The sequence below is a fragment of the Gastrolobium bilobum genome, unplaced genomic scaffold (genome assembly GCF_033153095.1).
Source record: "Gastrolobium bilobum isolate Gb01-03AN ecotype WA unplaced genomic scaffold, APGP_CSIRO_Gbil_v1 utg38905, whole genome shotgun sequence".
Taxonomy (NCBI): domain Eukaryota; kingdom Viridiplantae; phylum Streptophyta; class Magnoliopsida; order Fabales; family Fabaceae; genus Gastrolobium; species Gastrolobium bilobum.
This window is the reverse complement of record NW_026895384.1, coordinates 13,147-84,318: the sequence shown is the minus strand read 5'-3', so window position 1 is coordinate 84,318 and position 71,172 is coordinate 13,147. Positions and strand designations below refer to the sequence as shown.

The 71,172-nt window shown below is 31.5% G+C and overlaps 7 protein-coding genes across 20 annotated transcripts; 4 read left to right on the top strand and 3 right to left on the bottom strand.

Moving 5' to 3' along the window:
* Window positions 1–5,708: 5,708 nt before the first annotated feature.
* Window positions 5,709–6,794, bottom strand: LOC133308628 (putative F-box/kelch-repeat protein At3g17570). The gene has a single exon (XM_061509273.1). It carries the CDS (start codon window positions 6,792–6,794, stop codon window positions 5,709–5,711), a length of 1,086 nt encoding a protein of 361 aa, XP_061365257.1.
* A 14,878-nt stretch (window positions 6,795–21,672) lies between these two features.
* LOC133308723 (probable galacturonosyltransferase 14) lies at window positions 21,673–27,475 on the top strand. Of its 2 annotated transcripts, XM_061509412.1 has the most exons (7): window positions 21,673–22,156; window positions 22,833–22,888; window positions 23,007–23,162; window positions 24,635–24,956; window positions 25,056–25,225; window positions 26,074–26,376; window positions 26,671–27,475. In XM_061509412.1, the coding sequence occupies exons 1-7, from the start codon at window positions 21,946–21,948 to the stop codon at window positions 26,953–26,955; spliced, it is 1,503 nt and encodes a 500-aa protein (XP_061365396.1). In that variant the 5' UTR covers window positions 21,673–21,945; the 3' UTR covers window positions 26,956–27,475. The 2 variants fall into 2 exon arrangements, with proteins under 2 accessions (XP_061365396.1, XP_061365390.1); XM_061509406.1 differs by having other exon boundaries at window positions 24,635–25,225.
* A 5,700-nt stretch (window positions 27,476–33,175) lies between these two features.
* On the top strand, window positions 33,176–36,838 carry LOC133308703 (membrane-anchored ubiquitin-fold protein 2-like). 3 transcript variants are annotated; one of them, XM_061509400.1, is made up of 4 exons: window positions 33,176–33,485; window positions 33,917–34,109; window positions 35,320–35,484; window positions 36,400–36,838. In XM_061509400.1, the coding sequence occupies exons 2-4, from the start codon at window positions 33,977–33,979 to the stop codon at window positions 36,453–36,455; spliced, it is 354 nt and encodes a 117-aa protein (XP_061365384.1). In that variant the 5' UTR covers window positions 33,176–33,485; window positions 33,917–33,976; the 3' UTR covers window positions 36,456–36,838. The 3 variants fall into 3 exon arrangements, with proteins under 3 accessions (XP_061365384.1, XP_061365368.1, XP_061365376.1); XM_061509384.1 differs by having other exon boundaries at window positions 33,176–33,535; XM_061509392.1 differs by having other exon boundaries at window positions 33,176–34,109.
* Window positions 36,839–39,719: 2,881 nt separating this feature from the next.
* Window positions 39,720–47,711, top strand: LOC133308583 (chaperone protein ClpB3, chloroplastic). Of its 4 annotated transcripts, none has more exons than XM_061509221.1 (10): window positions 39,720–40,050; window positions 40,540–40,758; window positions 41,709–41,946; window positions 42,219–42,414; window positions 43,216–43,270; window positions 43,527–43,677; window positions 43,963–44,271; window positions 44,905–45,170; window positions 45,601–46,527; window positions 47,086–47,711. In XM_061509221.1, the coding sequence occupies exons 1-10, from the start codon at window positions 39,802–39,804 to the stop codon at window positions 47,413–47,415; spliced, it is 2,940 nt and encodes a 979-aa protein (XP_061365205.1). In that variant the 5' UTR covers window positions 39,720–39,801; the 3' UTR covers window positions 47,416–47,711. The 4 variants fall into 4 exon arrangements, with proteins under 4 accessions (XP_061365205.1, XP_061365220.1, XP_061365212.1 ...); XM_061509236.1 differs by lacking the exon at window positions 39,720–40,050 and adding an exon at window positions 41,509–41,580 and having other exon boundaries at window positions 40,622–40,758; XM_061509228.1 differs by lacking the exon at window positions 39,720–40,050 and adding an exon at window positions 41,509–41,589 and having other exon boundaries at window positions 40,622–40,758.
* A 1,881-nt stretch (window positions 47,712–49,592) lies between these two features.
* LOC133308750 (uncharacterized) lies at window positions 49,593–54,226 on the top strand. The gene is made up of 6 exons (XM_061509439.1): window positions 49,593–49,736; window positions 49,881–50,018; window positions 50,923–50,996; window positions 51,076–51,155; window positions 52,879–53,030; window positions 54,002–54,226. Exons 1-6 carry the CDS (start codon window positions 49,733–49,735, stop codon window positions 54,064–54,066), a joined length of 513 nt encoding a protein of 170 aa, XP_061365423.1. The 5' UTR covers window positions 49,593–49,732; the 3' UTR covers window positions 54,067–54,226.
* Window positions 54,227–55,818: 1,592 nt separating this feature from the next.
* Window positions 55,819–59,851, bottom strand: LOC133308672 (EID1-like F-box protein 2). 8 transcript variants are annotated; one of them, XR_009751202.1, is made up of 5 exons: window positions 59,751–59,851; window positions 59,063–59,178; window positions 57,834–58,689; window positions 56,554–56,610; window positions 55,819–56,263 (listed from the first exon to the last, which is right to left on the bottom strand). XR_009751202.1 is itself a non-coding variant. In XM_061509369.1 (5 exons), the coding sequence occupies exons 3-4, from the start codon at window positions 58,677–58,679 to the stop codon at window positions 57,852–57,854; spliced, it is 597 nt and encodes a 198-aa protein (XP_061365353.1). In that variant the 5' UTR covers window positions 58,680–58,689; window positions 59,063–59,178; window positions 59,751–59,851; the 3' UTR covers window positions 56,294–56,610; window positions 57,834–57,851. The 8 variants fall into 8 exon arrangements, 7 of the variants coding, with proteins under 7 accessions (XP_061365323.1, XP_061365353.1, XP_061365358.1 ...); XM_061509369.1 differs by lacking the exon at window positions 55,819–56,263 and having other exon boundaries at window positions 56,294–56,610; window positions 57,834–58,430; window positions 58,662–58,689; XM_061509374.1 differs by lacking the exon at window positions 55,819–56,263 and having other exon boundaries at window positions 56,294–56,610; window positions 57,834–58,430; window positions 58,662–58,689; window positions 59,063–59,128; window positions 59,751–59,831.
* A 6,449-nt stretch (window positions 59,852–66,300) lies between these two features.
* On the bottom strand, window positions 66,301–70,240 carry LOC133308742 (uncharacterized). The gene is made up of 3 exons (XM_061509428.1): window positions 70,009–70,240; window positions 67,770–68,485; window positions 66,301–67,703 (listed from the first exon to the last, which is right to left on the bottom strand). Exons 2-3 carry the CDS (start codon window positions 68,430–68,432, stop codon window positions 66,579–66,581), a joined length of 1,788 nt encoding a protein of 595 aa, XP_061365412.1. The 5' UTR covers window positions 68,433–68,485; window positions 70,009–70,240; the 3' UTR covers window positions 66,301–66,578.
* Window positions 70,241–71,172: the final 932 nt, after the last annotated feature.

Here is a 71,172-nt window from a genome sequence, read left to right as displayed (position 1 = left end):
ATCAGCATCATCTTGTACCTTAACGTACCCAAACCACCATAGATCTGACCAACCTCACTCCTGTCCTGTGATACAAAGATAGATCGAACCGATGACCCATTCCCACTACCTTGTTTGCAACACTACGTACCGTCAAGAGTACTTGTTCACCATGAAATCACCCATCTCGATCCCATGTAACCCACGGTGGAGCTAGCCTCACCTTCATCAAACCCGTGCATCACCATGCATGGCATATTCAACTATGTGCTCAAAGTCCCCTTTACACCATTGGCCCTTTTCCCTTCATTTTTGAATCAAAGTCCACAGAATCACTTGGCATCTCTAGGTTCCAATCTTTGGAAATAAGATAGTGAATGTCATGAATGGGAGAGGAGGTGGAGAAGATCGTCAATGAATTGATGGTGGGAGAGAAGGGAAAGAAAATGAGGTAAAAGATCAGGGAATTGAAGAAGGAGGCAGAGAAGGACACCAAGCCTGGTGGTTGTTCATGCATGAACTTGGATAACGTGATTAACGAAGTTTTGCTTAAACAATATTAGATTAAAGTGATAATTCATTGATTTTCTTTCTCCTCTTGAATTTGTTGCATTTTTAAGTGAAAATGATACATAAGTTAGAAGTGCAAGTCATGTTTAAAACATAAGATATCAGCCGCATTGTACTTTTCCCTAAGCTCTGTTTCAATATTCAAACTAAGTAGTTAAGGCTGTAGACACCTTAAATATGACTGCAACCCATTGAATTAAAGAATATGTAACTTCTATAAAATAATTCATATCTTGCATTAACATATAACCGTCTGATTAACAAGACATAAGGTAGCTAACAAATGTTAAGACTTCTAGTGAATATGTCAGCCTGTGTTTAAGTAGTGCAGCCGAGCTGAGCTTTAGTCTTAAAATGTTAAGCCCGTGTTTAAATATGTCAGCCTGACCAAGCCTGTTACCTGTTATGAATATAGTTATTGACCTGTGGCCTGACTTATCTTTCAAAAAAAATAAAAGTCTGGTTTAGCTTGTTAGTGCCCGTTTGAATAGCCTTTTATTCCTAAAAAAGTTGTATTTTTTTTTAAAATAAAAGTTCTTTTTAGAATTTTTAGATGTTTGGATAACAACATTTTAAAAAAACAAAAATTAAAATAAAAGTTAAAATGCTACTTTTTTTTTTAGCCAATAGTTGGTTGCTTTTGAAAAAAACAGAAATTAAAAGATAATATAAATTTTTTTTTAGGAAAAAAGATAATATAGATTTTTAAAATACAATTTTAACCTCATCCTATCATACCTATTTTATCTCTGCTTATCCCACGATCATGCTATTTTATCTCTCCTTTATTGTAATTTTATATATAAAAGTGATTTTTTTATTTTAACATCCAAACAACTTTTTTATTTAAAAGTGATTTTCAGATCATACATCCAAACGTAAAAAAAATTTACGTTCTAAAAAAAGCAATGCATAAAAAAGTTATTTTTTTAAAAGCTTATCCAAACGGGCCCTTAGCCTGTTTAAAAAAATAAGACAACAAAAATTTATTCAAACAAAATATACAATTAACGACATTAGTAATTCCATAAATATTCATAAATTCAATGTAGAACAAAATCATTCAAAAAATCTGTTTAACCAATAATATATGATGAAATGGATTGAGGAGAGAAAAGGGTCATTACAAGTAGTATAAAAAATATAAAATAAAAATAATAATTAATATACTAGGCCATACTAAGAGGCTCTAAGACCGAGTTTTTGAATTGGAGTTTGAGCCTTTTTTATTAAACGGGCTTTTATATAAGTCCAAACATGTTTCTAACAACCAATTTTAAACATGTAAGCTTAGACTTTCACGAGCAGAGCCAAAGGCCCTAGTTAGTTTATTATCCCCACTGACGAGGGAACTATGCTTCACACATATTTATCAATTCGAGAAGAAAAATATACTTCAACTGGAAATTGGTGCACAAGTTGAGCACCCAAATTATATATTGTCAACCATTGTTCACCTTGATCGCCCTTTATTCCAAGGAGTTGATTTCCATTCTTCCAAACACCAAGGATTAAAATCTCCGTTGGCCAAACAATGTTGTGTGTTTTAGTCCATGTGTGTTCATTCATAACCCAAATCTCCAACCGTGCTTGCCTACGATATTGTACAATATAACCAAGGGAACCATTAACCTCAACAATGTTATCGTTGATCAACCAAGGTGCTCTCTATTTGAGATTTCCACTGGAGCCATGAGTTTGCTAAATTGATTGTTGCGGAAGTCAAAGCAAATGATGTAATCAAAACCACCCTCATGGCCAATCAACCAATGATAAACACCATTAACAAGAACATTGAGACGATTCCGAATCCTTTCAGAGCATTATTGGTAGGGGAGAGTAACATCATGGATAACGGTCCATGAATTTGTACTAAGATTATAAACCTCCGCATGTGAAATAATAAAACCAGGATGAAGCAAACTTATGATGAGTTTGATAACTTTGAAGTCATTTGTGTTGGGATCAAAACCGAAGCCATAAAATTGATGATAGGTATCAAATGTGTGAGAAGGAAAGGGAAGGAGTTTCACCTCTCTTGTATTAGGATTCTACAAAATTAACTGATAAACGCCTTTGCAGTATACGCCAAGACAAAAAACACCGTTGCAAGAACCGTATGACCTTTCAAATTCAATGGCCGAGAGGTTTCCGAATCCATACCCTTGTTGAATTGTGTGGATTAATTAGGTTAAGAAAATTAACTTGATTAAATTGTGGTAGAGAGATCATTCACACCACATAGCCATTGAACTTGAACTTTAACAATTCAATAATTAGTTTGGCCATAGAGATGTGGGAATTAGTTATTGGGTATATATGTTAGGTTGGCCAAAAGCCCCAACATATCTTAGTGTTCTGTTACTAATTAAGAATTGATATAGCATCGTTATACAATCGTTTCAGTATTGCTGTATCAGGGAAATTGAATCTGACCTATATCTCATCCATCATTTTAATACCTTAGAATTAGTTTACTGTTTTCTTAGTTTAATTATCTTTTATTTACAAACCCAATCATAAAAATTAATCATTTTCTAGTTTCTTTACTTAAATAATCATTGCTTTATAAATCATCTCTGTGGGAACGATACTTGGACTCGCACATCCCTTTATTACTTGTGATACGGCTGGAAAATCCTATTCATGTAATCCATGAACACTGCCGGCGCATTGGTGAGTCTAAACGGGATCACCAAATACTCAAAGTGACTGTATCTCGAACGAAACGCGGTCTTAGGGACATTCTCCGGCTTCACCCGAATCTGATGGTATCCGGACCGGAGATCAATCTTTGAATACACGCAAGCACCCCTGAGCTGATCCAACAGATCATCAATCCGAGGAAGGGGATACTTGTTCTTGATCGTCACCTTATTCAACTGCCTGTAGTCTGTGCACAATCGCATTGTCCGGTCTTTCTTCTTCACAAAGATGACCGGTGCTCCCCAAGGAGACACACTCGGTCGAATGAAATCTTTCGCTGAAAGATCTTCAATATGCTTCTTCAGCTCCGCCAACTCCGGTGGCGACATCCGGTATGGAGCTAATGAAATAGGCCTCACACCAGGCAACAAGTCAATGGAGAACTCTATCTCCCGCTGTGGCAGAAATTCAGGAATCTCCTCAGGAAACACCTCGAGGAACTCTCCCACCACAGGAATGCCAGTGATATCCTCATGTGTCCCACTCACCAAACCTCCCAACATGACATACCCGAATGCCCCTGCTCTCAAGGCCTTCCTAGCCTGTAGCAATGAAATATTTGGCGAGGAACTAGCTGTGGAATCACACGGAGACATCACCACGCGCTTTGCACTGCAATCAATCAGTGCACAGTTTCTAGACAACCAATCCATGACCAGAATAATCTCCAAGTTGGCCATCGGCAATCCTATCAGATCCACCGAGAACTCACGGCCGTCCCACTCAGAGGCTTCTGGGTTTAACCGCTCTTATAATACCATTCTTGCAAATTAAAATTGTGTTTGTGAGAAATAAAATATGTCAAATGAGATGTCATTGCGTAGATCTCAAAAAGTTATGTGGAATCAAAAAAAGAATTATTTAATTTGGATACCCGAGTCAAAAATTATGGCCTTCAGAAGTTTTATGATTAAATTAATTTATTTTTTTTGGAAAAAAAAATGACACGTGTCAACACCTGATGAGTGACGCCTCATTGAGGCGTCTTCCCTTAGGATGAGACGCCTCAATGGGACGTCACATTGTGCAATAGATCCGTAATTATTTCTAAAATTGTAATAAATGTGTAATTATTTTATTAAAAAAGCATTAAATTAATTTTTTTGCCCGTCGAAGTGATATCCCAAAAAATGATTTTTGTAATTTAGTTTGTATTTTTGTAATTGTTTTTATATTTGAGGAACAAAGAAACTAATTTTAAAAATTGTCAACAATTCGCATAATTAACACAAGATAACCATTTTTGAATGGATGTATCGTGAGAGCAATTAAATTAAATTTCTATCATTCTTTGTGCATAATTAAACTCCTTAACTTGAGCTAAAATTTTAAAGATCATTTTGCTAAATAAAAAAGAGATTATTTCCATTTTTTTTCAAATTAATAAAATTGCCGGTGAGTCCATATTTTTCATTTTGAATAAAGTTTGGCTCGTTATAAACATTATTTTGAAAATTGGTATTAAAATAATTGAGACAAAAAAATAAATATTGCAATATATCATATTAATTCTCCGTGATTTTTTGAACTCTCTACCATATAATGATAATTTAATATTGAACTTTCTTTTTCTTTTCTGTATATGTCAAAAATTGATATATTTGATAATTCAAGCGACCAGATTTTTTGACAATTGAAACATAAACGTTTACTGATCTCTCACAATAACAAGGTATATTAATTAATTGCCAAAAAAAATAAAAATAAAAACAGAATCAGACACAAAAACAACCTCACCAATATATTTAAACTTTATTATTCAAGTAATTAATGACGGTGTAAGTAGGTAAGGTATCACTTATGCAACTTAAATAATATTAAATATTTGAATTCTTGAGAAGGAAAAAGAAAGAAAAAAAAAATCATTGTCAACAAGTTGTTATTAAAAATAAATTTGGAAGCCCTAGGATTGGTCTAATGGTGAGAGATTTGGCTATGTTGTATTATGTTGTGTTCAATTCCCACCAATGTTTCCAAAAAAAAAAATTAATTTGATGTTTTTGCATTTGTAAATTTTCTCAAAGATCACGTCAAATAAATGAAAATTATTTATCTTAATTAATTTAATATTAATTTTAAAATACTAATAATTTCATTATTTGTAATCAAAATCATTATATACTAATTGGGAAATAAAATACGTAAGATATCAACCGCATTGTATTTTTTCCCAAGTTCTGTTGCATTATCACAATCCTGAATATAAAAAATGGCTTATTACCTAGCTAACGCTCGAGCTCACATAATAATAAGCACAAACCAACCCAAACACAAATATCAGATAAAATAACTGAAAGATGGTAATGAAAAAGAGAAAAACAAAAACAAAAATGACAAGCATAATATAAACTCAATTTATTTTCACAAAATCACCCGAAATAAATACAAACAGCTAATAGTCTGGTATTTAAATGATAATAATTTTGATGACATGTATATATATCCTAGCTAAGTTAAGCTGACAAGGGAACTATGCTTTCCACGTACTTTTCAATTGGAGAATCCAAATATACTCCAACTGGAAATTGGTGCACAGGCTGAGCACCCAAATTATATATTGTCAACCATTGTTTACCTAGATAGCCCTTTCTTCCAAGGAGTTGATTTCCATCCTTCCAAATGCCAAGGATTAAAATCTCCTTTGGCCAAACAGTGTTGTGTGTTTTAGTCCATTTGTGTTCATTCATAATCCAAATCTCCAACCGATTTTGTCCATGACACTGTACAATATAACCAAGGGAACCATTAACCTCAAAAATGTTATCCTCAACAGTGTTATCCTGGACCAACAAAGTTTCTATATTTGAGATATCCACTGGAGCCATGAGTTTGCTGAATTGATTGTTGCGGAAGTCAAAGCATAGGATGGAACCAAAACCATCTTCATAGCCAATCAACCAATAATAAACCCCATTAACAAGAACATTGGAACCATTAGCGAGTTGAAATAGAGCATTATTGGTAGTGGGGAGAGTAACATCATGGATAACTGTCCATGAATTTGTACTAAGATTATAAACCTCTGCATGTGAAATAAAAAGATGACGCCAATCAAGAATATTGATGATTGGTTTGATAATTTTGAAGTCATTGGTGTTTGGATCAACACCGAAGCCTTGAAATGCATAGGAAAATTTGTTAGAAGGGAAGGGAATAAGCTTGGACTCTCTTGTGTTAGGATTCCACAAAATTAACCGATTACAATAACTTTCTTTGTAGTTCACGCCAAGACAAAAAACACCGTTGCAAGAACCATATGACCTAAGAAAATAGAAGGTTTTGTTGGGGGAAGAGCAATTGAAATACTGAGGTGGTTTTGATGGGTCATCGCATGTCAGTGATGCGTGGATGTTCCTTTTAAATTGAAACACCATGAGATGCTCTTTTGACATGTGCATGTTCATGTGACTCATCACGAACCTGTGGTTTCTAAAGAGTGCATTCCATGATCGTTGAACGCACTTAAATCGCATCAATGACTTTGCTGGTAGCCTCACCAATATCTCTGACTCCAAATCTTCACCTAAATCTCTCGCCATTCTCTTGCAATTGCTATTTGGTAGTGTGAAAAGTGAAAAATATGAAACAATTAGATATGTGAGTATAAAGGAGGCAACCGAGTCACACACAATTGGTATTAGCCATTAGGTTACATGGGTAATCCTATTTAATGTATTTTGAAAACTAAAATAAAAAATAAATCTGATGTGTTAATTCTTAAAAATAAAAAAATTAATCCAATTTGCTAATCTTTCCTTATCTGCAACGGATTCTTTTTAAATTTTATTTTTCAGTTGTTGATTAATTTTATCTTAATATTGGATTGATTGTGTCAAGTTAGTGGGTTTCCATTATAATCCAACTTAATTTCCAAATATGGTACGTTAAAGAGATTGATTACTTGTTTTCAAGAGAGAGAGAGAGATATTGATTACAGGATGAAATCTATTTCGCTTGCATCCGCAGCAGATTCAGAATTTTTTTTCCAGAGAAATTAGATGAATTTCAAAACTTGATAATTGAAATAAAAAATTATATAATGGAATAAAATAATCACAATATATAAATTGCGTTACATAAATCACAATACAATATGACATGATATAAATAAAAATACTCAAATCAATTGGATAGATTACAAAATAAAATAAATTTATTTATTATATATTAGTATAATTATTTAGATAGACATCAAATATATTTGAGATTGACTACATAATAATTTAAATTTTATCATATTTAAATTTACTTTGTATCCAATTTTAAAAACTTAATTCTATTCTTCTTATTTTATTTATTTATTATATATGTATATTTAGATAGGATTCAAAACTATTTGAGATTTGCTAGAAAACAAAATCAATTTTATCATATTTAAATCTATTTTTTATTTAATTTTCAAATCCTAATCTAAATATTCTTATCTTATTTATTTAATTGTTATATATTGATATTTAGATTGATATCAAATAAATTTGAAATTAAATAGAAAATAATATCAACTTTATTATATTTAAATCCACTACAAGTTTATTTCTTCTGTATCTTTACAACATAATTCAAATTTTTATATTTTTTTATTAATTCAAACAACATTATCTTTTAATAAAAATTGGGAAAAACATAGCAAACAACTCTTATAACAATATAATGGGTGATATTAAGAATGAATGCTCAAGTATTATAAAGGTAAGACTAATATTTGGTTTTAAAAAGTGAAAGGGGAAGCCATCGCCCCCAAGGTGAAATAATATGTTACTGTCCACTAAAATTAAGGGCTTTTTACCATTTTATTACATATAATCTATGAAGCACCGATACTTCAAAAACCCTAACGTGTCGTGTCCGACACTTCTCGACACTCTCGGACACTCCGACACTCCAACACGCGTTATAAAAATTCAAAAAAAAGGTTTAAAGGTTGTGTTGCGTTGAGTTTTTAGTTCCAACTATTAGATTCATTGGATTATGATTACTATTTTATTGAGTTTAATATAAATATTTGAGATATCTTATGTTTCTTTGCAAAATTTATGAATATTATAATTTTAGATTCATTTTTTTTAAATTATTGAATATTAAATATAATATATACTACATAAATTAAAAATATTATTTAATATCAAAACGTGTCCTAACGTGTTAAAATCTAACATTTTTTAGAATTAACATGTCGGAGTGTCGTGTCATATCGTGTTACGTGTCCCGTGTCGGTATCGTATAGCATGTAACTAGGTGAGAATTATTTCTCTAATTATAGCCGTGGACATTGTTGTGAGCGTACCAGGATCATATGTCCCAAATTTGATTCACTCTCTCTCACTGCTATTATTGTGGCAAAACTTTTATAATATTCAAATTTTTTATCTGAGTACTTCCCTACAAAAGCCAAGGAAGAAGACAATTGATTTATGACAAATGTTATCTATATACGGAGGAAAAAATAAGTTTCTAGAAATTGTCATACTTAATATTAACATGTATTTAGGTTTGAGATTGAAAAAAATGAAAAATGAGTGTGAAAAGGAATCAAGGGCACAGTGGCTCAATATTTCAGCAGAGTCACGTCACATAATATGTATGAATACAAGATGCTTCTTCAATAGGTGAATAGGGATAAATGGGTGAAAAATATTTCCTAATGATAAGAGATAGAAGAGTCATAATTGTTTTGTCTACTATCTCATTGTTGTGAATAAGGAATTGCTCCACCAACATATACCATGGGTGAGTTGTGTAAAGAAGAGAAAGATCCTCCGTAATGAGGTTATGTCCTCACTATGGGGAAAGTCTTTTAATGCTAGCCTATAAGGTCGGGCCATAATACATGTGAAGCTAATAATTTTTTGTACAAATAGAAAACTAACTACTTAAGTATTGTTGTGAAATATGGATGACTTAAACCATGTCACCGCTACGTTACCGGTGGCAGTAACGGTACAATTATGGATGACGTTACCATTGATAGTAACAGTGTAACTATCTCTCATTCATAATTATGTAACTACCACACTAATGGATTATTACTCTCTTATTCATGGTTGTAATCTTATATATTGACATTGTTTGTATTAGAGTATATAGCTGAATGAGAATTATATTTCTGTCCTACTTCTTTTTGTCTTCTCTCTTCCATTTCTCCCTTTATTTTATAATTAACACGTTATTAGCACGATAGTCTCTTCCATACCAAAGAGATATTTTATTTTATTTTCTTAGCCATCAAAGATTCCATTTTTTTTAAGTGAAAGCCAGAGATCACATATCACCAAAATTAAAAAAAAAAAAATATATCATCAAAAAAGATGAGAGAGAATGTTTTTCATCAACCTCCGAAGACAACTACCTATCGTCTTTTTTGGATCTCGCGAGGGCCGAACCATTGAATTGTGGTCACTGAATAGTGGTCGTCCTCCTCCTCCTCCAAAACCCAAACCTGCACCTGGTTGCCGAGTCTCGATTATGGGTCGAATTCCAAGCTCCATTCCCGAATCAGGTCCATGATCTCTTATCAATTTTATTTCTCTTATCAATTTCATTTATTTGATTATTTTGAGGTTTAATACGGTTTGCATTATTCATGGGTATGTGTTTGTTTTGCTGCATCTTTGAAAAATCAATTTACCCTCTGATGCGAAAGAACTGAAGATAAGTACCTTTGTTCTTGTTGTGATTATTTGCATCTCTGTTCGAAAAATACTGTTATGATTGTACTTCTATTTGAATGCTAATTTTTTTATTGTCATGCATATATTTGTACTCTCCTAATTTGTTAAGTACAATTTATTTATTTATTTTTGTTTTGTTTTCTATACCCTGTATCCAAAGCGATATGGAAAGTAAGAATTATGAAACATACGTGAGCATTTTTTTTTCCTTTTACTGGGTTTGTCATATAATTGAGCATTTTTTCCTTATGTTGGGTTGGTCATAAGGCTTTGTTTGGCAGGTTGGAGGGGAGGGGATCCAAGGGGGAGGGAGGAGAAGGAAATTGAAGAGTATTCTCTTTCCTTGTTTGGGAGTTAAAAAAATGGTAAGCGGAAAATTGGAGGGTCAATAAGAAATTTTTACAATTTTACCCTTTTTCTAAAATAAATATAATTATTATATTTCACAAATAAAATAAAATTTAAAATTGCTAAAAAAAATTATTTATGTATTGTTCAGACTACTAAAAAAGATCATATTTTCAACAAAAATCCTACGTTGAAAACAACAAAAATTTTGTCAAAAAAATATTTTTTCGTCGGAATACTGTTCACGAAGACGATAGAATTTTTATCCGATGAAATATTTTACAAAAATAAAATTTCAGTCAAAATTTTCCACGGAATTTAGTTTTCGTCAAAAGTTTTGACAAAAAAATGATTTGTTAAATATTTTTGACAAAAAAAATTCCATCAAAAGTTTTGATGGAAAAAGAATTCCTTCAGAAATTTTGACGAAAAATTTTCCGTCCAAAACCTTCGATGAAAATGTGTCAATGAAAATTCCAACGGAAATATTTTTTCAAAAATTTTGAGGGAAATGTTTCTGTGAAACTTTAGACAGAATTTAGATTCTGTAAAGAATTTTGACAGAATATTTTTTTTTCAAATTTTTTTACAAAAATGTTTTTCGCTAAATATTTTTACGGAAATAATTTACGTTGAAATTTTTTGACGAAAATGTGTTCCATTGAAAATTTCGATAGAAATGTTTTTTATCAAAAAAAAAGATTTCAAAAATTTTAGATAGAAATGTGTTTCGTCAAGAATTTTGACGAAATTTATTTTCGTGAAAAATTCTGACAAAAATATTTTCGTCAAAAACTTTTGACGGAATTTGGATTCTGTTAAGAAATTTGACGAATTTTTTTTCGTCAAAAATTTTTACAGAAATATTTTGCGTCAAAACTTTTTATGAAAAATTTTCAATGGAAATGTGTTTCGTTAAAAATTTTGACAGAATATTTTTTCTGTCAAACATTTTTGACAGAAATGTGTTCCGTTAAAAATTTTGATGGAAATATTTTTTATCGAAAAACTTGACGGAAATATTTTTCGTCGAAAATTTTCAAAGCAAATGTGTTTCGGTAAAAATTTTGACAGGAATATTTTTGTCAAAAAGTTTAACAAAAATATTTTCGTCAAAAATTTTCGACGGAATGAAAATTCTGTAAAGAATTTTGATGAAATTTTTTCTGTCAAAAAATTTCGATGGAAATGTGTTTCATTGAAAATTTTGATAGAAATATTTTTCATGAAAAATTCCGATGAATATGTGTTTTTGTGAAAAATGTTGAGGGAAATGTTTTGACGAAATTTAGATTCCATAAAGAATTCTGACAAAAAAAAATTATCGTCAAATTTTTTTACAGAAATGTTTTTAGCCACAAATTTTGATGGAAATGTTTATCGTAAAATATTTTGACGTAATTGTTTTACGTCAAAACATTTCGATGGAAATGTGTTTCTCCGAAATTTTGGACGAAAATATTTTCGTGGAAAGATTTGACGGAATTTAGATTCTATCTATAATTTTGGTTGAATTTTTTTCCGTAAAAATTTTATGTCAGTAATTATGGCAAATTTGTTCCGTCTCTAATTTCGTCTTTAGTTTTGAGGAAAGTTTTTTGACGTATATGATTTTTATCAAAAATTTCATCATTAGTTTTGACGAAATATTTTTCTTCGATAAATTCTGTCGGTATTTGAGATTTTTCTAATAATGTCACATTTAAAAATGATTCACATTATGTAGTTTTTATATTTTAATGCTAAGTGTAGATAAGTAATTTTTAATATTTTTTCCCTCAAAACCCCCCAAATTGGGAGAACTTAAATTTTAAGAAGAATGAGGGTTTTAGAGGGTTCAGTCAAATTTTTTAACGAAACACAATTCCATCGAAAATTTTTGACGAAAAATATTTCTGATAAGTTTTTTTTATAAAAAATATTTCATCAAAATTTTAAACGGAATACATTTCTGTCAAAAAATTTTGACAAAAAATATTTTTGTTGAGATATATAAAACCATTAATGTAGCCCCACCCAACAGCTTAAGCTTTTGGGTTGAATTGGTTCTTTACACGGTATCAGAGTCCCAGGTTCGATCCTCACCGCCCTCCACTTTCTCTTGTGGAATTTCTTAGTGTAGGTAGGCTAGGCCTGTTGCATCATCCACTCTTCAAGCTCAATGAGCTCTTGTGTGAGAGGGTGTGTTGAGATATATAGTCTCACATTGGTTGTATGAGCAACTAATGTGGAGTTTATAACGTCTTGGGCACTCTCACCCTTTGAGCTAGCTTTTGGGATGGTGTATCCCAAGGTTCTTCACAATTTTCGTAAAAATTTTTGACGAAAAGTATTTTGATAAAAAATTTTGACAGAAAAAAATATTCTGTCAAAATTGTTTACAGAATCTAAATTTCGTCGAGAGTTTCGAATGAAACATTTTTCTCAAAAATTTTGACAACAAATTTTTTGATGGAATTCTGTTTTCGTTTAAAACATTTGATGGAGGAAATCATTTTCGTCAAAACTTTTGACGAAATTTCATCGAAAATTTTGATAGAAAATTTCTTTTAGTAAAAATTTTCGTCGGAGAAAAAATTTTGTCGCTTTTCGACGAAAAAAATATTTTCCATCACCATCGTCGTAGACACTACTGTCACCACCACCACTGCCGCCACCACTATGTCATCATCGTCGCAGACACTGCCGTTATCACCACTTCCGCCGCCACTGCCACCATTACCACCACTACTGCTGCCACCACTACCATTATCACGTCATTGCCACCACCACCACCACTACACCATCGCCACCGCCACCACCATCATGTCGTCACCGTCACCACCACCATAGCCACCATTATCACCACCACTACCATCACCACCACCACCACCATCGCCATAGCTACTACCGTCACCACCACCACACCACTACCACCACCGTCGTCGCTGTCACCATTACCACCGTCTCCGCCGCTACTACCATGCCATCACCACTATTGCCATCGCCACCACCACCATGCCATCACCTCCACCATGAACCACCGCTACCGCCACCACCACCACCACCAAAATGCCACTACTACAACCACCGCCGCTGCCACCACCATCACCATCACCATCACACCATATGAAAAGGAAAGTGATGATCTGAAAAAAAATTATGCTTAATATGAATGATTTTTTATTCTATTATTTGTTGTGTTATCAAACACAATTCTCATTCTCGGCATAAAAATAAAACATGTTATCAAACATATTTTTTTTCTCAGAAATTGTTCCAAGGCACAGAAATAGAAAAGAATTATTTCTTTTCAGAAACAGTGCCAGGGAACAGAATGGTTTCCATGCACATCCATAATGTAATAATTATCCAGTTCTAACCCTAAGGCTTTGATTGGGAGTTGATTTTTGGAGGGAAAGGAAGAGTAAGGTAGGGTTTTATTAATCCCTTCACTTATTTGTAAGTTTAAAAAAATGAGGGAAGGGAATTGGGAATTTTTGTAAAATCCTCCAAAACCCTTCTCACCCTTAAAATTAAAGTTCCCCCAATTTAGGGGATTTAAGGGGGGGAAATTGAAAATTACTTATCTATCATTAGCCTTAAAATGTAAAAACTACATAAATATGAATCATTTTTAAATGTTACATTATTAGAAAAGTCTCAAATACTGACATAATTTAATGACAAAAAATATCTCGTCGAAAATATTGACAGAATTTTTGACAAAAATCACATTACGTCGAAAATAGAGACGAAACAATATTTGGGCATAATCACTGATATAAATTTTCTTGGAAGAAAATACAGTTAAAATTCTTGATAGAATCTAAATTCCGTCGAAACTTTCAACTGAAATATTTCCGTCAAAATTTTTTGACAGAAAACAATTCCGTAAAAAATTTTGTCGAAAATATTTCAGACAAATTTTTTTACGGAAAATATTTCTACAAAATTTTCAACAGAATACATTTAAGTGAAAATTTGTGACGAGAAATATTTTTGTAAAAAATTCTGATAGAAATTTTTTTTATCAAAATTATTTACAGAATCTAAATTCCGTCAAAATATTTGACAAAAAAACATATTCGTCGAAATTTTCGAGGAATAATATTTCTTTCTAAATTTTTAATGAAACACATTTCCATTCAAAAATTTTCATAAAAAGTTTTGACAAAAAACATTTCTATAAAAAATTCGTCAAAATTCTTTACAGAATCCAAATTTTGTCATAATTTTTCTACGGAAATATTTTCGTCATACTTTTTGACGAAAAAAATTTCCGTCAAAATTTTCGACGAAACACATTTCCATTGAAAATTTTTTACGAAAAATATTTTCTGCAAAATTTTCGATAAAGAACCTTTCTATCAAAATTTTCAACGGAACACATTTTCGTCAAAAAATTTTGAGAGAAATTATTTTTAAAAAAAATTCAACGAAAAACATTTCTGTAAAAAATTTCAAAGAAAAAAAAAGATTCTGCAAAATTCCTTGCAGAATCTAAATTCCGTCGAAAGTCTCGCAGAAACATTTCCCTCAAAATTTTTGAAAAAAATATTTCCGTTGAAATTTTCATTGGGACATATTCTCATCGAAGATTTTGGACGAAAAATTCTTCGTCAAATTTTTTGAAGGAATTCTTTTTTTCGTGAAAATATTTAACAAATCATTTTCGTCAAAATTTTTGACAGAAAATTTATTTTTGTAACAAATTTCAACGGATAAAAATTCTATCGGCTTTCGATGAAAAGTATTTCGACGAAAAAATATTTTTTTGACAAAGTTTTCGTCGTTTGCAACGTAGAATTTTCGTTGAAAATATGATATTTTTTAGTAGTGTGAAAAATACATAAATAATTTTGTTTAGAAATTTTACATTTAATTTTATTTGTAAAATATAATAATTATATTAATTTTAGAAAAAGGGTAAAATTGTAAAATTATCTCATTGACCCTCTAATTTCTGTCTTACCATTTTTTTAACTCTCGAATAAGGGAAGGGAATACCCTCTAATTTCTTCCCCTCCCTCCCCCTTGGATCCCCTTCCTTCCCTTCCCTTCCCTTCCAAACTCCCAAACAAAGTCTAAGGTACTCCTTAAATTCAAACCCCCCTCTTTGACAATTTGTCCATTCTTAGCACTCGTATTGCCACCGAAGACAAACCTCCTATTAGCTCCAATTAGCTTCTGCGCACATATTTCTTCTCTTATTTGTCTATTTATCTTCTTCATATTCTCAAGTTAATATTCTATTATATGAACATGTAATATTTTTGGTTTTTTTTTTGGCAGCTTTGTTGTAGAACAAAGCTGACGGGATGGTTTGGAATCACTTGGTTATATGGTTTTGTACTTCCTGAGAGGAAGGTATGACATTTTTCTCTATCTGCTTTTCTTCTACAAGTATTTTCTTCATAATCTAATATCATGAATGAGATGATATAATAAAATATCTTAACTTTTAAATGACTAAATATTCGTCTTTAGCCTTCTTTGGAAAGATCTAAAAGCTGCAACAAAGAAACAAAAGTATACAACGAGCAATGGCATAATGCGTGGATCATCCCAACCTTTTGGCAAGTTCTGTCTTTTTCTCTCACGTGTGTTTTCTGTGCTTTTTGGGTACCATCTCAAAATTCAACACGATAATAATTTCTCCTAATTTCTCCTTTATCTTAAAGTCCTTCTATTTTCTATCTTTATTGTCTGCAAGAGAAAGATGAGCTTTCCCTTCTATTCTTTCTGCCCATATATAATTTGTTTCGCAATGTTGTTGTTGTTCTTTAATTTATGTCTGTTCTTAACAGATATGCTTACCGTGATGATGGGAGTGATAAGTTGGATAGGGATGATACTACTTTGACCCTCATAAAACCATCTTCTATTTCTTCAAAGGATGTTCGAAATGTGTCAGATGCTAGACCAGTGCAACCCACCAACGTAGTTTCAAAACAATTTCTTTTAGGAATTTTTTGCTTTAATTATCACTATTAATTTATCCTTATACTTTTTTTCATTTTTTTTGTTCCTATTGTATAAGTGCCTAGCCTAATTCAATGTATTAGGCATTGGAAAGCTCTGTTTTGCATGCTCATATTGAGAATATGAACTAGAAAAGAAATTAGTGGCTCTTCAATTCCAAAATATAATACAGTTATATGAAGCTTTTCATCTTCTAATTAAATTTGTTATAATTAGCCTTGAAACCAACATCATTTAAAAAAAAAGTGAATATTCCAGTTTTTTTTTAAAAAAAATTCAAAATATAATACAAAAAGAGAAAATAATTTTGTACAAGTAATTTTTTAAAAAATATTTAATAATTTCTTTATTATTAATATCATTTTATATGATTAAAATCTCATTACATTTTTAAATTTCGAAATTCAAACTGATATATGTGGGAAAAGAGTTCAGCATTAATTGCTGGCAAATATTTTTATTTATATCCCACTACTTTTTTGAAATTCGATTTTTAAATTGATATAGGTGGAAAATGAGTTCAATACTTTTTAGTGGTAGACAACTATATTAATATCTCACTACTTTCTATATGGGAATTGTTAGTATATTTATAATATTTATTGGAAAATATATTATTATGGTTAGGTTTAATAATTATTATTATTATATTATTTGGGCTTAATTTATTCGGTCAATTAAAAACAATCATATATTATTTACAAAAGCCAACACATTTTTAAAATAATATTAAAATTTCACTATATAAAATAATAAATTTAAATTTAATGTTTAACATTTATTGAACATTTGATGTTTCTGAAGTACAAATATATATATATATATATATATATATATAATAAATTTAAATTTTATATAAAATTGTAGATCAAATGAAAAAATATTTGAAAATATATGTATAGTTGTTAAAAAATAAAATAAATATTAAATTTAAATGCAAAAAAAAATAAGAAATGACAATTTATACTATAAAAGAAATAAATAAAAAATTTAACTTAAAAAGAATACAAAAAGAGAAAAATAAATTAGTACAAGTATTTTATTAAAAAAAGTTAACATAAATATTTTAAATATATATATTTATATATATGTATGTATATCTAATCTATAAATTATAAATTAAAAGATAAAAAAAATTTATTTTTCGAATAATATGTATAATTAATAAAAAAATTACATCTATCATTCAGTGATCACTACAAAGATAATATTTATAAAAGATAATATTTATTTTCGAATAATATGTACATCTATAAAAGATAATATTTATTTTTCGAATAATATGTATAATTAATTAATAATATGTATAAATAATAAAAAAATATAAAAATTTAATCACTACAAAGATGAATGACCATCCAGTGATCAGTGAACATCCAACTCCTGCATCGTAAAAAGATGTTTGGCATTAAGTATTTTACAGATTATTTTAATATTTCTCATTACTTTTCGCATGAAAAATTGTTAAGCCTATTAATAATATTATTTATTATATCTATTGGGGGAAAATATTTAATATATATAATTCAAACTTTTTAAATTTAAATTTTGAACTTAATAGGTGGAAAAAGAGTATAAAGCAAAAACTGGAATTATCAATTGGAATTTGATTAAACAGAGTATAAAGAAAATAAATGATTACACATGTAAAGGAAATAAATGATTACACATGCTAAAATTAAAATTTAATAAACCTAGGTATAAAGGAAATAAATTTCGAATATACTACTTATTAAATATTACATTAATATATATGTGTGTGTATGCGCGCGCGCGTTCGTGGGGACGCCTTTAATATTTTATAATGTAAAAAACCATAAAACATGTGTATTCACCTGGTATCATACTGTTTTATGAAGAAATAGAATAAAATTTAAGTTGAAAGTGTGTTAGCACATTTGATAACAAGTTAGAATAGCAAGTTTTAATAATAATTTGAATTCTTAAATTTATAATTTTTAATTAGTAATAGTTTTTTTTCTTTCAACAACATTTTGTTTGCTAAAAAAACATAGTGTATTATGAAACAAGTCTTAACAATGACCGTGTTTCTAATATATATATATATATATATATATATATATATATATAGGCAAAAACATTTCTCAAGCTGCTTGAGATAATTATCTCAAGCAGCTTGAGAAATGTTTTTGCCTATATGGGCTTATCATTTCTCAAGCTACTTGAGATAATGTTATCTCTGGCTACTAAATCATAACCATACAAAGATGGATCAACGGTGATAAAGGAAGAGAGAGAAAAAGGGAATCATAACCACTCAAAGGTAAATCAATTAATATAAGGAAATAAATAAACAAAACGATGTAGTTTTGGGTGGCTGGAGATAACATTATATATATATATAAATTATGTTTTTGTTAAATAATAAAATATTTGATTATATTAAATGCAGTTCATTTCAATTCACCAAACATTCAATTTAGTAGAATAATTTTTGTATTAACTCATATTTGTTTATTATATTTTTGTTACAAATATAAAAAAATATGCACAATGAAAACAACAAAATTTTAAATTTAAATTTAAATAAAAAATAAAGAATAACATTTATCATTCTATAAGAAAATAACTAATAAAATTTAATCACTATGAAAATAAAAGTTTTAATACAATATATAAGAAACAAATTAAACTTTCATTCTTTTGACGTAAGAGTATAAGAAATTAGAAACTATTACTTGGAGAATGTGCACATCCTTCTATGCATGTTTCCCATTATTTTCTGTATGAAAAATTATTCAGCCTATTAATAATATTAACGACACAAATCCTTGCAAAAAATAATTATTTATTATTATTTTGTAAATCTGATTGTAATAAATGAAAGTCCATCTCTGAGATAAATTATAAAAACCTAAATGCAACTATAAGAATATTTTTGTGTGGATAAATATAAAAATCTATTACATGCTGATAGTTAGATGTGGCAAACTGGACTCGGCCCGGAGGGCCAGCCCATCAACATATATTTAAAATTAAATTAAAATTTCATCATTCTTCTTTTATAAGTAAATTCCTAAATCTGATTTTAATTTTTGTAAATATAAATTTGTGAAAATTTCAAATACTAACGATACAGATCCTTGCAAAAAATAATAATAATTTATTATTTTTAAATGTGATTGTAATAAATGAAAGTACATCTGAGATAAAATATAAAAACCTAAATGCGACAATAAGAACCTTCTTTGTGGATAAATATAAAAATCTGTTACATGCTGATAGTTAGAGGTGGCAAACTGGGCTCGGCCCGGAGGGCAGGCCCATCAACATATTTTTATAATTAAATTAAAATTTTATCCTTCTTATTTTATAATTAAATTCCTAAATCTAGATTACCAAAAAAAAAAATTCCTAAATCTGATTTTAATTTTTTAAAATACAAATTTGTAAAATTTCAAATACTAACGACACAAATTCTTGCAAAAAATAATTATTTATTATTTTATAAATCTGATTGTAATAAATGAAAGTCTATATCTGAGATAAAATATAAAAATCTAAATGCAATTATAAGAACATTTTTGTGTGGATAAATATAAAAACTTATTACATGCTGATAGTTAGAGGTAGCAAACTGGGCTCGACCCTCACCAACTTATTTTTATAATTAAATTAAAATTTCATACATCTTCTTTTATAATTAAATTCCTAAATCTTATTTCAAGTTTTGTAAATATAAATTTGTAAAATTCAAAATACTAAGGACACACATCCTTGCAAAATAATTTATTTATTATTATTTTGTAAATCTGATTGTAATAAATGAAAGTCTATGTCTGAGATAAAATATAAAAATCTAAATGCAATTATAAGAACATTTTTGTGTAGATAAATATAAAAACTTATTACATGCTGATAGTTAGAGGTAGCAAACTGGGCTCGGCCCTCACCAACTTATTTTTATAATTAAATTAAAATTTCATACATCTTCTTTTATAATTAAATTCCTAAATCTTATTTCAATTTTTGTAAATATAAATTTGTAAAATTCAAAATACTAAGGACACACATCCTTGCAAAATAATAATTATTTATTATTATTGTGTAAATCTGATTGTAATAAATGAATGTCCATTTCTGAGATAAAATATAAAAATTTAGACGCAATTATAAGAACTTTTTTGTGTGGATAAATATAAAAACTTATTACATGCTGGTTTATAATGCTGACAATTAGAGGTTGCAAACTGGAATTGGTCCAGAGGACCGGCCCGCCAACATTTTTTATAATTAAATTAAAATTTCGCCCTTCTTCTTTTATAATTAAATTCCTAATTGTGATTTTAATTTTTGAAAATACAAATTTGAAAAGTTCCAAATACTAACGACACAAATCTTTAAAAACAAATAATTATTTATTATTATTTTGTAAATTTGATTGTGTTAAATGAGAGTTCATATCTAAAAAATACTGAAAGAAGCTGAGTCAAACTTTGTAATGTTTGAATGACCACATCACAGGGTAAAATGCAGTAATATACTTTTATGTGTTGCATTAACTCTTACTAGACAAATAAACCATTTTTTTTTTCTTTGCACGGGTAGTACACTAATTTTTATACAAGAAAAGATGCCTAAATTTGGTGCAGACGTGGCCAGTGCAGCTACACTAATTTATATTTGCTAGATTAGAGTTTTAGTTAAAAAATAGGTCTCCAACTTTAAATCTTCCCAATGTTTAGTGTGATAGGTTTATATAATCTTCTGCTCCTCCATTTTATCTCCGCTGATACAAGAAACGACACCTAAATTTGGTATAGATGTGGTCTGTGCAGCTGCACAATTTTATGTTTATTTAATGTATTTAAGTTTTAGTTCAAAAATCTCACTCTATCTTTTATTTCAATCTTCCTAATGTCAACATACCCGACTTGATTCTATTAATCCCTGGCTTGATAAGGCTTATATAAGCTTCACCTCTTCCATTTCATCCTTCTCATACAACAAAATTTGGTATGGATGTGGCTTGTGCAGCTACCCCATTCTACATATTATCCTTTTCTAGTTCTAGTTATTATATATTCCATGTAAAAGAAAAGTTTCAGTTAAAAAAAAAATAGCACTCCCTCTAATCTCTAATATTTAAACCCCTCTCTCACTAACACAGAGATTAACTAAAATTAACCATTGCTCCCTCAGAATGCTATCCACATAATCCTTTTAAGACTCGGCCATAAACATAGGACCTATCTAAAAAAAAAAAAAAAAAAACATGTCCTTAGTCCCTAATATCAAGGTCAAACACTCAACCCTCAAATTTCTCTCTCTTCCCACTCTCTAACCCAACACGGTTTTGACTCACAAAAGGTTTTCATATTTTTCTTTCTTTTTTTCATTATTTTCCGGAAATAGAAAATAACTTTTATTTTCTCTCTCTCTCCTATTCTCTTCTCTCTCTTTTCTCTCTCTCTCTCTCTCTCTCTTCTTGATCCATGGGAGAGGAACATCACCGGAACCCAGAAGAAAGTTGATTCCTTTCGCCGAAAATCGGATACCCATTTGGTTGAAAACTCAAATGCGGTCTTCGAGAAGACCCCAGAAAGATTCAGATTCGAAGGGGCATTGTGGGTGTGGATCTGATGGTGGGTTTTCTAAGGCCATGGGTGATTGTTTCAGGTGCAACCGTTAGGGTTGTTGTTGTTGTTGGTGGCAACGACATAGTGGTGCTGCAGCAGCATAAACGACGATGCAGCTTCACTTCTCGCCTAGCATGAGAAGCATCACGATATCGAGCAACAATGGCTTTATTGACTTGATGAAGATCAAGGTTGCAGCTTGCCACATTTCCTATCGAACCCTCTTCCACACCATCCTCATCCTTGCTTTCTTGTTGCCCTTTGTCTTCATTCTCACTGCTGTTGTTACCCTTGAAGGTGTCAACAAGTGCTCCTCATTTGGTACTCTAATTCTTCATATTCTGATCCTTTTGTTTTGTTACCACAATGTGTGTTTTTAATTAGGATTGGCATGTGTTTGTTTATTTGTTTTGGTATAAAATAGATCTTGATTTGAATTTTGAGTCAAAAAAATATGTTCCTGTGTTATGGCCTGGAATTATTTTATTGCAATTTCCCTTATGATTATGAAAGTTTTCTAGCAAGCATTTACCTTAATTTCAGGATCTCAAATGTGAGTTGGTAATTATAACGTTTTGTTTGTATAGTTTGACTGCACTTGAACTCAGGATTAGTGATGATGATGTTTTCCAGGCATGTTTTGCTGAGATTTATACCCTGTTGTGTTGATTGAGATTCTTTCATGTGACAAATTAATGCGGTCTTTATATTTTAGAACTGGAAAACTATCATGTGTTATCATATATTAATAAAATCTGGTATAAATATTTGTTGTTCTTGAGCTCCCTGGCTGTACAAAGCTGGATTCTGCGGTTGTCAGTTGTTAATAAAAGTTTTGATATATCTATTTGTATCATTTGGTAATATCATCTTATGTGTCTGTATCTTTCTTTCATTATGTTATCTGTTTTAGGTTCTGAAAGTTCATTGTTTTACATTTTGTCTCACCTTTTGCCGATTTTTGGCCCTTGATTGGTCCCTTGTTTTTTTGCTCCAGATTGTTTAGGTAGGCGGTTGGGACCAAGGTTTCTTGGTAGGGTTGATGATTCAGCGGTAAATAATTTTGTTGTTACTTCAAATAAATTTTAGAATACATTATCATATCTACTAAATTTTTAGTTAAATAACTATTATCTGAACCCTTCTTGTGATGATGGTAATGGTGCTGCAGAGACTGGTAAGAGATTTTTACAAGATCCTTTACGAAGTGAACACTGGGGAAATTCCATCTGATCTAAAGCTGCCAGATTCATTTGATCAACTTGTTTCTGATATGAAGAACAATCAATATGATGCAAAAACGTTTGCATTCATCTTAAGGGGAATGGTAAGTTGCTTTTACGTTTACATAAAGTATCGTGTATTTCTTGGTTAATTGGTATTTTAAGTAGGGAAAGGGTTGTCTGAAATTGAACTCGGTTGATGTTTTCTAATTGTATAAAAACATGGCTTAAAATGAAAACACACATTTTAGGCACCTGTCATTTCTGAAATTTGAATATTAGAAGGTTGAGGTTGGGATAATTGATGCACTATTTATGAATGGTGGCTATGAAAAATTTTACAATAAAGATGCAATATTCTGTCAGCTGATACAATAATTCAGCTTATAACATCTTTAGATTTTCTTCTTGTTTGTATATTTATTTGAACCTATCTCTGGTTTTTAAATCAGATGGAAGTCGCTGCTAAGCTTGATACTGTGTTTTAGTAGCATTGTACTGACTGTATTGCCTTGTATGACCTGTTTATGTCATCATTATAATGTGTGGGGGTGTTTTTTCCTTTTCATCTCAGATTTACGACAGAGAGAAATTGCTTAAGCACAAGTTCATTTTATGTGTATTGAGGGATTTGAAAGAATTTTTAAAATTATAATCTCTATGCTTAGTTGAAATGTTGGCCAAACAATCATAATATAAACGAGCATGTATTGGATGATTTGGCCAATTGGAAAAATGTTTCTTCCTGGTCGTGATTTTTGGAATAGTGACTAAAAAAGTGCAAATTCACAGCATTGCCAAACAGGCACGAACCATGGTGGTTGCACTTGTTTATATAATTCAGGAAGGCTAAAGAAATCTACTAAATGTTATTAAGTAGACCTATGATAATCATAAATTTGCTTCAATTAGAAATTCAAAAGTCTTTCCTCAAACTGCTCATATGTTTGTTATCTCTGAAACATCTTTTAGCTTTTGTCTGTTTACATCTACGTGAGGCTTACATATATAGCTGACACCACTTGATTCGGATTAATGCTTATACTGGAATCATAGTACATTATTATCTTAGTTTTTGGTATGTTTGTCACAAGCCCAATAAAGATTTTTCTCTTATCCTTTTATAACACATGAAAGTGCTCTGTTTTATGTTTTTATTCTCTTTTTCCTTGCTTTCTTTAATCATTCTTTTCATTTCAGTTATGTAGAACTGCAGCTATTGAACCGATAATGTCTATTTATCTGCAGTTGGTAGTATTTTTTAGGTCTTATACTCATTTCACAAATATATAGTGAGTAGTTCTTTGTAATCATTATTATTATTATCATCTTGATTTTGGCTTACAACCCTAATTATTTATGAATGATAGCCATTGCTTTATACATCACTACTAGGAGTTTGAGACATTGTTGTGTTGTGTAAAGCTTAGCATAAGCATGTTCAAATCTTTAGTTTATAATTATTATCCGAGCTTAGTCACATTTATTATAATAGATATCACAGTTCTTGTGTTAATAGTGGTGATAAATGATAATTATATTGACCTTTGTTATCATGCAATGCTTCTTTGGACAGATGGAGAAATTTGAGAGAGAAATCAGAGAATCTAAATTTGCAGAGCTGATGAATAAACACTTTGCAGCGAGTTCTATCCCTAAAGGGATTCATTGTCTGTCTTTGCGTTTGACTGATGAATATTCGTCAAATGCCCATGCACGCAAACAACTGCCTCCACCGGAGTTACTACCTATGCTGTCTGACAACTCTTACCACCATTTTATTCTGTCAACTGATAACATCTTGGCTGCTTCAGTAGTTGTTACTTCTACGGTGCAGTCATCTCAGAAACCTGAGAATATAGTCTTTCATGTCATCACCGACAAAAAAACTTATGCGGGTATGCACTCGTGGTTTGCTCTAAATCCTGCCTCCCCTGCTATAGTTGAAGTCAAAGGCATTCACCAGTTTGACTGGTTGACTAGAGAAAATGTTCCAGTACTTGAAGCTGTAGAAAATCAAAATGGGATAAGAAGTTACTACCATGGGAATCATGCTGCGGGAGCCAATCTCAGTGATACCAATCCACATAAATTTGCATCAAAATTACAGGCTAGAAGTCCAAAGTACATATCTTTACTCAACCATATCCGCATATACATACCTGAGGTAAGTTGGATCCAACAATGATCACTTTTTGTGTCTTTTTTCTTCATCTGTCCCTTTCTCTCTCTCTCTCTCTCACTCAATATTGTTGAAACTTTTCAAACCATAATTCACGAAAATTGGGAATAGTGTATTTCATTAAGTTTGGCTAATAATCTTATTTCTATGTGATTTTTTATTTTTGATTTTTGATAGAACCCATCTTTTGTGACTGAAAGGTCATGGGTTCAAATCCAAAAAATAGCCTGTTTGCATAAAAATGTACTACGTGCGAGGATCTCTCTCACCCCTACAGCCCTACCCTTGCGAGTCAGGGTTTCATGGGGAATTTTTTTAAAAGTATATTGCGAGTGAACGAAACTTGAGATGAATTATTGACCTAAAACCTTAGAATGTGCCTTCTATACTGGGTTGCTCCAAGCTGAATGTTTATTAGTAATATTTTTCATTTTATGCTTATAATAGATTATGATGGGTACTAAATATCTCTGAATTCTCACAAATTACAGTAATTGAAGCGAACATAAAACCATGTTCTAAGAGATGCGGAATTGTGTTGAAATATCTCAAGTAAAATCCTCCCAAATTGGTGAACAAGTGGGGTTAATGTATAGAATATAAATGGAACATAAACCATGAAATGAATGCAGGGATGCTCCACCCGCTGGGTATTGTTGCTTGTGCAAGTAGATAATTGTAACTTGTGGCACATTTGCATTGCTTTCTTTAGCAATTAGCACTTATATACTAATTCTATGTGTGCCAATTTTAACCCAGGACCATTTTAGGTTGGAGAAAATTTCCCTACTCTTATTTGTGCTGATTGTGTTTGTCTTATGTGTGTTGAACAGCTCTTCCCAAACCTTGACAAGGTGGTTTTTTTGGATGATGATATTGTGGTTCAACGTGACTTGTCGCCGCTTTGGGAAATTGATCTGAATGGAAAAGTTAATGGGGCTGTGGAAACTTGCAGAGGTGAAGATGAGTGGGTAATGTCTAAGCATTTTAGGAACTACTTCAATTTTTCCCACCCCCACATTGCAATGCATTTGGATCCTGATGAGTGTGCTTGGGCTTATGGGATGAATATCTTTGATCTACGTGTATGGAGGATGACAAATATAAGAGAGACATATCATTCCTGGCTGAAAGAGGTAAAGTCCATATATACTCCAAATAATACAATTTAGTTATTTACTTTTTTACTTGTCAATAATTTGAAGTTCTAGCAAATTCTTAATTTCAAATTAATGTTGCTGTACTGGCTTAAACATCTTTGTATATTAATTTGTTTGGAAGTAGTAGTGAGAAATAATGTGATCTTTAGTTTCCTGTGTTCTGGTCTTTTCATTGGAATTTCCACCCTTTTGTAGTGAGGCATTTGTCCTTTCTTCAATTTTTCTTTTTTTTAAGAAGTTATTATTGACGGCTTCTGTTCTGTATGGCAGAATCTGAAGTCAAACCTGACAATGTGGAAGCTTGGAACCCTACCCCCTGCTTTGATTGCATTTAAAGGTCATGTTCATCCAATTGACCCCTCTTGGCACATGCTTGGCTTGGGTTATCAGAACAAGACCGATGTTGAGAAGGTGAAAAGGGCTGCAGTTATTCATTACAATGGCCAGTCAAAACCCTGGTTGGAAATTGGCTTTGAACATCTTAGGCCATTTTGGACCAAGTATGTCAATTATTCAAATGATTTTGTTAGGAACTGTCATATCTTGGAATCATAGTCTGCCAATGAGAAGCACTATGGTTTTAACAACAGTGCATACTACAAAAAGGGACAAAGTAAATACAGGTTTCGTCTAAATTTTTGCGGCTTGAGATTTTGTTCAAGATGAATTTGAGAATGCAAATAGAAAATTGGTTGAGAGGGCAAATGGATCAGGACATGATGGGGTGGATTTGGTGCCATCCCCTACATTTTTTTTGCAAACATGGTTGCCATATTGGCATGGCTTTGAGAATCAGAGTCTTGTGACATACAAACAAGTACTCTATTTTTGGTTGGTGAAAGGATACTATATTATCAAAGATTCCTTAGTGAATATTGGAGAATAAACTGAATTCTGAAGATAAAAAAAGGTTACACGCCTGTGTCTCCTCAATCAGTGCTTGGACAGTTAATTTGTGAGGTTCCCACTAGTGCAGCGTTTTCCTTCCCCTCCATCATTTTTTAGTTTGTTAATTTTTCATAGCACCAATTTTTACCTTCACCCTATTTGATTTGATATAATGAGATGGTGAATTCTAGGAGTAGTTCATGAGATTGCTTTGTTACAGGTCCATTGAATTGAGGAACTGTCTGTAGGATAATATATATATTGTTATTCGTTTGTGTACGATTACCAGACATTGGAAATGTGCAGATAATTCTTTTTTCCTATTCTCCTTGTAATTCCCTATAATGATTCTTCCCTTAATCTTTGCAGCTCATGCATTCACAAGGTTGATAGTGCATGTTACTATAAGAAAGGGGAAGAGAAAAAGGAGGAAAAAAACAAGGGAAAAAGTTTGAAAGTAAAATAAATGCAAATTATGAGGGAAGATAAGATGAGTTAGGATTATTTTATATCAGTGTAAATTACCTTTTCAATTTTAGTCGTGGTTCTATTTATCTCTAATGGTCTAGAATTATTTGACATGTGAGTTGTTAGATATAAGCAAATAAATAATTAAAATTTGGTATAAGATTTGTTATATTGGTGTAAGAATAACATATATGAGATAAAAAAAATTTTGAATAAAAATAAATTTTGTTGAAGAGTCAGGACTCAGGAGTAGCAAAGTACTTTCAATTGTTTCATTATAAATTTTGTACTTAGTTTCCTTGATTAGTATGTGCAGTATGCACGTTCGAATCAGTTGGAATGTAGCATGCAGCACTATTGGTAGACTGGAAGTGGGTCCTAATGTATAGTTCAATAGATAAGGTTATAAATTATGTACGTTACTGACAATTGAGAGTGGGACGTGACAATAAGCTTATGGTATGTGTAGGTTTTTGACTCTTTTGGATTTTAGTGGTTATTAAATTGGGTAATGTTTTCTTTCTTTTAGATGACCTGGGCAATTTTTTTACACAAATATAAAAGTTGGTCTATTAATTCTTTTACTTTTTTTTATTTTAAAAATAATGGACCCCACGATAGATTATTTTTATGACATGACCTAAGAATTTTTTCCTACAATATAATATTTGTTTTTTCCTATTAAATTATAGTAAAATGATTTATCCTTTTAAAGGATATAACTTATGTTCTTTTAGCAATTCTCTTTTTAGATATTATTGCTGACATGAAAAGTGAGAAAAATATGATTTTTATATTATAATTATATACTATCCTTAATATATAATTATAAATTGTTAAAAGAGCTTCAGTTATGTCCCAGACAAAATTTAAACCCCCAAATTACCTTGTGTTTCTATCCATTTGTACTGATTAGACTATATATATTTAGTTGTGAATATTTTAACTCAACAAATTTTTAGCTATAATTTTTCTTAGATTTTTTTTAGTTTTTCTGTAAAACTAAATATACGAAATCAAACACGCATTTTATAATCACTAGGTCTGGGTATGTAGCGATAGAAATTAGAAGGACGGGAAAAATAGGGGAGGAGGAGGAGAAGAAGTTTGAAGAGAGGGGGAGAGAAATTAAATCATGGAAAGGATAGGAGAAGTAGGAGAAAAGATAATTGAGAGGAAGATTGTAATTGTTTAATTCATTGATTAATTTTAGGGAAATAGATGTATCATATTGTAGGAAATTGGTTGTGTCATGTTATAGACACGATCAATATGGACCCCACCACTTTTAAAATTAAAAAAAAAAAATGATGGGGTCCACATTAATAATGTCTATAGCATGACACAACGTATATCTATTTCCCTTAATTTTATCACCGGTGGACTATCCTTAAATTTTTTAATTGATAAAATAAATTACCTAATAACATAATTTGAAATAATAATAAATACAACTAATGAGATACGATAAGTCAAACTTATCAAGATAAATTAAACTAATTAAGATAAAAATAAATTAAACATAATTTAAATTCTATATTGACAGTCGCTACCAGGTCATTGTCTATTTTTCCAACCATGTTTGGATGGATTTTTCAAAATAAACATTTTTATATATTATTTTTTTAGAATGACTTTTTTTAAAAAGTTGGAGTTATTTTATTTTTGGATTAATATTTTTTTATGATTTTTTTCTTCTTTTTTTCGAAAGCTTCGTTCAAATATACATAAAAAAAAAATAACTTTATCATTCACATAAACAAACTCCTTATCGTTTTTTGCTTCATAGACCCACCATTTCTTGACGGGAAAGGATATTATTACTATTAAATAATGTTATTATCAATGGTTAAATTTCGTCAATCAATTATGATCATTTATTGTGATTTAATAATTAATTAATGAGTTTAATTATGAAAATAATAACCGTTGATTGACGTAAATCAACGATTAAGATATGATAGTGACATTAATAAAAATATTATTTGATAGTAATAATATCGTATCCATTTCTTTATATATAACCCTCTTCACATTTTTTCTTTACTTAAATGTTATCAGTTTACGTGTAATTTGGTTGAATGATTAAACTTTAGTTGTCAAGCTATATTAAAGAGTCGAATCTTCTAAATCAGTATATAAAAGAATATTCAAACACCCACTTCAGAAGAATGGTTAAACTTGCAAAAACTAATAAAAATATATATATAATCAGAACTATATAGTAGTAGGTAAGTATATCTCTAAGTTGAGGTCCCACATGTGGTTGTTTAAAATTTAGATTATCAACCATCACCAAACAGAGACTATTCCTTCCAAGGGTTTGTTAGAACATCATGTTTGGAACATTTGACAACACCTCCAAATCCAATATCGCAATAGACAATAGTATTGGCTGCAAAGGCTGTTGATGCGTCTCTTTGTACCAATTTTCATACGAATAGTAATGCTATTCTCATAATTCAGACAAATAAAAAAATCACATACCTTCATATAGACTATCGTATTATTTTTAAAATGTTTAATTAATTAATGTACTCTACGAAGATCCAATCACAAATGTAGTTGGTGTTATTTTTGTTGTTTATTAAAAAGAGGTATATACGTAAACATAATCATGCTTACCGTGTAATCATAGCTGTAATAAATAATCCTTTAAATTAATGACACAAAATTATTTTACTTCTTTTCTTTCATGTACCTGACACTGCACGACAGCCATGTGGCAGTTTATTACTAGATATGTAAATTTTATCCAAGAAATAGTCTACCTTTGTATAGAGAAAATTAACCTTTGATATATATATATATATATATATATATATATATATATATATATATATATATATATATATATATATATATATATTATCTGCAGCCGCTTTACATATAACAACGACAGGTGTATGGTTACGATTCTTCACATATAATACTTTTATTCTTTGTATGGTTATGATTCCTCATATTTAATACTTTTAAGTATATATATGGTAAGTATTTAATTGTTGCACGTACAACAACCGCAGAAATGTAAACCTCATATATATATATATATATATATATATATATATATATATATATATATATATATATTGCCTATTTTGGGTGGGATAAAGAAAATTCGCGTTGTAGAAAATGAAAATATTACAATTATATATTATATTTATTTCCATCTTTGTATGGTTATGATTCCTCATATTTATTTTCACCTTAGTATGGTTATGATTATCATATTTAATGCTTTCACACTATAAAATGACGCTATTTTATATGACTGCATCAGTGCTTAGTTGCAGTGATTGTATATCCGACAAATCCTATATATATATATATTATTTGACACAGAATCTTAATCGTTAATTTCCGTCAATTTGACGATTATAATTAATTAGAAATTAATGATTTGGTATCAAATTTTTTAATTTGACTGTTAGATTCACGAAAATCAACGATTGAGATTTGGTATTAAATTTTTTAATTTGACACCGTTATCAAACGATCCTGCATATATATATATATATATATATATATATATATATATATATATATGGGCTTGATGTTTATTATTTTAAAAGATATAAGTTATGTCATTTTAGGAGAGAGATAGACACAGAAAATAGAAATCATGGGAGAGAGAAAGTGGGTGTTTTTTTAATTTAAAATTTAAATAAAAAAATTTATTTTTTGTCTATCTCTCTCTTAAAATGACATAACTTTATGTCATTTAAAATGACAAATATTTTTTCTTATATATATATATATTGTAAAATCATTTCTCCAGCCGTTCGACAACTAGCAATGACAAATGTATGGTTATGATTTCCCAATTTAATGCTTTCACATTTTGTATGATTATGATTCTCCACATTTAATATTGTCACCTATATATGTTAAATTGATTGCTGAACGTCAAGCTGCCGGAGAAATATACACCCCTATATAACAAAAGCTTAAATGTGAGGAGTCATAATCATATAAAAGTAAATAAATAAAAATGTGTGGTATTGGGAAACAAATGTACGAAGGAATTTGTGGAAAAGGAAATAAAGAAAAAGAAATGGAGATTTTTTTGGATTTTTTAAGTTAAATAAATAGTTTTTTGTATTTTTGAGAAAAAAATACAGAACAGTAAGAGAAGATGATTCTAATTTAATGTTATAAAGGTTGAAAATGATTTTTAACAATGATGTATTTCTGTATTTTTAACGAGGCTTATCGTTTCTGAAGCTGCTTGAGATAATTTTATCTTCAGCTACTAAATCATAACCATACAAAGATGAATCAATGGTGATAAAGAAAGAGAAAAAAAAAATTATAACCATTCAAAGGTGAATCAATTAATATAAGAAAATAAATAAATAAAACGACGTAATTTTTAGATGGACGGAGATAAATATATCTCTGTTTGAGAAATATTTTTATGTTTTAACAAATATGTAAACTTGGTGTTTCAGATTGTAAAAATGTGAATTTTTGCACAAAACAGTGAGTATTTAAAGTAACTTATTTTCTTGTACAAAAAAAATGTTAACTTATTTTATATTTATATCTTATAATTAAAATTTTATTGAAAAAAATATTTTTTTCCTTCAAAAATAAACAAAGCACACATTTAGTATTCTCTCGGCAGTAAAGAACAAAACTCAAACAAGAGTGATACTTAAAAAAATATCAAGCTAAGAAGAAACATAATGAAAACTATTTAAATATAAAATTCTTTACTAAATTATTTTTACTAGTATCACATCACATGAATCCTAGTCTTCAGTATTTCTTTACTTTAAAAGTAGAGTAAACACCATTTTTAGTCCTGTCAATATCTACGAAGTCCTTTTTAGTCTCTGGCAATAAAAAAGGACCAAATTGGTCCCTGAAATTACAAAAAAAGGGCTATGTTAGTCCTTATGTCAACTCCCAAATATGTAGAGTGGCCCTTTTCTTGTACTCTTAGGGACCAATTTAGTCCTTTTTTATTGCCAGGGACTGAAAAGGACTTCGTAGATATTGTCAGGGACTAAAAAGGGTGTTTACTCTTAAAAGTAACGATATCAGTAAAAACTAAAAACTTATACACTCTTTGTATACTTATATGCAAGTCGTTAGTTTGTATTTTGATCTCATATTACTGCCATTTTTTTTTTTAATGATTTTTTTTTTGGGTGAATTATTTTTAATGTTATAAATTAAACACATACCTCATAATTTTTCAAGCAAATTTTTTTTTTACTTTATTTTAATGTAACTTTGTTTCGGTTGACCTCGTTACAGATGAAACGTTATGATTGTAAGTCCATACATGTTAAGAATGTGGAGTGACATACACATGTTGTCTGAATGACACTTTTCAACAGTTTCTGACACCTAAAATTCAGAGGAAATTTAACCCTTACCGAATGTGATGTAATGAGAATAACATGTTCCATTAAAGTCATTGACTATAGATTTTGAGAGACTTTGAAAAATCCAAAAAACCCTTATCCCTTCCTTTGCTTCCTTGTTTTTCATATCAATAATTTGGAAAAAAAAAACAGCATCCACTTCATCTTCTTTCATCTGTTTTTTCAAAACAAGTTCCATGATTGACACAATTGCCACCCAGATCAGTGATTGACCCAACTCAGAAAAACCATCAAGTTTTTGCTTTTCTTTTCAATTCATTCTCTTTTTGGAATTCTTGCTTGTTTTGCAGATGACCCAGTTGGGAATTCAAGATGATTTTGTGATTTAATGTATGCCCATTTGATTATTGGATTGGTTTTGGACTTTTGGCTTTAGCTGTGTAAGATTCCTTTGTCAGTGTGTTGAATTCTGCCATGATGTTTCCTTTTAACCATTACTTTCAATCAGATTATTCTGTTTATCTATTCATGTAGATAGACCTAGCTCATTTATTCTGTATTTCTTCATTCATATTCTTAAGCCAGGAAATTTCATCAGAACATTTGATAACTCTTCATAGTTTCCTTAATTGTTTCCTTAATTATTTGGTTAACCTTTTCATATTTTGTATGCTATTTGGGTGTTGAGTGTGATTGAGAGGACTCAAACTTTTTTTTTTTTGGTATCAAGTTTTGCAGAATACTCGAGTAAGATACTTTGATTTAATTCATTTTATTCATGATTGAAACTCAAATGAAGTGATTCAATGGACTATTTCTAGGTCTGAGGTAAAACTGAAGCTATTTGATTTCTGAAATTCACGAGTTCCTGAAATCTGAGTATGGCTGAGAGCCAAGACCAATTAGAGATCAAGTTTCGGTTGAGTGATGGTTCTGATATTGGCCCCAGAAGTTTTGCTCCTGCTACTAGTATTGCAACACTGAAAGAGAGTATTCTAGCTCAATGGCCAAAAGGTTAGTTTGTTGTCCTCTTTCATTTTTCGACCTCTTTTTCTGTCTTCCTACTAATACTATGATGGGTTTAAGTTTTCTTATGTTGTAGAATTGTAGGAGATAAAAAAAGTAGAGAGAAGTTAAATGTGGGTCCCATATTTTATATTAAAAAAGAAAAAAAAAATTAATTGGCACGGAAAACGAATTAGTGTAGGAAAATGATATATTCTTATGTAGCATAAGAGTATTATTTCCCTACTATGATATCAATGTGAGAAAGTGTTATATTATTCCTGTTTGTTATAATGAACTCTGTACTGCAAAGTGGAAAATGATTGTTATATGTCCTTCAATAAGTAGTTTCTTAAACCTAAATTTCTTCTTCTTTTTTTCAATATTGTCTGCCTGCCCCTCCTTGATTGATATAGGTTTAGTACCAAATGATGATAGCTCAGTTAACGCATGAGAGCTGAGCAGGTGAGGATGAGAGCATGTGTTCGATCCTCCCTAAGACCATCTTTGGGAGGGGCTTCTAAATCCTAGACCCGCCCCGAACTCCAAATTAGTCCATAGGGAATCTATGGAACTACCGGGGGATAATCTCCAATATATATATATATATATATATATATATATATATATATATATATGTGGGTTATATACTTCTTCTGTCACTGCAGATGGGAAAAAGTGCAACAACACTTATTTTTATCAGGATACGCGTCCGAATCCTGATGTGTTTTTTTTTTTTTTAGGCCAGGATACGACCCCGTATCCTAGTGTTAATAATTTGCTGCAACTTTTCTCATCAGCAGCGAAAGGAGAAACGACGAACCCTATATATATAAATATGGGTTTTCATTTTATCCTTTAACATAACACAACAAACTTTCCTACACTCACAACATTTTGTGGGGCCCACACTTTTTAAAACAAAAAAATAAATAAAAAATTAAGACACGCAAAACGAATCTCTATAACATTACACAATCACTTTTCCTACAACATAACTCTTATAAAACCCTATATATATATATTTGAGGTAGTTTTTATTCCTTAGAATTTTTCAAGAGTATGTTTGTAGCTAAGTATCTATGCCATTTGGTTTTCATGGATCTCATTTGATATGTGTTCATATATTACTGACAACTGAGCTCAACAGTGCCATATTCTCTGCAATTTACTGGTATATAAGATATATGAGATCTTAAGTTTGTGTTTCTCTTTGAAGACAAGGAGTATGGCCCAAGAACTGTAAAAGATGTGAAGTTAATTAGTGCTGGAAAAATATTGGAGAACAACAGAACGGTGGGGGAATGCCAGAGCCCATTGTGTGATCTACCTGGTGGAGTTACAACAATGCATGTTGTTGTGCAACCACCTACTGTGGAGAAAGGTTTAGTATTTATTTCTGATACATTCCAAAAGCTACTATTATTAATAGCTATATGTTTTGCTTGTATAAACAGCTTCAAGATAAAATATTCTTATTTTAAAGTTTGACCGGACTAAGTTTGTTCTTTTCACTGCCAGTAGTTTGGTACCAGAAAGATCAAATTGTGAGTAGTAGTCTGATAGTTAGATGAACTTCCTTGGTAACACAATTTGCAAGTAACACTAATAGTAGTGCACTTTACTTAAAGTGTGTTTAGGGCATTGAACAAAATGTGTTTAGCAACGGAGCTAGTGTTTCTATCTACAGAGCAATAGGAGGGAGATAATTGGCAGAGGAAGCACAGTACCTTGGTGGCAATTGAGGGAGTGTGGGGTGATCCAAAGTGAGAAACTCTCACAAGAAATGTTAGCCCATGCCAAAAACTTTAGCCCCTCTCATACTTTTATCTGTTTGGCATAGCTGCCATATTTTAGCCTCTACTCATGCCAAATTTTAAAAAATTTGAAAACTATCTAGTGCCAAGGCACTAGCTAGTCCGAACGTGGCTCCGCCACTAAATCCACAAGTGGTGATCAGAAGATCGTGGGATGTAGTATCACGATCTGAGTTAAAGGGCTCATTATCGTGGGGGTGTCATCCCACGATCCGGGTTAAGAGGCTTTGGTGGATTGAGCCGAGTGCCAACATGGTTAGGCGCGGCGTCTAAACTTAGTTGGGCGCCTTAATCTCATATGAAGTAGGTTTCGTCAGGGAACTCACCTTGGAACAAAGTGAAAAGTGCTCTTTAGATAAGTAAAAACTGAGTAACCACTTGAATCTAAATATAAAACTTCTACAGTTTCTGTTAGAACAATTTTGAGTTCTGGTGCTTTATCTGATCCTTATTGACTTTCTGGTCTTTTTCTCTTGAAACAGATAAGAAAGTGGCAAGCGATGCTAAGCAAAACAAATGTGGATGTATTATATTATAGGATACGGATTGAATAGATGTCATCTTTTTTAGGTGGTTAAGGCTACACTTGTATTCATTTTTAACATGATCTATGGTTTTCAGAGATTTCCTCATACACAAATTCTTTGGTTGCAAAATGGCCTCATTAATGCTACAGTTAAAAGAGTTTCTGAGTTGATGAGGATTGTGAAGCCAGTTGATGCAAAATGGTTTCAGAGTTAAACCTTTTGAATGTGCTGTAATACCATAGCTACTCTTGTAACTCTTGTACAACAGTTAAGGCAATAGTGGCTTAACTACATGCATCACTCTCATGAAATGGTGGTAATGGTTGTGACTCTGCAGTTTAAATTCCCTTTGCTTTCGTTTATGTTTAGGAAAAAATCACAAAATATGTACTGTCTCCAGTTTTATGTTATAGGAGCCATATTTCTCTTTCGAAAACTTGAAGTATTATATTAAGTAACATGATTTTCTAATGGGAAATGCATTTGTTATTTAAAATGATATAGTTTTCTATCATTTTAGAGGAAATTATCGTGTTTTGATATACATTTGGTGTGGTTTAACTTAAAATGACATAAAATTATATTTTTTAAAGGGTTCTTATTTCTAATATTATTTTAAAAAAATTTGTCTAATATTTATTGAAACTATAGTGTGTTTGAAATTTTAATTTATTCCAAGATTATAATAATTTTTATCATTCTAACATTTTAATCTTTTAACCTAAAACGATGTCGTTTCGATGAATATTAGACAAAATTTTCTAAAATAGCATTAGATACTTTATTCCTTTTTTAAGAATGACAAATATTTTTTCATTTTCTAATATATATTAATTTTATATTTAATAAGTAATAAAAAAAGAGAGGTGAAATTTCTTATCATAAATAGTAATTTAAACTTTCAATGCATTTACAAAGCTTTTATTTGTTTCACATTGGAAAAATTAAAAAGAGAAAAGCTACGTTTTAGTTATAAATTGAAAACTAAATAATCACTATACTCAAACAGTTTTATTTTAAATTTTTTGAGAATTGGACTTTTAGAATATTTGAACCACAACCAGTTTAAACGAGTTGACCGGTCTATGGCCCATTTTTTGGTTTTTCAATGGTTTTTGGAAATTCAATTTTTGAAGGCCGATTGGACTAATCGAATGATTGGCTCTCGGTTTTTCAAGTTCTAAAAGTTATAATATTTAACACGGAGGATAAAAATTTGGGATTTTAGAATTGAGGAAGAAAAAAAAATAACCTCCAAAAATAAAAAATAAAAAAAATAAAAATTGAGTAATATTTTATGGGGAGGTTATACTTACAATCTATTTTCGTTTACAATATCTTACAACTATATCTTACCGTTGATTTTCGTCAATCAACCGTTATCATTTCTTGTCAATTAATAATTAATTAATAAAATTTATTTGTGAAAATCTTAACCGTTGATTGACGGAAATCAACGGTTAAGATATGGGTTGTAAGAGGTTGTAAACGAAAATAGGGTGTAAGTATAACATTTCCCAATTTTATAATGATATATTATAAAATATAAATTTATTTATTTATGCTAAATTATGATTTTATGACTTAAAAACAAGTTAAAAAATAATTTATGGATGTTTTAAATTTATTTTTTTCCAATCCCTCATTCAGACAATCATAAAGTGTTTAATTTTTTTAATACACTCACCCCAAAGGAGTTTTTATATCATGCCAAAATTAATATGATCGAAATTATATCATATTGAAATTATAAAAATCTAGGTAGGAGAAGAAGAAAACAGAGAATATATAATGGAATATAACGAAAAATTAATTCTTATTTTTATTAATAATGAATTTTAAATTATAATTAAATAAAAATAATTTAAAAAATATTAAAAAATAAAAAATATTTCTTCTCCCAAACCAATTTAACTTAAAAACTTAAATTATTAGGTGGAAACAAAGTCCGCTTTGAAAGGTTAATAATGGGTAGACTCATTTACCTGTGCTATTAAATTTCATAATATTATATTTATTGGAAGAATAAGGTCAGTGAAAATCGAACTCTAGACACTTAGTTTATATGCTCTAGTACCACTACTAAGAATGTATAAGAGAGCTCAAAACCCTTACAATGGATACTTTCTATGGGCTAAGCAGGGTTACCTTTCATCAATAGACTTAAGCGACAAATTACAATAAGTGGATTTAGCACCATATCTAAACATTAAACCTTAAGATTATCAATGAATTTTTTCTACTAATATGGTCTTCACTTGATCATTTTTAATCGATGTATGATTTCACCATTACTTACATTTGAATTTTTTATATTTCCCCCTCAAATTTTAGTCCCAACATCATTTTGCGAAAGTCTCTTTAGAATTACTCTATTCTTTTGAAGTATTAGGAGGATTTTCGACGAATCATCTTAGATGTTTTAGTCTCTTACGATAGATAAGATATATATACAACACTAACTTATCCTAATTTAATTTGTATTTACCATAACAAATAATCCCCTAATTTGATTGATCTCTTCCTCAATCATATAATTAATTACTCAATTTTATAAATAAATCAATCGTTGATTGGTCAACATTAGAATAGCTGATCCAGGAATTATGCGTGATATAAATACTTTAAACTATTCTAAAATGCATATGAATAATGAATTATAAATTATTTTTTTATAGGAAGATGTTATACTTACAATCTATCTTTGTTTACAATCTATCTTTGTTTACAATCTTTTACAACCAATATCTTAACCGTTGATTTTCGTCAATCAACCGTTATCATTTATTGTGAATTAATAATTAATTAATAAATTTTATTTGCGAAAATCTTAACCATTGATTGATGAAAATCAACGGTTAAGATATGTGTTATAAGAGGTTGTAAACGAAAATAAGTTGTAAGTATACCCTTCTCCTTTTTTATATATTTTAAAAGGGAAATATTACTCTTCTTTTACGTAAGTTAACTTCTCTCCTACTCTCTCACTTCAATTTTCGCACCTTACTTTTTTTTCTTGTAATGGTGGAACTCACCCATTTTTCTCTCTACAACATATAACTATCTTATATTAAAGGAGAATAATAAAACCCATTCTAAAATATTATTTTAAGAGAAAAAAGTAGGAAAAAAAATCATCAAAATGTACATTTTTTTCCTAGGGCTCAAATCAAATTAAATATTTACTTTCCCTATCATATCTAAACTGGGCCACGTGTGTGAACCTGGTTAAGGTATTCAACATTGTTCCAATGTTTCATAACCTCTTCAAATTCGCATAGTTTTGAACTCACTCACACAACTTCACCACACCAACAATCTCGCCGGCGACTTGGTCGGAGTTTCTGGTCTCCGGCGATGGCTTCTACGACGTCGTTTTCATCTCTCTGTCTTCCCCACTCCGTTCCAATTTGCTGTCACAGAAACGATGCTCGATTCCCTCACTCTCAGCTCTCCCTCTCCCTTAGCTCTTCCACGAAACCCACTTCCCTAAAGACCTTAAATTCGCTCCCATTGAAGAAAAGAGAAGCTTTTTCAAATGGGTTTCCGAGAACTCGAAGAAATCCCAAACAGTTCTCTGTTCACTGCACAGCTTCAAGTGGAAAGGTAACTTAGGATAAGATTCAACTTTTTGCATTAATGACAATCCTTTGTTATACCCAATCTTTTTAGTTGTTGTTACTCGGTTCCTTAACAATAAGTTAAAAATTGGCGAGCAGAGTTTGAGCTTTTACATGTTATAATCATAATTTAATTAAGTACATTAATATTTGATTTATTTAGGGTCTTATTTTTGGTATGACTAAGTTATTCTTAACTACATATATGTAAAAAAATAATGCATTTTATTGCGTTAAAAATTTGAATTTAAGAAGTTTAATCAATATGGGGCTTGATTTTAGCTCATGCAAACCAGGCCTGACTTGGCTCAACTCAAATTAATTTGATTCATTTATAGGTCTAGTTAGATGTCAAAATTCAAACTCATTTGTAATTCTGCCAATCTGAATTGTTGTAATTTTTGGTCTGGTGAAGCTTTAGAGGTGTAGTGGTTGATAACTAATAACTTGATAATGGGTTTTGATGCAATGGCAGATTTCACAGCAGGAATTCACAGAAATGGCATGGCAAGCGATTGTCTCATCGCCGGAAGTGGCAAAGGATAACAAGCATCAGATTGTGGAGACAGAGCACCTGATGAAAGCCTTGTTAGAGCAAAAGAATGGTCTTGCTCGCCGGATCTTTTCCAAGGTTGGCGTAGATAACACCCGGCTTCTAGAGGCCACTGATAAGCACATTCAGCGGCAACCCAAGGTGATTGACCAACTCAAATAATTTGAACTCCTTTAATTATGCCTTGGTGCTTATAGTTATGTCTTTAGCTTGTTACTGTAGTCTTACTTCCTTCTTGTTGACATTCATTTTGATTTTATTGGTTTTACCCATATTCTCTTGCAACTTCGATTTTAGGTTTGCTTTTTCTTCTTAAGAGTTAATACCTAAATGGAAATTGTATGAAGTCTACAACTTGATGGTAGAAGTGAAGTTGGAAAGAAATAGTGAAAATTCAAGCTTGGAAGCGAAGTAATAGCAATATAATTTTGTTTTTGGAATGACTTAACATTTAGATGAAACTGACATGTCACCATCACATAATGTGGTTATGATCTGACCAATTTGCAAAGTTTATGAAACCTCGTTCTCATCCGAAATGAAACTTGGAGAGGACAGGAGTAAAATGCGAAACTAATTTTGGTCCAACCTGTCAATAGATGGTGATATGAAATTCGGACCCTTCCATTTTTCCTTCATTCCAATGATACCACTTTCGATGGGTGAAATCTCTCCTTTATCCCTCACTTCATCCAGTTTGACCTATAATTGTTGAGATTTTTCTCTCTGGTTCTGTCAATGCTAGAAAAGACTTATTTATTGTATTGATGTTGGAAATATTGCTGACTTTCAGCTGTTGGCTGCAGTCCAGATCCAGTATTTGTTGGAATGTGGATCCTTTTGATGGTTCTTTTATATCAATAGCCTCTGATAATTTGATTTGAATTCCAGAATTCACTATTAAAGTTCAATATATGGCTTTGAGCAGATGCCCAATGCAAATGATATGGAGTAAACACATGGGTACTTATTGTATGTTTTCAGATGCCTATAAAATATAGCACTTGTATTTTGTTAGCAGGTTGAGTAAACTACTACCTGTGTCTGTAGCCCACTAACCCGATTCATAAACTCTTGTCCAATTATGTTAGGTTCTAGGGGAATCAGGTGGTTCAATGTTGGGGCGTGATTTGGAGGCATTGCTTCAGAGAGCCAGGGACTTCAAGAAAGAATATGGGGATTCATACGTGTCAGTTGAACACTTGGTTCTTGGTTTTGCCCAAGATCAAAGGTTTGGGAAGATATTGTTTAGAGATTTTCAAATATCTCAGCAAGCTCTAAAATCTGCCATAGAGTCCGTAAGGGGACGCCAATCAGTTATTGACCAAGGTCATATATTATTTGTTTGCTTTTTATAATTATAGTGTGTGATATGTAGTTGTCTTTTTTTTCTCCTTCCTTGTTACCCCCTTTTGTTTTGGGGCAGGGACAGTTAGAGTTGTTAATTGTCTTCTATTGAAGACTTAACTAACTTCGAATGGTACAGTGATCCAGGGTAATTAGATTGTGTTTGTCTTTTCCATGGTTGTTAGGAGCTGTACATTATAGTTTGTGTTCTAATCATCTTGTAGTGCTTAAACCTCAATTTAAATTTGTCATAGATCCTGAAGGAAAGTATGAAGCCTTGGAAAAATATGGGAAAGATTTGACAACAATGGCTAAAGCAGGAAAACTTGACCCAGTCATAGGAAGAGATGATGAAATACGCAGGTGCATTCAGATTCTCTCCAGGAGAACAAAGAACAATCCTGTGCTAATTGGTGAGCCTGGTGTTGGAAAGACTGCAATTTCTGAAGGGTAAGTGCTTAGGTCTTCCTCCTAACTGTTGCCTGTGTTTGCATTATTGTTGAGCGTTTTTACTGTTAAATTTCTTGCTTCATAAATACAACAGTGCCCGTGATTTAGGTATAATAAAAAATAAATAATTTATTTAAACATATGACGGTACAAATATTTCTTTAATATTTTAAGAAATAAATGATAATTGATTTAAATATTAATAACTACATAAAACTCGTTATTTTAAAAAAGAAGTTTCTTAAAAGTAGGAATGTAATAATTGGCTAACCAGAGGGCGTTCTTTTTTCTATAGCTGTATTGATTATAATCGCAGAAACAATATGATCAATTGTATGGTTACTATATCAGTACCATGGTTTTAAATTGCGGTTGTAGTTGTGTAGTGGTACCTGCAATTGTAGGCATTGTGACTACCGTGATGTTGGTTGTGGCAATTTTTTCAAGTTTGGAACTGTGAATTTTTTTATTTTTAAACAAAAGATATAATGTTATGGCCGTTATGCTCGCATTGCGGATTTTCTTGTGAATTCATCCCGCAATTGCAGGGTGATGTCTGCAACCACAATATTGCAGCCACATTAGGTCAGGTGATGTGGTTCTCAAGTTGAAACCATGCACAGTACTTAATATGGAGATTGATGCCATTGGAATATTTTTGTTGAACCAGAGGTCCATGTTTTTCTCATAATTTTGTCGAAAGATGAGCAAGTCAAATACTTGCTTGTACCTAATGTGGTTGCTTTTGTGAGTTTTCGTTAATATGTTCTGCATATTGACCTAACTCTGCCTTTGAAACAGTCTTGCTCAGAGAATTGTTCAAGGAGATGTTCCTCAAGCTTTGATGAATCGAAGGGTACGTGTGTTATCCAATATAAGGCTATTCTAATATCCTTGATAAAGCTAAAACTGGAAGAAAAAGGGGCAAGAATGGGACTGTAGGATTTACAATAACTAGATTTTTAAGTTTTTATCTCATTTTCACTATATTGATCTCTATCCATTGATTTGTTTTATAAGAATGTAATATTTATCTTATTTTATTCTCCTTTTTGGACTTGTGTGTTGGCCAGGAGTTGTAAAATTGATCTGATACACTTTTCGCATTTCAGCTTATATCTCTTGATATGGGTGCACTTATTGCTGGAGCAAAGTATCGTGGAGAATTTGAGGATAGGCTGAAAGCTGTTCTCAAAGAAGTAACAGAATCTGATGGTCAGACTATCCTTTTCATTGATGAGATCCATACAGTTGTTGGGGCAGGTAATGAGCTTCAAAGTTTTCCATTTTTCCACTTTGAGACAGCTGATTTATTGTAAAATCTGTTTGGAGAGTCTAGACAACTGTTTTAAATTTCTTTTAACTTCTGTTTTTCTTTCTCTCTGACACATACTTGGTATATGAAAACCCTTCAGATCAATAGATGTTCAAATCACAGAAGACGATTCATTTCAATTCATATCTTTTTCCTGAAATATTGCGTCTGTTTGTATCTGATGCCTACCAATGGTGTTTGGAAATTATAATCTATAATATACAATATGCTAGGTGCTACAAATGGTGCTATGGATGCTGGTAATCTCTTAAAGCCTATGCTTGGTCGGGGCGAGCTACGATGTATTGGTGCAACCACATTAGACGAGTATCGGAAGTATATTGAGAAGGATCCTGCACTAGAGCGTCGGTTCCAGCAAGTTTATGTTGACCAACCTTCAGTTGAAAATACCATTTCAATACTAAGGGGACTGCGGGAAAGATATGAGCTGCATCATGGAGTTCGCATTTCTGACAGTGCACTTGTGGAAGCTGCAATTCTCTCAGATCGATACATAAGTGGGAGGTTTTTGCCTGACAAAGGTGAGTACTTGCAACCAGCTCTTGGCTATTTAATGTATTACACTAAGATTGAGAAATCTCATCAGGATTTAAGTTTATTTCTAGTATGTAATTTCAATTTTAGTATTATGACACCTTACAAGTTTTATAAGAACGAGATTTGGATTCTGGATTAGAATAATCTCAGACTGATTTAAGCATGCAGTATGAAAATATGTGAATTCAATTGAAGGTTAATGGAAATTTTTTGTTTTTAGGTATTTTTTTTATTTGCTTTTGAAATTGTTTCGTTTAAATTCTTAGAATGTATCTCATATTCTTGTTATATTATTATTGTATCTAAGAATATCTTAGTGTATCTCGGAGCATATGTTAGAAGTGTTTTTCATGTTTCATTATATTTCCTAATTTGTTTTCTTATTTGATTATAATTAGGAGTCTAGTACTAGTATAAACAGGGGATAATGATTTGTCTTTTGTATCACGTCATATCGATATCAATTTTAGATTATTCATTAGCTTATTATCTCTTTTTGTGTTTCTCTATCTAAACCCCTATAATTTTGACAAAAATGTCAAGTGTTACATTTTCTTCATGAATCAGCATCAATGGTGCTCATGAAGTGCTAATTGCAAGCTACTTCTGAATTGCAGCTATTGATCTGGTTGATGAAGCAGCTGCTAAACTGAAAATGGAAATTACTTCTAAACCTACTGCACTTGATGAGATTAATCGGTCAGTCTTGAAACTAGAGATGGAGAGACTCTCTCTCATGAATGATACAGACAGGGCTTCTAAAGATAGGTTAAATCGTCTTGAGACAGAGCTCTCCCTCTTAAAAGAGAAACAGGATGAGCTAACTGAGCAATGGGAGCATGAAAAGTCTGTAATGACTCGTCTTCAGTCAATTAAAGAAGAGGTGTGTTATCATATTTTGTTTTATTTTTTGGCTAAAGGTGCTCTTCTTTTTTTATTTAAATAAGTGAACTTTGAAAGAATGAGTGCTATGAAGATAGCTTTTTGCTGGGTTTTGTCAAATTGAAAAACTAGTGCAAGTGTAGAGATTGATTTAGTAATTATGCGTTGACATTAGAAATTCACATGTATAAAAGCTTTACTCTATATTAATTGGAAGATAAAGATCTGATTGTGGGCAAATATGGAACAACGGCAATTTTGCTCCTTTGTGGCTGGAAGTTCATGGGTTTGAGTATGAAAACAGCCTCTTTGCAAAAAAATAAAATAAAATAAAATAAAATGTAAGGCTAAGGCTAAGGCTGCGTACAATTGACTTATGCACCGGTAAGATAAAGATCTGATTCTGATCATTGCCGTATTTATATATGCAGATAGACAGGGTAAATCTTGAGATCCAACAGGCTGAGCGGGAGTATGATCTTAATCGTGCTGCTGAATTGAAGTATGGCAGTCTAAACTCCTTGCAACGACAACTTGAAAGTGCAGAGAAGGAGTTACATGATTATATGAACTCTGGTAAGTCTATGTTGAGAGAGGAAGTTACAGGAAATGATATTTCTGAAATTGTGAGTAAGTGGACTGGTATCCCCATTTCAAAACTTCAACAGTCAGAGAGAGAGAAGTTGTTGTTTTTGGAGGAAGAGCTCCATAAGCGTGTCGTCGGTCAAGATCCTGCTGTTAAGGCAGTAGCCGAGGCAATCCAACGTTCAAGAGCAGGCCTTTCAGATCCCCATCGCCCGATTGCAAGCTTCATGTTTATGGGACCCACGGGTGTAGGAAAGACAGAGCTAGCCAAGACCCTGGCTTCCTACATGTTCAATACAGAAGAAGCACTTGTACGAATTGATATGAGTGAGTACATGGAAAAACATACAGTTTCAAGATTGATTGGGGCTCCACCTGGATATGTTGGGTTTGAAGAGGGAGGGCAGCTAACAGAGACGGTTCGCCGCAGACCATATGCAGTTATTTTGTTTGATGAGATTGAGAAGGCACACTCAGATGTTTTCAATGTATTCCTTCAAATTTTGGATGATGGAAGAGTAACCGATTCGCAGGGTCGCACTGTAAGTTTTACCAACACTGTTATCATTATGACCTCAAATGTTGGATCACAATACATTCTCAACACAGATGATGACAATGTGCCCAAAGAGTTAGCTTATGAAACCATAAAACAGCGGGTAATGGATGCTGCAAGATCCATCTTTCGCCCTGAGTTCATGAATAGAGTTGATGAGTATATTGTTTTCCGGCCACTGGACCGCGATCAAATAAGTAGCATTGTCAGGTTACAGGTAATTTTGTCCTCACTAATAGATAAATTCATTATAAGAGTCCTTCACCCATCCAAACCCTGCACATTTTTCTTTTTCGTGAAGAATTACTTATGTCCATATTGATGAAGAAAGTCATAAAGAATTCTGGTTAGAATTATTAAAGGCTTATGGGTAAAAAATCAATTTAACCCTAAAGCTTGAGCTAATAGATGAAAACACATTATTCGTCTTATATTTTATATCATATTTCTCTGTCACACCCCTTGACATGAGAGCCAATTGGGCTTGAAGGGTGGACAATGCATGAGCCCATCTACCTGTACTAAGAAATTCTATGATATGTAATTATTTATTGATAGATTGGGGGACGGTGAGAATCAAACTCGTAATCACTTGGTCACAGAAGCTCTGATATCATATAAAGAATCAATTAACCCAAAAGCTTAAGCTTTTAGGTGAAAACACATTAATGATCTTATATTTTATATCGTATTTCTCTAACATTATGAATTTAGAATGCATGGATCAACTTGCATTTTTGATAAAAACTAGACTCACTTTTTAAGTTTATTACAGCTAGAGCGTGTTCAGAAGAGAATTGCGGATCGCAAGATGAAAATCCGAGTAACAGAAGCTGCCATACAACTTCTTGGAAGCTTGGGGTATGATCCCAACTATGGTGCTAGACCAGTCAAGCGAGTGATTCAGCAAAATGTGGAGAATGAACTTGCAAAGGGTATTCTAAGAGGAGAATTTAAGGATGAGGACACAATTTTAATAGACACAGAAGTCACAGCATTTGCCAATGGTCAACTTCCCCAGCAAAAACTAATCTTTAAGAGGGTTGAAGCTGATTCAGAATACACTACTAAAGATACCCGGGAAGGCTTTCCACAGATTCTGTGAATGCATTTTAATCCTCCTTATTTCTCCACATGCTAGCTTGTTTCACACAAATTTTTGAGTATAGATGGTTTTCTTACACGAATGGAACTCTGATCCTGTGCATAGCTTGCATATATTTGTAGTTCTTCACATAAAATTTTTATTGGTCAATACTCAATACGAACACCATGCTTGAGAAAGCATGAAGTGCGAGTACTTCACTTTTAAGTGACATGTAATTTATCTCAATAGTACAATTTTTCATATGCAAATTAATATATCACTACTCAATGGTCTGCAAAACCATATTGGGAATGAGGGGCTATGTTTTTTAATGCTTAGATATTGGCATGATGATTGTTCATTTTTATTAATGAGGATAGTAATGTTTGGACAAAAAGGGGTTAAGTGAGCTTGTTCTCTTGATTAAAGGTCTAAGTTTGAGCCTAAGAACGGAGAACACAGAAAATTATGTTGGGAGAGTCGTTTTTTATGAGCTTAACATTTTTCGAATTGGATTAATTATGTTTTTGATGAACTGGGGGAAAAAAAGTACTGAAAGGGGATAATTTGGTTATTCACTGACAAGGACTAAATTTTAAGTTTGGAGTGTAATGTAAGACGAGGTTAGGTTCACTTCTGCTAGTGTGCCTATGAATTTTCTAGACACAAATATTTAAAGGGATTTATAAGAATAATGTTGCTGGAAAATGACTGTATCATTAGATAAAAACACCAAAGTGGGGTCCACTGATTTTTCTAAAAAAATAAAAATAAATAAACAATCACGGATTTTGATGTTCCATGCAACATGACCAAACCATAGCCAAATTTAAAATATAACTCGGTATCTTATAAGTTATAACCCATTGTAGGTCATGTGCTATGCACAAGTATATTTTTTTCAAAAAAAATATTTTTGCAGTTAGTGCAGATAAGTTATCTGTATTTATTCTCAAAGTGACGTCGTTTTGAGATTGAAAGATTAAAAAATTATAATTATAAAGATTATAATAATTCTGAAATAAATTAAAATTATAAAAACACCATAATTTTCATACCAAAACGACGTTGTATTGGACTTATTGCATATAATTTGATTGCAGAAAAAACTAACCCTACTTTTTTCTATCTCTAGTCAATTGGATGGTCTTATGGGAGGAGATTATCTAAATTCATATTTTAAAATATTATTATCATAAATAGATGCATAAAAATACGATAAATAAGTATGAATTTTAATGTTTCAATTGATGTTGAAAAGAAAATTGTGATACTTTTAACCATATATTGTGTAGAAATGTGGAAGCTTGCAGTTATATGGACATCACTGATTTAAAGAATTTAACATGAGAAATATTTTTATGCTTTTAAATGACATAACTTGTACCATTTTACTCTCACAAAGAGATGTGACTCACATAACTTGTACCATTGTACCATTATATGGACATCACTGATTTAAAGAATTGGATGGTCTTATTTATTTTTTCCACTCTCTCTTATGATTTATCTCTTTCTCTCACTTAAAACGACACAACTTTACATCTTTTAAAATGATACACACTTTCTTCATTCAACATTAATAAAAAAGAGCTAATATTTACAAACTGAAATAAAAAAAGTTAAGTAATAGATGCCATATATTTTGCTCATGTCAAATTAGATAGTTTTATTTTTTTAATATGTTTAAGAAAAATAATTTTCGATAAAATTAAAAATCTTAGTTAACTAATAATAATTCGATCCTTTAATTAAGGGGAAATAAACGACAACAACATGCATTGCAAGAGGTTCAAAAAGCACTACAAAATGACACACTAGTACAAATTTCTTAGTTGCTTGCTACTTGATGTAAATAGATTAGTTAGCCTGTTATATATCAAATAAAATAAGTTCAAATTTTTTTAAAAAATTATTTAAAAAACAAATTATAAATATTTTTTTTACACCTATAAATTTACATCCTAATTTATATTATATTATTTATTTAAATAAAATAAATACAATTAATATTTTAATAATTTTAAAAAATTAAATAATATTATTTTAATTATTTTTAATTATTAAATATCTAATAGACTTAAAAACTTAAGTCAATGTTTTTTCTATGTAGATGAAAAACTTATAATTTGATTTACAAAAAAAAAAAACTTATAATTTGAGCTCACACTGCCAAACCTATGAGCTAACCTATTTTAGGCGAAGCCACGTTTACACCCCTACAGTTGCTACCACGTTAACGTTTTCATCCTCACTCATCAGCTTCTTCTTCGCTCAGGTTTTTTGCAGTGTCGCAAAACCGAACCAATCATCATTCATTCACATACATACACACATGGGTCAGTTTTTCCCCTTCATCCTGTGCAATTGTAGTGTTAAAAAATCAAACTTTGTGTTCCGATTTTCTTTCCCATCACTTTTTCACTTACCCATTTTCATTTTCTTTGTTTTTAATTTTTGGGGGGGTTCGAATTTTGTGGCAGAGGAGAGAGAAGAAGGGAAGGTGGAGAAGATGATGGTGATGGAAGGAGTAGCATCAATTGCATTGCTTCCATGTGGGTCTATCTCAGGGCACTTCGTCCAACTTCCCCATTCTATTTGCTATGGTCTTCATGGCACTGGTATGTATATATGCACCTTTTCTTTGTATAACTAATATCTGTTTCCAGTGGTTATTTCCAGCTCATTTTTCGAAGTTTTGAAATTGCTTAAGTAGATAATTTTAATGCATTTTCTTTATTTGTGTGATGATGTTTTTGAATGAAGATAGAAAAATGTGTTTTTTCCTTCTACCATTTTACTTGACGGTTTAGGGGAGTAGTGAACATTATACAGTATGAGAAATTGATACTAATAGTTTTCTCTAGAGTAAGTGATTGAGTTGTTTGTATCTCTGAGTTGGCCTTAAATTAAAGCAGCACAGGATTGGATCATGTCATGAAATAAAGCTAGGTTTGAAAAAGACCCTTTTTATCAAAAGTTTTATTGTCGTTGTCATAAAAAAAAATGTTCAAGTAATTGCTTTATTGTCAATTGCACTCTTTCGTAGGGCCAGTGACTATTAGTTTGTCATTCTCACATTGGATGGAAGATTATCATATGATAATTATTCCTTCGTAATGGACTTTAGGCATAAGGGGTAGCTGGTTTCTGCAATGGCATTCTTCTTCTTCTTCTTTTTGGCTTTACAACCAGTGTAGCCAAACTGGATCTTATATATATATATATATCAAATGCTCCTCTATGTTGCTCCCAAATTATTTGACTTTTAATAAAATTCATTAACAAATTTGACTTTTAGTTACCCTTTCAGCTAGAGATTGTAGCTGTGACTACCAGCTTGAAAGGGTAGTCAATATCCTTCAGTGCATCAGTTCTTCCCTTGTATATTTGTCTGTATGTTGTTTACTTGCCCATGGTTCTATGTGAGCCAATGTTTTTATACAATTCTTTTAATACTATATTATCTCCATTTAGTAATTACTCATACATGTTTCTCCTTTCCATCTTTTTTCACGATGAAAGAATTGGCATGTGAAAGGGAATGCAGTAGGGGTGAGGATTATCGACTCATCAAACTCACAATCACAGATTTCAATGTAATAACTGTGACTTTTTGTTGTTTATCTTTTCCTGTTCATCATACACTTTATTGCCTATCTGGTTTTGATGAAACAGGCAAAGAAAGAACAAGCCACTGTCGTGGAGTGCAAAGGCCATGATGCTGCTCGATTCAACAGCATTGATCATGCTCATGGGTAAAGCATAGTGATCTAGACATGATATTTCTGTATCTATGAATATGGCATGCTAGTGATATTTCTTTTTCAGTGGGCTCTATGCTTTTGTTTATTTAATTCTTAATCTGTATAGTTTTCATGGTAAACAGTAAGAACAATGTTATTAAAGATGAAACTGAATGTCTATAATCAGGCAACCGCTTAGATATAAATTCTGGAGTATAGTCCAGGCAAGAAATTCACCTTTGTCATGCAACTCTACTGGTATTTAATTATAATGACTCAGATAAATAGAGGTTGTTGCTAGGGGAGTAAATGGGTCAGACGGCCTATTAGGAACCTACAACCTGACCTACCTTAGGTCTGACATGGTCTGCTCTATTTTCTAAATAGAGCAGGTTTAGGCTTTTAGAAAAGTTCGTTTAAAAATTAGGACATAGGTCCACTTTAAAAAGCTTGCAGGTTAGCCTTTTAATTTTTTAATAATATAATATATTTATGATATATATTATTCACTTAAAGACATATTCTGAGATCGTGATTTGTAACACTAATTTTTAAATTAATAATTATTTATTTAAAATTTAAAATATAATATTAAATTAAATTAGTAAAGAAAGTGCAAATTATATGTATATATACATATATGAAATTTTCATGTGATATTTATGAACATTTTCATGTGACTCTTATGTTTCATGTGTTGTTAATGAAAAATTATTTCATATGATCTTTGTTAATAAGAAATTTTATCTTTTATATTTCAGTTTGGTTTGAGCCTATAAACTTTAGTTTGTAACTTGGTAGGCCTTACAGGCCGTGTTGCTTTTTAGTTTTTTATAATAGCTCAGGCCATACCTATAAATTAAGTTTTTAATAGGCTAATAGACCAGTTACCAATATAGGCTCTAAATATTTTACATAGGCTTAGCTATCAAAGTCAAAGCTTAACTTGACCCATTTACACCCCTAGTTGTTGTTGTATAGCATACCAACGGGACAGGGCAACTAAAGAGAGGCATATAATTAGAAAATCCACAAGTATTTATCTAGTTTTCATATTTGCCTTTTATATACTAGTTTTTTTTTTTTGGAAAAGACACTTGATTGGTTTACTTTTGGATATATAGTTTAGGTTAAGCAAAATTAGTCCCCAGTTCCCACAGTTTCACCGGATTTTGATTTGCTCCCTGTAGTTTTTTTTTTTTTTTTGGATATCATTCTCTATATTTTTTCTCATTTGGATTTTGGTCCCTACACAGTTAAGGTATTGATCCTTATATCTTTCATTCATTTGGGTTTTAGTCCCTATAGTTTCTCCTCATTAAGATATTAGTCACTATTTTCTATGAAGAATCATTCTTATACTTTGGAATCATTAAGGTACTGGTCTTTGATGCACGAAAATCCAAATGGGTGTAAGTAACTATAGGAATCACTATTCGGAAAATAAACTATGAGAATCAAAATCCAAATCTGGAAAAACTATACGGACTAATTGTTTATTTTAACCTATATTTTGCATAAGTAATCTAATTGTCTGTGTCAGATTCAATCTTCTCTATTTACCTCTGGTTCTTTGTCTCCAGTTATCTGGTATTTACAAACTGATTTCTCTTTCAGGACTTTCTTTCTCCTCACAAATTGAAGTTCTCATTCATTTACATTTTTCTTGATTTTTTTTATGACCATTACATGCTGATGACATGTTCAATTTATTGTTTGCATTCACCTTGAACAGTTGGGATAAGGATGTCACAAGTATGATTGAACAAAAGGATGTGAAGAAAAGAATCTTGGTTTCATTCGAGTGTCAGACATTGAAAGCTGAGAAAGCAGCTGAAGACCACATCAAACAGTTCATGCCAAAATTAGCTGGGCTGGATGCTGTTGGTATGTGATTGTGTCACAATTTACTTATGCTTTTGACTATTAATTTATTAAAGCGGAATAAGAGAAGCTTGAGGCGGGTTTTAGATGCAGCTATGTTTGATTATTATGATATTGTGATTACCATTCTACAACATGTACTTGCATCCAAACACTTATGACATAATTTTGCATTCTTTTGGACCATTAAATTACCATTTTGATATTGAGAAGTGCTTTTATAAAACTTCCTTTACTGCTTTACTCTTAGGTAGAAGGAAAAATTTTAAAATCCTGGGAAAATGAGATTGGGAATTCGATTTTCCCACGTTTGGTACAAGAGTTGTAAAAAAATTTCCGCAAAAGTCGGATTCCCGGGATTCATGTTTATGAAGAAAAATTATATCTTAAAATACCACCAAATGGGTGGTATTTTGAGAATCCCATGCGATAAGAATATTTGATAATTTTTTTGGGACATAATTAACCTCAATCCACATTCCCACCAATATTTTACATTCAACCAAACATAGCATCAAGAAAATTAACCCAACATTCCCGTGAATATTTTGGCCTACCAAACAATTTTTTGATAACGTTCCCAGAAAACTCGTTTTTTCTACCATATTCCCGGATAAAAAAAAAATTTCTCCTCTACCAAACGCCATATTAAAGAATCCTAATATATTGTAAAGCCTTTATCTAGATTCATCAACAGCAACAAAATGGTGTTAAGCTTTAGAAGGTGTAGGGGAAGTAGCTGTTTCCTTTCACATGCTTTATTTGGATGAAGTTCTATGCATGCATGAGCTTAAGCATAGAGCTTATAAACAGTTTAATCTGTTTGATACATTATATATCTGGACCATTGTTTCATCCTCTGCACTGAGCCTGTTTTGTACCTAACTGATCTTGCAGGTTCTGTTTTGTTTAAATGTTTCTCTTTCTCAAAAATCTTTTAAGATTGGTTTTATTTGGTGGTTTGAATTGTGCAGTTAACATTGGAAGGATGACAATTTCTGGGTTGGACTTTGGAGCAGAGGAAGTGGAGACTGAGTAGAAAATTTGATATTTTAACTAGTTAATAACTTAATATGCATTAAGCTACTGAGAGAAAGACATCAATGCATGATTTGCAGAGAACTATTTTGTAGGAAGGTAAGAACCTGTATTTTGCCCCATATATATAAAGGAAAAGATGAGTATGATCTTTTTTTTTCCTGATTGATAATTATTATTAAAAGTATATTCTATTAAAGTTGAGAATTGAGATCCTTAATTGATTAAAAGTTGAGGCCTGTAATTGATTAAGTTTTAAAATTGAAGTCCTATCATAATAAAGTTGAGATTTTTTACAATAATTTTCTTAGGATGGTGAGGACTTAATTTCAAAGTATAAGTCTTATACACATGCATCATTAAATAAACTTTTGTAAATTACAAATTTTAGTTACATGTGATAATATCTTGATAATCATATATATTATATAAAATATATAAAATGGTTTACTCGACAGTGAAAGTATATGATGACTTATAGAAAGTTAAAATATGCTGCTTATTCGCATGTTTACATTTAGGGGTATGTTTTTCTCATGTTACATGAGATAACATACCCCTCCTACTCATACATTAAAAGGTGTGCTAGTATTTATTTATTTTTTTACTTTTTTAAAAAAAAAATAGGTCCCACATGCTTTGTGTCTATGGCATGAGATAGCAAATCTCGTGAAACATAAGACTTGTATTTCCCTTACATTTAACCCCTAAAAATATTGGGTTTTATAATTCTCATTTAACATGAGAATTTAAATTTTCCTACACTCCCTTCGATTTTCGTGCTGACATGGGTCCTACATATAATTTTTTCTAACACATGGATCCTACATGCTTTTTATCTCTACAACATGATAATTGAATTCTCATTTAACATGAGAAAATCAAACCCCAAAAATATTACGGTTGCAACCAAGAGCCCACCAAAGCCTAAGTTACTGTTTATGGTTCGTCAATCGTCGGTTGATTAATTATTTTATCTTTCTTTAAAAATCAATTTATCACTTTCTTATGTTTCTTTTCTTAAATTATATATTAATTTATCCTTATTTGATTAAACCGTCGTCCTAGGTGAGTTGAGTAAATATTAGATATATTTTAATTAAACAGGAACAGATTGATATAGTTTAATCATAACTATAACTATATATGTATTTGATACATTATTCAAGAAGAGAAATAAAGTGATATTTTTATTTTAAAACAGATAAAATGATCAATGATCCGGTTTATTGATATACAAAGAGTCTATTTGAAATCCGTTTCAAAAAATGATTTTTTAATTTTTAGAATAAAAAATCTTATTTGATAAAAACCTGTCTTATGAAAAAAAAAAATTATAACTACTTTTTTATTTTTAGAATATATTTTATTTTTTTTATTTTTATTTTTTATTTTAACTTTTCACTTTCAAAACAAAAACAAAAAAAAACATAGAAAACACATATTACATTAACTATTATACAAAATAGTTTTAAGAAAAAAAAAATCAAAACACAATCAAATAGACCCTAAATCTACAAGGAAAAACATTAATTTTATTTGATAACTTATGCAATCATTTGTTGACATATTTTTAAAAAGTAGTCATAAATAACATTTTTCAGAGATCTTTCAATTTTAGTATTACACTTTTTAAACAAGTGATCAAAATTTAATCCAAAATATCATGATAGAAAAATTAATTTGGTACATCTCAGAGCAATGTATACTTCTGCAGTAGTTGCAGACAACTCAACTTCCAGAAAAAATCAAAGAGGGTATTTTGTTTTAGGCATGAGGATAGTAGAATAATAAAATGAATAACAATATCAAATGATGATAACTCAGTTAACGCATGAAAACTGAGCAGGTAGAAATGAGCAGTATCATCTTTGGAAGATTTAAAGCCATAATCTAGACCCGCCACAAACTCCGAATTAATCCATAGGAAACCTATGGGATTACTAGGGGATATTCTCCCAAAAATAAAAAAGTGAATAATAATGGTCCCTATTCATGAAAAAAGGACCCCACAAGAAAGGCTATCTGCATCAAATCCCACATTTTTTGTCCTAATTCAAACCTACCAGAAATCCAAAACAAGGCAAGGGAGAGAATGACAGTTTCGTCTCCTTCAATCCAGAATTACTTTTACTAAGAGTATCTCTTTGCTCGGGTGGACTTAGGAGATTGGAGGGTATAGTGTTCTTCAAATGAACCTGAATGAGAACATACAACTAAATCAAAATGATACTTAACAAGTATGAATTATTGCACAACCAAATCTGTCATCCAGGTACAGATATCCACCCATCAATATACATGGTCACATGGTACATCACATAGTCCACAGTAACAACCTTCTATCTGATTCATTAAGAAAAAATTGTTGGTAATAATTTTATCATTTGCGGAAATTGCTGACATGGGTTGAGACAGCAACATCAAGCATAATGGTTCAGATTAAATCATAATGGTACTTTTCAGCAGCTGCTGAACAGATATTTACCCATAAGGATACCAACAGTGTTTTCAACCAAACTTCATGTGAGGACTGAATGCCAATCTGTCCAAGGAAATGTCACATTGTTAAGGCTTCAGAATAAAGTAGGTAATGCATATGCCTTCAGCATTTTTTATTCTTAATATTGATTTTAAGCATTTTCTTTTCTTAATATAAATTTTACATGAAATTGATGTTTCACCTTAGATAGTTAGCTGTGTCCCAAGAGTGAGCATAGATTATCATTAATAGCTCATATTGTATTTAAAAAAAGATGAACCTAAGTACCTAACAATGAGCATCACCATAAACATCTCCAAATACAGAATGCATTCTATTGGTTTTGCAGTAAACTGCTAGTGCCAAATCAAATCATATAATCAACCATTCATGATGATAATAATATTGAGTGCCAACACTTGCAACCACGAAATAAAAAAAGAAAAGAAAAACCTTGAATATTAACATAACCAAATTATATAGTTTACAAAGAATCCCATTCTATGCTGCTATAGAATAGCCTATTTCAATATCAAAGATTCATTACAACTGTAACCCCCAAACTCCAATTAAGTTCCTCCTTTTGAGAATATTGTATTTAGTTAGATTATGAAAAAGTTTCAAAACAAATTATTATTGATATTGTGAGACATAAAATCATTTATTTGCTTCCACATAATGCAAATCCATTGAAGCCCTTTTGCATGAGGGAACATGCCAGATATAAAATCATTTTTGTGCTTTCACCAACAACTTAAATCTTTTGGAATAGTTAGTTCATGAAACATATATTCCAAAAGTTAATATAATATGACAGATATATTCCAAAAGCAATCAGCATATAACATGACATACCAACTTAATATAACTAACAATTATTCTTTATTATGGTAAATTAAAGAAACAAACACTGTTGATAATAAAAAAGTCAATACTATGAAATTTGTCATGTGAAGTTCAATATCATATAAAACCTGATAAAATAGTTGGACCTAGTGTTAAAGGATTATCAGCTTGAAAGTGAAAATTCTGTATCCAAAATCTTTATCCAGTTTAAAATATTTTATTTTTCTGCAACCGTAGTTGGTAGGTTTTAATGAAGGGGAGCCTTGTTGACATGTGGCTGTGTTGTTGACATGTGACCCGGAGTTACTGGTTCGATTTATGCAATCAGCCTCTTCTAAATGCAAGATAAGGCTGCCTGCTATAGACTCATAATGGGAAATAATAAAAAAAGGAAAAATAAACAGGAGAGAAGTTATGATTTTTCAGATACAAGAAAATACCTGAGAATCATTAATATCTTACTCCTTCTCAGAAGCCTCTTCAGAATCATACAATGGTAACAGAGTGCAGATTCCAAGCATGTGACCATTAAGGCACACATAATACTCAATACAGTCTTCATAGGAACCTAACCTGCAACTAGCACTTTGTGGGATCATATTAGCCTGCAGCATGCTCCACAACTTTGCCTTACAATAAGGGCAAACCTCTGTTGGATGGAGCTGTGCACCTTTGTTAATAAGCATCCTCCTGACATTTGAGGTTGCAAATGACTTGAAAATTCCGCGGTAGAATCCCAAATCTCCATCTTCACCTTGGTCAAGATGCTCACAAGGATCAGACACATATAAAACATCATTTATGCATTGTGGCAAAAGAAAGCTCTTTCCTGATGTTCTAGAAAATCGAGTCCGATAAACAAAATGACCAGGAACCTGAATGTTATTGAATAAGCCACCTTTCTTGCATCCTGAACAGTATATAAGAAGCTTCCCTAGGGCTCTCCAGCTCCCATCAACACTGTGGCTTCCACTAGATTGCAGATCAAGCATCATCTTTGGAGCTCTTGTTCGACAAAATTCTTTCCATAGAACTCGCTTGGCAAGATCATCAAACCATTTGCACACACATGAAAGAGTAGCAATTAGCTTGGGGTTCCAATTCAAATGGTGAAACACCAAGAATATCACATCTTCACTTAAATGCCCTTTAGTACATTGACAGCTAGCTGAGTGCATGCATCGGTACTGCTTTGCAATAATCATTTTCTTCACCCGGCCAAACTCAAAGAAAAATGATTAGTTTATAACAACTTTTTGTTGGCATACCTTAGGGTATTCGTACATTTGACAAAACCTAAAATCCAAATTTCTTCATTAGATACTTCATGGTAATCAGGAAACATCAAAACAACTAATGAAATGCAAACAAAAATATGCAAAGCGCATGAAAGAATTCACCTAATCAAGTTGCTTTATTAAATACTCAAAAGATGGTTCATGAAAATAAAGTAAATTTTCTTTTTCTTCTCCTTTAAATGCACTGATATATGGTGGACTTCCAGTGTATTGTTACTTCAATTATTTACTAGTCTTATGATCCATAAAATAACCATATGAAGGATGCAAATTTCAACACTTCTAGAGTTCCTAAATCCTAAGTCCTAACTGGATTGATAGAACAATATACAAACAGAATTGAAGCATAAAATACTGGCAATGGTGCTTACAAGGAAACTCAAAAGCAGCAGACAAGTTCCATAGTGAGGGATGTTCAATTCATTTCGATTCAAGCTCTAGCATAGCAACCAAGACCAGACTTAGAATTTCTTCAAAATGCAAGCATCTACGAGTTCAAACCTTTCCCAAATTAGACATACATACAGAAGATAATTAAACATATAGATCACATTTTCATTTCCCAGCAACAATAACATAACCTACAGCAGCCACATCACAGAACACAGTTCTCCAGCATGACACGTAGCACAGTAAGTTAACATGGACATGAATTTCTTGCTACAGAAAATAAATCCAAAATGAACCTTCACTAGATTTCACATAATCCCCTCCCAAAACTAGAAATTTATGGAAACCCTCCACTCAAAGTGGGGAAAGAAAAGAAAAGAAAAAACAAACAAACAAACCCCAAGCCAACAAGAGAAGAATAGATCACAGTACCTTAAAATTATATTAAAAAAGAAAAAAAGAAAAACTCAGATTGTGTCTTATCTCAGCTTTGGGAATAACCCTCAATCCCTAGTGGGGGAAGAAAGAAAGAAATAAAGAGATTTGCATGCAGTTGAAAAAAAAAACAGGAAAAGGGTAACTGAGAAAACAGCAAAATCAACAACAAACAAGGATAAAGCAAGCAACTTTCTTGCAAAAAGTTGTAATAAAACCATCGGTAATTTTCACCTCTGAAGAGGGGCAATTCGGTCAACATAAATTACAGAACACACTCTGAATGCAAGAGAAAAGGTGGAAGGAAGAAGGAGAAGATGGAACAAAGACAGAGCTTGCAAAGAGAAAGTGTAATAATATTTCAGAGACTAGCATAGAGTATCAGTCTTGGTGAAATTGTACCTGTCAAGGACAAACAGTAATGTGACACGTGTCCATGATGTTACCTTTTTCCAGCTGGCACTGCCGAATCCTTACGTTTCGTTCGGGCATTGGACGGTCATTTCGTAATGCGCGCCCATTGTTTTCACTGTTCCTTAAAAATATCAAATACTTTTTTGTGTCTAAGGTTTTCTATTCTTTTTCCTACCTGGAGATTATTCTTTTCTGTCAGCTACGCAATTTTTGGATTTTCATTTTGATGGTATATATTATTTTTATTATTATTATTATTGAGACATGCATTAAATATTGGTCATTGATTTATTTATATTTAATGATTAACATATTTAATAAATTAGAATTATTATATATAAATATAATCAGTTATCAAAATTGAGAGAATAGCATCAGGGTTTTATTTTTCTTATGTTGCATGAGACAAGTTGTTTCATGCAACACACAAAAAATGAGTGGGACCCGCTTCTTTATTTTCTCTTTCTTCCTTTTTAGTGGGTCCCACCCATTTTGTGTGTGTTGCATGAGACAACTTGTCTCATGCAACATAAGAAAAATAAAACCCATAACATCAATGTAAAATTAACTCATTATTATTATTATTATTAAACCGGTTTGGTTTGTTTATCTTTATGTCCAAGGCTCTAGGTGCAAGTTGCTGCTTTATTTTTCTCCTTTTTTCTGTTTTTTAGCTGAACGCAAGTTGCTTAATTTTTTTTTATTGTTGTTTCTTTCTGACTTACTCAACCTATTTGCACTTCTCTACTTGTTCGACATATTTCATTATTCAAGTTGTCTTCCATGAACAATATGGTACCTGATGAAATATATTGTGGAAAGGCCATACTTTCTTCTTTTTGACGTTACCTTCGGCTGTCGTTTGGTAGACAGATAAATATTAGATTCCTAAAAAACTCATATTGAGATCCTAATTATTTATATTTGATATAAGAATTTTTAAAATTTTTATGAGAAAATAAGATTGCTAGGAATTAAAATTATAAATAAGAATCTCATGAGATAATACACCAGATGGGTGGTATTCTTAGATTTTCGCCTGGTAGCATAATTTTACAAAATTTATAGAACATAAATAATCTTACTTTAATATTTTCATAAAATATCATCTCTTGTTAAAGCTCATATTCTGCTTCACAAAATTGTGGATTCCTCTCTTCCCTTTCACAACCCCATGGGTTACATAATTTGGGGTTGCTCTTGCAGACCCGTTGCTAAAGATGACGGCTAGATGCTGCAAATTGATTAAGAACAATTGATTGCTAAAGACGATTTCAGGGTTGAGAACAATTTCATGGTTGTTGCATATGGTAATAGCTTGGTTGTTGAAGACAATTTGGGGTTGCTCTGGTTTGAGAACAAAACTGGTTTGAGAACAGTCAAATTCGTTTGGAAAATTTGGGTTTGATCTCCAACGCCGCATTTCGACCTTTTTGTGATATATCAAAAAAAAAATTCAAAATTTCATGAAATGTTAGTTTTGTAAAATAAGCTCACATATTGACATTCAGCTAAACATATAATCAAGAAACTTGAGCCAACATTTCTGAGAATATTTTAATTTACCAAACAACTTTTTGGTAATATTATTGAGACATTCATTTTCCCAACATATTCCTTGAGATCGTGATTCACAGGAAAAAAAAATTCTCATTTACCAAATGCTTGTCAAAGCCAAGAATTTTTTCTAAGGGTATGAAGAAAATAAAATTTACACAATTTAATAGCATAATACAACAATGTATACATAATTAAAATTGAAGAACTATCCAAAAAAATTTGTACATGAGAAATACTATTAATAAAAATTGAAAGACAGAGCGGACCAACTTATGTTACTCTAATTTGTTTATTTTAAAAAAAAAATCTAAATGGAGTTTAGACAAATGTTTATATAAGTTTGAGAATGAGTGATATTATAAATGATTATGGCTTATTGGAACTTGAATTTATTAGGCATGACTTTACTTGGAGTTGGAATAATCCATGGGTAGATGGTGGAAATATTCTATTGAAGTTGGAAAAGTATCTAGTGACAGTTTCATGGCATCTTATATATAATAATAGCATAGTTCTTAATCTAGCTAGAAGAATGGCCTACTGATCATCACCCAACTTTTTTAGATGCTCAACTTGTTAAATATAAAAGAAGATTGAGATTATGGGTGCATATGAATCAAGCCTAATTAGTAGACTTTGACTTTAAAAAAGTTTATATTCGAAACTTGGTTTATTTATTTAAAGGAGTTAATTTTAAGTTTGGACTTGGTTATTTGAAAAAACAAAAAGTTTTTGAAGTATACTAATTTAATATTTAATAGATACTTTTATACTATAAATAAATAAAAAATTAATTTATTATTTTATATAAAAATAAAAAAAGTTGTCACCTTACACCAGTTCACTAGATTTTAGTATCTAAGCTTATAAAGTTTAAGCTTTTATTTTTGGGAGTTATATTTACAAAAAAAAAAAAAAAATTCTTACAAATTACACTAAGTCTGATCAGTCATACATTTTTGATTTAAATATGACTGATCAGACATAGTGTACTTTATAAGAGTTTGTAAATAAAAAAGTTGTAAATACATTTTTTATTTTTTAGTAAAATAAATGAAATAGATGGGCATTTAATAATTGGGTTAATTGTTTATACTGTTGCAAGAGAAACAATTAACCAGCGCGCAGACACATTGAAATTTGAACTATTTTTTTTTTTTGGAAATATTTCTTACTTTTTACATGAGATATCATTTTTCATTTTCTCTTACTTCGATTTTCGTACTCCAATTTTTTTTTTTTGTAATGGTGGGACTCACTTATTTTCTCTCTACAACATAAGATAATTATCTTATGTTAAATGAGACTAATAAAACCTTTTTTAAAAAAAATAATAGATCCCACTTAATTATGAAGGAGAAAAGTATTGCCGTTAATAATTTAGGCGGAAATCATTCAGGAATAGCTCCACTGATTTATATCCCAAGTTGGGATTACATGTACTTTACACAAGGAAAAAGTAAAACATAATTGAAAGCTTATAATATATGTATGAGTATTGGTTAATTGAATAAAAAGCAACCAACCAACTTGCAAAGAAAATAGTCAGAAGCTGCCAGGAGAGTTCGAGCTGGAAAATTGACAACACAAGGTGGAAATTGTTAATAGTTTCACAATCAGAGAGGATAAGACAGAATCAAAAAAAGAAGCAAATGAATTAGAGGAATTGTGGCAGGCAAAGGAAGTATAATGGAAACAACAAATCTAGAATAAGAAAGCTTAAGGATTGTGATTGTCGTAAAACTTTACATGCTCAAGTGGTCAAATGCAATGCATGGAATGTAACATTGTTTTAAGTATAGACAAACACTAATGGTAAGTGGGAAGAAGGTAAAAAGCAAGTGGCCAAAGTGGCAGTGACCTTTTTCCTAGGTATAAAGGAAGTGGCTAAAGTGGCAGTGGCCTTTTTCCTCTAGTTTGAGTAGAATGGTGTTGGATGTGAATTTGTATCTTTTCATATCAAAAAGTGATCATGTAATTATATTATTTGATGATAATCACTCATTTAAAATCATACAATTTTATCTCTTATTTCATCATTAATGAGTGGTTGTGATCAAATAACATAATTACATAATCACTTTTTCACATAAGAGAATCTAAATCTGTTGGATACGGCGTTTGCCACCAGGAAAAAATAAAAACTATAATTATTAATCAGCATATAATTTTTTTTATTTTTTTATACCAATGATTCTGTCATGCAGTAGGTTTTATCAAGGCAGGGAGCAAACTTTTGATAGATTCGGTGTATCGAACTCGGTACACCTATTTACTAAAACAAGTAAAAAAAATTCAATTTAACCCCTTTTTTTATATTCTTCTTTATATCCCTTCAAACTTTTCTCATTTAATAAATAGGTATATCAATTTTGGTACACCCATAATATTAAAAAAAAATCCCCAAGAGTGTTTGCCTCACCAACAAATTTCACATCATAGGGCCCTCATACTTACTCTAAAGTGTTCTCTTTTGGGAAATTTTCATATACATTAAATCTGCTAGTTATTTCAGGGTCTCAATTGAAAAGATAAGGGGTGATGGCACTCACGGACCCACGTGTGGGTAAATGTCCGCACTTGCGGACGTAAACATTTTGATTTTTTTTTTTTTTTCAGGTTCTTATTTGTCACTTGGTTTAATATTTATATTAGTCATTGTTAGTTTTGCAATACAGATGTTAAATACCTTTTTTGTGTTGAGATTAAATGTCAATAATTCTAATGGCAGAATGCTGTTTTTCATATAGTAACTGAAGAGATAGGATGGCTTGATTTTCTAGGTTTGCACACTTCAATCGCTCAACTCAACAATCATTGGACATAGCTTCACTGTCATACTTGCTTGATTGGTAACATTTAATTTATGAGAAGTGTTTATCCTTTTAAATGACACAACTTGTGTCATTTCATTCTCACAAAAAAGTGAGACTCACACCTTTATTTATTTTTTTATCCACTCTTTCTCCCATGATCTATCTCTTTCTCTCATTTAAAATGACAACTTTAAATCCTTTAAAATGACATACATTTTTCCTTTAATTTATACATTATTTTTTACTAGTTTATGTTTCTATCTGTCTAGAATTGTTATTCACCCTATATATTTTTCCTGCATCAATAAGTTAACTCCTCCATGTGAAAGTTATATCAAAAAAAATTTCGGGGACGCTGCCCTCGAACCTCCTCCACTAAATATGCGGAAAAGAATTAATTTTTCTAGGTCCGCCACAGGGTGATGGGGTCCCCCTATCTTGACTCTCATGAGTTTTGGTACCCTGTTAGTCACTGCTGAAGCAAGTGTTGAGATACCATCAACTCTTTTTACTTAGCGTGACTTAGAAGCACTTTTCAATCTTTAAACTATTTCATTCTTCTAAATCTGTTGGCTTGCATGACCATTGAAAAATGCATTCAGTTTTGACAATACTTTATTGTAAATCAACCACCAATGAAGTAAACCTCGTATTCTCTTCGGCATTATTGCATTTTGATAGTTCTTCCTTTCTCTTTGGAAAGTCACACAACTAAGATAAGTAATTTGAGGGAACAATAGTAAAAGGACCTTTTTATGTTTTATTTCCCTTCTCATCACTGAATTTTCTCTACCAAAGTTCCATTGCAAACCATGATTCACCTATAATACATTATACACTTAACTCTGAAGCGATTCTTACAAAAACAACCAAACAGAAAATTAAGTAGAAGGGTAAACCAACCTTAATTTTGCAAAAAGTATTTCCTGAATCATATTACTTGCAGATATAGAAGCAGATTTACAAAAGCAATCGAGTCTTTATGCTTCTGATCCTTTGGCAGCCTTTTCTTCAAAATATTCCCCTATGAGTCCTACCAAATCATCTTGTCCTAGCCTCCCTCCAACTATACCAGCATTTGGAAAAAGTATATTGTATACCAAACCCCCTGTCTCAAAGCACACCAAAGGAAAAGAAATAGCCCCAGAACCTATGCAGATTTCCAAACAAAGAAAAACCAATATTCATAGTTGTATCCTCTAGGATAAAAGAGGTGTTCTCTAAATGGGGTGACAACAATTTTTACCCCAGTGTTGGTGACCGTGGTTTATTCTGCAGGGGCCTTGCAGACTTGGTAAAATATACTGTGTAAGGTTTGACAAATCCATAAAACTCTCATTGAAGTGGCCTAGGATTGTAGCTGATATATTTCTTTGCAATTTGCACCTTAGACACTGGCACAAAAGAGGATAACTTTATAATTAGATTGAAGTTTGTTGCACCTCAGACACTGGCCCAAAAGAGGATACCCTTAAGTTTGGGGTGAATCACAAAGCGATGAAGGAAAGATACCAATGTGCATAAAGACAATAAGAGCAACTTTTTTTGAGGGGGCACATAATAATAGGAACTTTTACTCCAAGACTTTATTATCCATGTCGTCAAGTCCCATGTTCTTATAGTCTAATTATAACTAGATTTTCTCATAATAGGATTTAAACAGCATTAGGAAGTTGAAACACTATGCCAGAGTTTTGCTTTATTGGTTGTCTATGGGTTATGGATTATGGAAGAAAATGGTAGAAAAAGAAACGGGAAAAGATTCCAAATTATTAACTGATTTCTACACATAATTCTCCCAAAATTTCGCTACTTGATGCTGGTTTAAATGTTGACAAACATCCACTAAGAATAGTTGCAAAAGAATAGACAGTAATATCTCAGAACTTAAAACACACAGTACTGAACACACTTACCTTCATATGAACATAAAAGGAAGTAACTGAAATTTTCAGAAGTTCAAAGCGCTTTTCCATTCCTGGCTAAAAGTACAAAGTCACTGTTTTATGCTTTATTCAAGACATACAAATCAATCACAGTAAGTATGGATTTCCAAAACAGAAAGAGAAGTATGTTATGCAAAAAGTATATATGGTGCAAGTAAAGATAAGTTCCGAACACAAAATCCACCTTTCAACTCTACATGCAGAGCTTTCTAAAGACAACTCAAGGCAAATCTACCTCTACTTTCTGAAGTACCTTCAGACAGTGTTTATTTTCCTAACATTTCTTTACAAAAATGAAAAGCTAGAAAATGTTTATCCAGATTCCATCATCTGACAGTGTCTGCAGGTGGTTTTTTCTCTTGGAGAGAGATTACAGTTTCAAAGGCACCAACCAATGCTTTGACCTTGCTCTTCCGAGTTTCAACTAGTTTACTTGCTGTTTCCTCAATTACATTATTAAACAATCCCTGTGCATCTTTCTTGTCCTGCATATCTTGATGTCTCAAAACAACCTTCTCTGGACCAGTTGTAGCATCATTGCTGTCAGCACAAGTTCCATCTCTTCTTTTAAAGCTTTTCCTTTGGGCATAAGTCTTAACATTTGCTTTCTGCCCCAACACTTTTCCTCTCCGAAATTTAAGCCTCCTGGGACTATTTTTCTCAATTTCATTTTCAATCACTTTTCCCCTTCTGAACTTTAATTTCATCATTTGGCTGTTCTTGTCTTCAGAACATACAACCCCATCCTTTCTAAGCTTGCCTTTCTTCTCAACTTCCAACATATCCCCATTTTCCATGTATTCAATTTCATGGCTACCTGAAAACGAATCCTGCTCAAATTCACTAGTTGTATATTGAGATTCCTCTTGGTCTTCTTGGGATAAGGATTGAGAAATTGAAGATAATGAAGACTTAGGTGATGACAACTGAGGGAGGTATGATTCATCATCACAGCCTGCATTTTGATCAGACTGCAAAGTTTTGTTTTCACTTTCCATCGTGATGACATACAAAGTTTTTTCCTCTACCTCATTATTGTTGTGTTCCTTGAGTTCAACTTTTCTGGCAGTCTGCTGATTCTTAAGAGGAGACACAATTTTCAGGCTCTTATGCTTCCTTGAATTTATACTTGCAACTCTTTTAAGAGAAGGTTTAGGGGACGATAAAGCCCTTAAAGGTGCCATCAATTTTCTTGAAGCTATTTTGGAGGAGGCTGCCCCCTTTTCCATCCTGATCTCACTATTTCTTTGGCCACCAAAGCCTTCAGAGGAATTCATAGAAGATTTTTGCTTCCTTGTTACATCATTTGGATTTAAGGAAGTCACCCGTTTTTCAGACAACTTCATTACTTTACCTTTTGAAGAAGATAACTGTGATGAAGTTTCCACCATCTTGGAAGTTGATTTTGAAGTTGTTTTGAACTGCGAAGTTGATTTTGATGGCATATCTACCTTCTTGGATGTTGATTTTGATGGCATTTCCACCTTCTTGGAATTTGATTTTGACAGAGTTTCCACCTTCTGAGAAGTTGATTTTGATGGAGTTTCCACCCTCTTGGGAGTTGATCTTGATGGAGACTCCACCTTCCTGGAAGTTGATTTTGATGGAGATTCCACCTTCTTGGGAGTTGATGAAATTTCTTGTCTCTTCAATGGAGATGTATCTGACTTCAAAGGGAGGGTTGATTTCACCTTGACAAATGGTGCTTTCTTCCTGTTTACCACAACTTCATTCCTCATTTGTTTTTGGCTGTCAAATGATTTTGTTGGCAGTTCACCTTTACCGGTGGCGTCAGAGGTATCAGAAATCCGGGTCTTGGAATCAACTGATTCTCTGAGTTTGACCATTGACATCTTCTTTGTTGGCGCGGAATCAACTGATGCAGTGAGCCTGGCAACTGACGTCATTTTCCCACCAATACTCTCTTCTGAACTTTGGTGAAGCTGTTTTCTTACAGCTCGATTAGGTATAGAACGTCTTTCCTTCTCCTCAAATGTATGCTTCCTCCCATATTTGCAAAAATCATGACAGGACCCAGTGGAAGCTCTGAGATAATGGGGCTCAATTTTTTCATCACTATTTCCAGAACTAGCTTTGCCAGTAGAGTACCCTTTTTTTCCAACCCTACATGACTTAGTTACTTCTGCTGTCACTGGTAATTCAACACTTTCATTGGCCATGAGACAGGAGAAGAGTTATGCAGATGAGCTGAACAAGATTCAGTACAACAATCCTGAAACTCAAAAACAAAGCTAATTTTAAATACAGCAAATAAAAAGGACAGAAAGTCAAGTAATGATTGATACAAACCACAAATGAAATACAAAAGCATATTCAAATTTTCAGTAGAAGTACAGAAATTAGAACAAACCATTATTATCTACTATTTTAAGGTGGAAAGGAATGAAAATGTATCACCTACTCTTCGAATTAAATTAATAACAGTTGCAAATCATAATGCCGAAAAAGTAACCAATTGGCTAAACAGAAAGAAAGAACGAACACAAGAATTGCGAGAAAATACTATTTCTCTTTTCTTAATTTTATTTAACCAAAAACAACATGATAATAATAAGATTCTCCAAGCCTTAAATAGGCAAAATAAAATAACAAAAAGTAAATAACTATAATCATGCGCAATCAAAGGAGATAACACACAATCAACACACATTCAAACATAATCTAAAATAACAAAAAGGGAAATAATTAACAATTATTGAAAAGCCCTAAACTATGGAATAAATTATAAAAAAGCACAATCCAAGTCAGCAGCTCGGGTGCATCAAATCATAGTCTTTGAAAGAATCACATAGAAAGAAAATATGACTAAAACTAGATAATTATCTGATCTCTTCTGATTTCAAACTCAAAATCCATGTCTCTAAATGGATATTTACAAAAATCTTTACTGTACAAATGCCTAACTTGTTTGACATCTGATTCTTCTCCATTCAATCCAGACCAATACAATCTCTTCTGTCATTATAAAAATACAATACATGAAACAATTAATGCAACAAGAACCAGCCATAAATCCACAAATATAGAAATGAAAAGAAATAATCAATAATCCAAAAAGAAAAATCAAGATACCCCAATTGGTAAACCAACGGTGTTCACAAACATACTTCAATAAAAGACATTCCCATTCCTAGAAAACACTTGTACTGCAAGTTAATATGTCATAATTGTGAAACAGTAAGCTTTGCCTTTAAATGACCCAGATATAAAAAAAGACACTTAGCAAGCACATTAACCATCATGCAACCAATCATCAAAGGAAATCAAGGAAGAATAAGAAATGCAACAAATTCCCTCCGCAAGGTGAGAATTATAGTAATCAAAATCAAGTGCAGCAGAATATTCATCCAAAAAAACAAAAAACAAATAAACGTCACCTGATATTGATTATTCAGCAAAAAGCCACAATCCCACATCACAAAACCCATTGCAAACGTAATTACCAAGCAATCTTTTTTTTTTTTCTTGCACCACCATAGACAATCATTTCGGAAGGATATTCCATTCTAGAAAACAGAAGAAACAGCACAGAAAAACCCAAAAACAAAAACAAAATTAAAAAGCACCAAAATAAAACCAATCCAATACAACAGAAAAACGAATCAGGGGAGGTTCTGAAAACCCATCTCAATCCACCAAAATCAAAACTTTTAACAAACCCATTTGCATTTTGGGGGAAATAATCAGAACCCAGATGATGATTTTGGTTGGGAACGAGTAGAAGAAGTAGCATACCTTGTTGTTTTCAGAAAAAAAGAAAGGGTGGTTCTTAACCAAACAGCGGAGAAAAAGGGAAAGGGTATAACAAAGTGAATGGTGCAAGCTCGAGGAGGAGAAGAAGAAGAATAAGAAGAAGAAGAAGAGAGAGAAGGACAATGGGCCAGTGCACGAGAACGTGCAAGCAAGCAAGTGTTGTTTTTCTCGTGTTGTTTCTGGTTCGGTGGGAAAGTGTCCTCTTCACTGCGTTTATTTGTTACAGAATCCAGAGAGAGAGAGAGAGAGAGAAGCGTTGAATTTTTGGATTATTTTTTGGGAAATGGGATTGGGAATTTTGTAATCAGAAACTTGAAAATTTCACAAAACAAGTAAGAAAGCTTATTAAAGAAAATTGGGAATAGTTGGTTTGGTTTGGTTGGTGAAGTGAAAACGTAAAAAACATAAGAATTTTTTGGATTTTTTTTTTTTTTTTTTTTGGTTTATGGGATTGGGAATTTTGTTATCAGAAATTTAATAATGCACACAAGTAAGAAAGCTTATTAAGGAAAATTTGGGAATGGTTGGTTTTGTTTGGTTGGTGAAAACGTGAAAATAGTTTTCCTGAAATTTGGTCTGAAAAAAAAAAACAATTTATTTTGAGTTTCAAGTTTCCTCAAATTTGATGCAGCGAAACGTTTCCTTAATAAATGGTATGACTGATTGTCAACCTTTTGAAAATTATAGAATGAAAAGATTTGGACATCAAGCACGCCGGAATAGATCTAACATGTATAAAATAATTTCAAGGATGATAATATCTTACACTGATTTAAGTTATATTTTTTATTTTGATGGTTGATTTTATTTTTATTCATTGACTTTTATTAATTAGACATTAAACAGTTAAATGCAAGTAAATTAATATTCAAGATTTGGTATAAAAATAAAAAAATTATAAATAATCTATCGCTAATTTTAATCATCAATAATTATTATTTGTTTTATATCTGTTTTAATATTTTTTTTCTCCTATCTTTTTCATGATTCATGAATTTATTTATAAATAACAAAATTGTCTCCCGTGATATAAGAAAATATCTTCCTTTTAATCATAGTAATCAAAAATCACTGATCGAACCAGATATTTATTAAAATATATGATAAATATAACAAAGAGATAAATAATCAGTTTATAAGGGAAAC

Excerpts from the sequence above, each read along its gene's own strand:
- LOC133308628 (XM_061509273.1), bottom strand. The coding sequence starts at position 6,794 with ATGGCGAGAGATTTAGGTGAAGATTTGGAGTCAGAGATATTGGTGAGG.
- LOC133308723 (XM_061509406.1), top strand. The coding sequence starts at position 21,946 with ATGCAGCTTCACTTCTCGCCTAGCATGAGAAGCATCACGATATCGAGC. Across the intron at positions 22,889-23,006 it reads GTAGGGTTGATGATTCAGCG|AGACTGGTAAGAGATTTTTA; the intron begins GTAAATAATTTT and ends ATGGTGCTGCAG. Across the intron at positions 25,226-26,073 it reads TCCGCATATACATACCTGAG|CTCTTCCCAAACCTTGACAA; the intron begins GTAAGTTGGATC and ends TGTGTTGAACAG.
- LOC133308703 (XM_061509400.1), top strand. The coding sequence starts at position 33,977 with ATGGCTGAGAGCCAAGACCAATTAGAGATCAAGTTTCGGTTGAGTGAT. Across the intron at positions 34,110-35,319 it reads TCTAGCTCAATGGCCAAAAG|ACAAGGAGTATGGCCCAAGA; the intron begins GTTAGTTTGTTG and ends TTCTCTTTGAAG. Across the intron at positions 35,485-36,399 it reads ACCACCTACTGTGGAGAAAG|ATAAGAAAGTGGCAAGCGAT; the intron begins GTTTAGTATTTA and ends CTCTTGAAACAG.
- LOC133308583 (XM_061509221.1), top strand. The coding sequence starts at position 39,802 with ATGGCTTCTACGACGTCGTTTTCATCTCTCTGTCTTCCCCACTCCGTT. Across the intron at positions 41,947-42,218 it reads CCAATCAGTTATTGACCAAG|ATCCTGAAGGAAAGTATGAA; the intron begins GTCATATATTAT and ends AATTTGTCATAG. Across the intron at positions 43,271-43,526 it reads AAGCTTTGATGAATCGAAGG|CTTATATCTCTTGATATGGG; the intron begins GTACGTGTGTTA and ends TTCGCATTTCAG.
- LOC133308750 (XM_061509439.1), top strand. Across the intron at positions 51,156-52,878 it reads AGCATTGATCATGCTCATGG|TTGGGATAAGGATGTCACAA; the intron begins GTAAAGCATAGT and ends CACCTTGAACAG. Across the intron at positions 53,031-54,001 it reads AGCTGGGCTGGATGCTGTTG|TTAACATTGGAAGGATGACA; the intron begins GTATGTGATTGT and ends TGAATTGTGCAG.
- LOC133308672 (XM_061509339.1), bottom strand. The coding sequence starts at position 58,598 with ATGATTATTGCAAAGCAGTACCGATGCATGCACTCAGCTAGCTGTCAA.
- LOC133308742 (XM_061509428.1), bottom strand. The coding sequence starts at position 68,432 with ATGGCCAATGAAAGTGTTGAATTACCAGTGACAGCAGAAGTAACTAAG. Across the intron at positions 67,704-67,769 it reads CAAAATCAACTTCTCAGAAG|GTAGATATGCCATCAAAATC; the intron begins GTGGAAACTCTG and ends ACATCCAAGAAG.